General features: G+C 38.6%; 5 protein-coding genes across 6 annotated transcripts in view; 4 read left to right on the plus strand and 1 right to left on the minus strand.

Annotated features, from left to right (window-relative positions):
* LOC112553598 overlaps positions 1-1,077 on the plus strand; it is a 5,638-nt gene extending 4,561 nt beyond the window's left edge. Inside the window, exon 5 of the mRNA XM_025220940.1 lies at positions 1-1,077. This exon is cut by the window's left edge and continues 129 nt beyond it. Within this exon, the coding sequence (XP_025076725.1) occupies positions 1-89 (89 nt within the window). The 3' untranslated portion in view covers positions 90-1,077.
* A 3,933-nt stretch (positions 1,078-5,010) lies between these two features.
* LOC112554661 (probable ATP-dependent RNA helicase DDX49) lies at positions 5,011-11,166 on the plus strand. The gene is made up of 12 exons (XM_025222594.1): positions 5,011-5,184; positions 5,561-5,684; positions 6,013-6,098; positions 6,329-6,450; positions 6,908-7,083; positions 7,560-7,700; positions 7,894-8,046; positions 8,829-8,926; positions 9,324-9,398; positions 9,535-9,623; positions 10,036-10,107; positions 10,752-11,166. The coding sequence occupies exons 1-12, from the start codon at positions 5,070-5,072 to the stop codon at positions 10,893-10,895; spliced, it is 1,395 nt and encodes a 464-aa protein (XP_025078379.1). The 5' UTR covers positions 5,011-5,069; the 3' UTR covers positions 10,896-11,166.
* Positions 11,167-14,110: 2,944 nt separating this feature from the next.
* On the plus strand, positions 14,111-43,735 carry LOC112553654 (unconventional myosin-Ie-like). Of its 2 annotated transcripts, XM_025221009.1 has the most exons (30): positions 14,111-14,374; positions 16,570-16,695; positions 19,883-19,972; positions 20,537-20,631; positions 20,928-21,015; positions 21,404-21,493; positions 21,839-21,916; positions 22,190-22,274; positions 22,610-22,713; positions 23,002-23,134; positions 24,251-24,447; positions 24,579-24,746; positions 25,515-25,685; positions 26,026-26,106; positions 26,584-26,669; positions 27,189-27,270; positions 27,607-27,713; positions 27,883-27,981; positions 28,605-28,749; positions 29,329-29,443; positions 29,651-29,820; positions 30,060-30,119; positions 30,648-30,733; positions 30,861-31,010; positions 31,308-31,456; positions 32,950-33,120; positions 34,327-34,504; positions 36,166-36,198; positions 38,398-38,576; positions 39,469-43,735. In XM_025221009.1, the coding sequence occupies exons 1-30, from the start codon at positions 14,372-14,374 to the stop codon at positions 39,543-39,545; spliced, it is 3,396 nt and encodes a 1,131-aa protein (XP_025076794.1). In that variant the 5' UTR covers positions 14,111-14,371; the 3' UTR covers positions 39,546-43,735. The 2 variants fall into 2 exon arrangements, with proteins under 2 accessions (XP_025076794.1, XP_025076795.1); XM_025221010.1 differs by lacking the exon at positions 36,166-36,198 and having other exon boundaries at positions 14,112-14,374.
* Positions 43,736-58,160: 14,425 nt separating this feature from the next.
* On the plus strand, positions 58,161-64,892 carry LOC112553599. Its single transcript, XM_025220941.1, has 9 exons — positions 58,161-58,361; positions 58,576-58,980; positions 59,329-59,409; positions 59,842-61,005; positions 61,206-61,347; positions 61,614-61,662; positions 61,976-62,110; positions 62,419-62,504; positions 62,904-64,892. Exons 2-9 carry the CDS (start codon positions 58,659-58,661, stop codon positions 63,034-63,036), a joined length of 2,112 nt encoding a protein of 703 aa, XP_025076726.1. The 5' UTR covers positions 58,161-58,361; positions 58,576-58,658; the 3' UTR covers positions 63,037-64,892.
* A 1,817-nt stretch (positions 64,893-66,709) lies between these two features.
* LOC112553718 (galactose-1-phosphate uridylyltransferase-like) overlaps positions 66,710-71,331 on the minus strand; it is a 9,198-nt gene continuing 4,576 nt past the window's right edge. Inside the window, exons 7-10 of the mRNA XM_025221125.1 lie at positions 70,508-70,638; positions 70,051-70,136; positions 69,487-69,641; positions 66,710-69,103 (exon numbers count right to left, since the gene is read on the minus strand). Of these exons, the coding sequence (XP_025076910.1) occupies positions 69,050-69,103; positions 69,487-69,641; positions 70,051-70,136; positions 70,508-70,638 (426 nt within the window). The 3' untranslated portion in view covers positions 66,710-69,049. The remainder of the gene's footprint in view (positions 69,104-69,486; positions 69,642-70,050; positions 70,137-70,507; positions 70,639-71,331) is intronic.

The raw sequence follows: 71,331 nt of genomic DNA on the forward strand, positions 1-71,331 counted from the left end.
CCAGGCTTTTGGTGCTCATCTTCTGGACTCCAGTTTCCAACTTGGAAAGGCAGCTCATGCGAAATGTTCAGAAACTGTTTGGTGATTAACTTCCTCTGTTCTCTATTTTTTTCTTCTCTCTCTCACACACACACCTTTCACCACTCCTCACCCCCGGAAAGCTTTCCTAGCAAATCCCACTAACCACGACTTTTTGTGACAATATTATGGATCACGTCTGGAATCCGGTATAGGAGAGAGGTCACAGGACAGAACTGTGGACTTAAAATATGAGGACAGTGATTTTGGTGCACGGCATTTCCACACCACGCAGTATTGTAATACAAATGACAAGAGATGTTACATGGATCCAATTTTGTGAGCAGCTCTTTTTTTAAAGGTTATTCTCGAGTTCTTGTTGCTTCTTTCATTTTCTTCATACTCTTCTTCCATGATATTTTTGTTTGTGTGTCAAAGTTTAACGATCTCGAATCTGTGACTGACATTTGAAAATGGTTTGTGTTCATCTAAGACTGGACTTCGCAATGAAAGCACTGATTGAAACTCGATCTGACGAGGAGACCTAGTTCGCCATATACTTCGATCGTTAATATTGTATTGATTGTCGTACGATGGATATTTGAGCTAGATGTCTCTCAAATTCAGTCTTTATGTTTGCGTGAGTGCACGTGCTCACGATGGTGTCCATCGCTGTAACTCAGTATATGCGTGTGTTTGCACGCGTGCGTGTCTCTGGGTGCGTGCGGCACCACAATACTCATATGACTATGTACAGATTGCACAGTATTATAACAAAACATCCAGCCAGGCCGTGTGATTGCAACTCGACGACTACAATGATGACAAAGACGGTTCTGGTGACGACTATTCGGTGGTGGTGGTGTTGGTGGATGTGGTGGTAAGCGCCCCAAGTCAGTCTGCCTTTTTGTCAAAATGTCCCTTATGAGGGATATATATTATCCATGTTCCGTCAACAGCACGTGCTGCACCAGCAAGAATCGTCATTTAATATTGCTTTGTTAAATTTTGCTTTCAATAAATCTTTGAAAAGATTGATTCCTTTTCACTGTGACAACTCTCGCTTAAGATCACTTTTATGCGCATGTGTGTGTATGTGTGCTCGCGCACACGTACGTAGTCATCTGCCCACTTAAGAGGCATAAACACTACAGCAGTACGTAACCATGGCATTTTATGCACCTACAGATATACACATACATTCCCTGTATCCGTTATCTCCAATCAGCAAAGGCAACACAAACGCACAGTTTAAATAGAGCGGCAGACGCATCAGGCAAGCGCCGAAACGATGGGGAAGAGAAAAACTACTCACCTTAATATACTTCATTTTATCCCACCCGAGCAATACATTTCTGCTTCATTTCGTCACAACCTCTCACAAATACACTCACTGGCGGTGCCATAAATAACAACTGTCATGTCCGACCCTGACATGTTTCTTTTGAAAACAAAAAGAACAGAGGAGGCCTGTGGATATGAAAGTTGAAGCAAAAGAGGTATCCTATTTGGTTGAAGTACTTGCATATCATGTGCAATATTCTGACTTCAAGTGGCATAAATGTGGTATAATAAAAGCAGGGGACTATGGGAGTAACTTGCAACCGCCTACCGAACATTAAAAAGAGATCCATAAAAATGTCAGTATTTTTCATGTGGACATCTTTTTTTCACCATTTTGTTTTTTAGCCAGCAATTAAAAGGCAAACTTTGGCGCCTAGTTATATTTTTTGGCTATATCGCGCAGCATCACAACCAAAACAGCACGCTCTGCACTGACCAACAAAAATGAAAATATAAGAACACAAGATATCAGTGACATGCTGTGATACACAGCCACAAAGAATATGTAATCAACAGACGTAAAAAATGAACAGGTATCAACATTAACAAAATTAAGTATAAAAAATGAAAATACCATTAAAAATAAATTGTGACGACGCATGATACCTGTAAAATGATTTTTTTAAATCAAGCAGTTTATTTTTTAAACAGTTTTTTTATTTATGAGCGTTTAAATGCTACCTTTAATTCTTTCATCATTCAAAGCTTCCGGCTTAGTCTCATTCTTTCGTTTAGGCTCGCTGAGACTAACAGCAGAGAACTTCGCAAGAGGCTAAGCCAGCGGTTCTCAACCTTGTACATGTGGCGACCCCCCTGACGAACACCGGTACGTCCGCGACCCCCTTAGCCAGCTACGTCGGTGGAAGAGCGGGGGAGCTTTAGCTAACCTCGAACGCCGCGTCGAGGAAATCAATGCAATTCAACAACGGAAGAACAAAGTTGGTATCTGCAAGAAGTATAACTGTTAATGAAATTTTACTAAAGCTAATAAATATTATTTTATTGGACACTCACTTTGATTAATGAGAAGGTTGAGCCTGCTTGCTGTTGCATAGAGAAGCGAACCTGTGTGCGATGTTCGTACCCACTGCTATTCGCAGCTCAGCCTCTGCGTCCACACGATTTCTGTATTGAGACTTCAGTGCTGCCAATTGCTGAAAATCCTTGCTCACACATATACGAAGTTGAAAATGGCAGCAGAACTTTCATTGCTTTCTCAGAAAGGAGAGGATATTCACCGTTGATGCTAATCCAGAATGTTGTCACTGGTGTTGTTTGGAAGACCATTTTCAGGATTGGTCACTCGAAAAGGTCGATGAGCTGCTCTTCTTCTTGCGTGGACAACCCGCTTGTGCTAGGATCAGCCAGAAATGGATACGAATCCAATCGTATTTAGTCACATCAATTTTCAGCGAAATAATGCTGAAACCTTTCTTGCAGTCCGTTTAGATGGGCAATAATTACATTCTTCACCTGATCAAAATTCAAGTTAACGTCAGCCTTGCATTTACACAAGCACGAAACATATCAAAAATATTTCTTGGCGTATCTTTTGCGTCCACAAACGAAATTTTTCGGACGAAAGCATTCATCTTGTCAGTTGTTTGTAATATGGTGGTGTCCTTCCCTGCATAGAAGTATTCACAACGTTCAGCTTCTCAAATATGTCCGATAAATATCCATTAGCAGCAGCCATCGTCGTTCTTAAGCAGTCACCTTGTTGAAAGAGTTTCCCTTCAGAAACACCCACAATTCTTCCCGCAATTCAAAGACTCTTGCGAGAGCTTTTCCACGCGACAACCACCTTGATTCGCAGTAATAGAGCAAGGTGTCATAGTCGCTCCCATGTCCGACATATCAGAGCAAACAGGCGAGACCTGGCAGAACTGTTCTTTACAAAGTTCACCATTTTTTATGACATCTGTTAGCACTGTGTTCAACTCAACACTCAAATCTTTGGAAGCTAGAACTTCACGGTGGATCATGCAGTGAGTCCAAACTACGTCTGGAGCAACCTTTTTAATAAGAGATTGCAACCCTTGTTTCTTTCCAGCCATTGCAGGGGCGCCATCTGTGCACAAGCCGACGCAGGAACTCCAGGAAATGCCTTCGTCCTTAAGGAAGTCATCGACATCCAAAAAATCTTGGCTGTTGCTCTGCGTTCAATTTTCTTGCAAATAAAAAGTCTTCCAGAAGATTATTTTCCCACACGTAACGAATGTAAGCAATCAAATGTGAGTCACCTGCAGTGTCAGTAGCTTCATCTAACTGCAAAGCAAAATTTTGGCTTTTTATACGACTGATCAACTGTCAGACACGTCTTCAGATATCTCAGTTATTCTTCGGCGAACTGTGTCATTTGACAAGGAATGGCTTGCAGTTGCGTAGCAGCATCTTCTCCTATCATGGTCCGTACAATGTCCATTGCTGCAGGCAGTATAATGACTCTCCGATCGTATGTGCTTTTTTTGTTTTGAGCAATGCGATAGGAAACTTGATACGAAGCCATCAAAGCTTCTTATGAATTGATGTATGTGAGACAAATGTTTTTTTTGTCTCTTTTGTATTCTTGCAATTTTCGTTCAAAAAAATTCGAGAGGTTTGCAAGCTAACTCCGCATGCCGAGTTTCCAAATGGCGCCGTAGTTTGTTTGCTTCATACTATCTGGAGCTAATATTGCGAGCAAACAACAACACTGTGGCCGTTCTTTACCATCAACAATAATGTTGTAAAACCAGTTTTCAAGTATTCATTGTCATACTTTCTTACTTTCGTAGCAGGCCTTTCTGTTTTTCATCGGCTCCAGCACCCGAAACTTGCACATCGCTCGTTTCTTCACTTTTTCTTTTCAAAAAACCACCGCAATCAGTTCCTTTTCGCAGCACAAATTTATCCATGGCTATCTTCTTCAGGACAAACACGTGTACTTGCATCCAAAATTGGATTAAAACTGCTGTCTTTATCCAGTCGCAGCGCATTGTCTGGTCATGGCCTTCTGTCAGGGACCTATAGAGTATAGGACTGAGCACGTGCGAATGAAAGGGTGTGAATGATGGACGTTTCCTGAATGCGTGCCTTTTAGATGTTTAAAAAAAAAAAGAGAGGTGTGACTGGAGAGGGAGAGGGGAGTCAGCGATGAGAGATTGGGGGAAGAGAGGGCAAAAGGTGAGAGGAGGGAGCTTGGAGGCTTAATTGTTAGAGGGGATTGTGTTTTGAGTTTTGGAAGTGAGAAGTCACTGCATTGCCGAGACAGTGTACTTGAATAGGGAGAAGATTTGGAGTTTGAGCCCCCGCACCACTCGGTTACACAATGTAAACTAATTTCACTAATACCAGTATTAAGAAACTTTTTAAAAAATGACCACCTTCGCGACCCCCTTGTAGGCACATCGCGACCCCCCAGGGGGTCGCGCCCCACAGGTTGAGAACCGCTGGGCTAAGCGTTGGTCTTGGTAGACGGACAGCAATCCACCTATATAACACGTCCGTGCTTCTTCGGTCTGCATCCGTCTCTTTGTCGTAAATTATGTCACAAAATTAATTAGGGAAAAAACAGAATTCATCAGTAGTTGTTTACATTTTAATACTGTAAAGTATACATATCAGGTGATAAAAAAACTAGTTAAATGTTGTTTTGCGACAACAGATTGCCAGAAGTAGGCGGAAGTGTTCGTTTATGTGAAAGTACACGCGACAAAGTTTGTGCCATGGCGTCCTTCGAAAAACTTGGACTTGATGACTGGCTTGTACAACAGTGTAAGTCTATGGGACTTACAAAACCAACACCAATTCAAGAAAAGTGCATTTTGCCTGTCTTGGAAGGTAATGACAAATGACATTCATTCTATTGTAATTAGAGCCGAATCCTGATGATGCGGCAGTGTACACTGTTATAGCTACCGTCCAGCAATAGTATTAAGAGACAAAACAAAAATCACTGACTTCTACGATAGTCTTACGATGTTTGCAAGATTTATAAATTTTAGGCAGATCTAGGCTTAACTTATTGATTTTAATTAATAAAGTTGTAAATGTGTGGCATATCTGGTCAGTAGAAATAAATATACAATTGTTGGAAAAGACATTTTCAGATGAAAACAGCATAGGTTATAATCATCTCTAGCTACATTTCAGTGCTGTTAAAATATACTTATCTGATCATAAGTAAGTACATAACAAACGAGATTTTATTTTGTAGGAAGAGACTGTATCGGATGTGCTAAAACAGGCAGTGGGAAGACAGCAGCATTTGCCCTCCCAATCTTGCAGAAGCTGTCAGAAGACCCCTATGGTATTTTTGCTCTTGTCTTGACGCCCACAAGGTAACTCACCAATCCAACACCCAAAAAATCTTAATCTGATATAGTAAAGGACAGAATCATTGTTAACACCAAAGAAAACTTTTTAACAATGTGTATATATCAAAAGGTGTTAATTTATTTTGCCATCTTTATGCTAAAATCTGTTATCTGTACATTTAAATTGTTTACATTCCTCTGTAAATATACCATTAATTAATGCAATAACATAATTATTGAAGAGCTGTTAACAACATTAAATGCGATCAGGAAAAGCAATTCATTGGTTTGGGGGGGTATGTGGTCAAAGAACATACTTTTTGGTGCTGATTAAAAGGTATTTTTTTTCCAGGGAGCTTGCCTTTCAGATAGCTGATCAGTTTAAAATTCTTGGAAAGAAAACAGGTGTGAGGGCAACAGTAATCACAGGAGGGATGGGTAAGTCCATCATTGTAACCCACATTAGTTTAAATATTCTTAACAGATTTTTCTGTCCTGTGCTTCATCGTTGTTATATAGTGTATTTGGTTTGAAATGCCGTCCTGGCTGGTCGTCTGGTTTTTGGTTGGTTTGTTTGTTGTTGTTTTTTTGGTTGTTTTTTTTTGGGGGGGGGGAGGTTGTTATTGGCTGCTAATGTCTGATAAAAACTATTATTTGTTTTTCTTCAGACATGATGAAGCAGGGTCAGGATCTGGCTGTCAAGCCACACATAGTTATCTCAACTCCTGGCCGCCTTGCAGATCACATCGAGAGCTGTGATACTTTCAGCCTGAAACGTATCAAATTTCTGGTTGGAATTCATTTCATTTATTAAGAATATACAGACACCTATTTTTCTAATTCCATTTGCTAAAGAATTATCACGACCAAAGCAGACTTGGAAAAGAACAGTAGAAAGTGAGGCAAAGGACATCGGAACCACATGGGCCCAACTGAAGGGGGCTGCCCAAAACCGGGTCCACTGGCGAAGTGTTGTTGCGGCCCTATGCTCTTCAAGAGAGCAACAAGGAATAAACTAACTAAAGAATTATCCCAGACATTCTGATGTGCATTGATGTTGACATCAACTGGGCATATGATTTCACTAGAGCAGGCTTTTTTGGTTTTTACCATGTAGCACATATACTTGGCAGCCATTGCATAAATAGAAACTAAACACAGCCAAGTTACCAGCTGACATGCTTTTATTTAACATCTGGAAGTTATCATGATCTTTTTTAAAAAGTACTGTTGTGTACTTAATTTAGGTGATGGATGAGGCTGACCGCTTGCTTGAGGACAATTTTGGGGAACAGCTGCAATCTGTATTAGAAAAGCTTCCTGCAAAGCGCCAGACACTTCTTTTCTCAGCAACATACTCTCCTGTTCTTCGTGAGTTGGAGGAAACCTTACACAATCCCTTTGTTTGGCTGCAAGAATCAGAGTAAGATTACAGTTTCCTATTGTTTACATTGCATTGTGATAGTCATTTAAAATGTTACCTTTAGTTTTCTTATGTTAAGAAATGATGGCTTAGGTCAGCTAAGCAAGAGAAAAGAGTAACATTTGCTTTTGATACATTGTACCTGAGTTAACGAGCTATTTGTCCACTTCAAGTGTTAAGTTTATTTCATCTATTTATCTCACTCATCATTTACATTTAAATTATTTGAAATTGATGGCATGAACTACTACCTTTAAATGTCATTGTGATTTTTTAAGGAGTTTGGCTCAGTATTTTGGTAATTTGCAGGATTTTATATGATGCATCAACAATTTTATTGTATTTCTTCATTTATTACAGTTTTGCTGTTCACTTTTTTATTTTTTTTTTTAATTAGTCCAGAAAATTTCTTTATTTTTCATACATGTAGCATAGGCTTATGTGATGTTTTTCCTCTATTTTCTCTGTTTGTGCAGACGAGCAACAGTAGAAGAGCTTAAAGAGGAATATGCTCTGGTACCAGCAGATCTAAAAGATGCATATCTAATCCATATTTTGGATCACTATCTCAAAGATCACCCACGTTCTTCTGTCATTATTTTTGCTGCAACTTGCAAGTGAGTACATCTAAAATCTTGTTTTCTGCTAGAGATTGTATGCATTCATATTAATCTACAAACAAACAGTGTAAGAATTTAATTTTCAAATATAACAGGAAGTAGGGGGGGTTTTATGTTTTTCGTTTGGTTGGTTTTTTTAACATTTTCATTTGTGCAGAATCTAAGAAATCAGGCTGTTATATATCAACAGGTATGCACAAATTCTGGGCATGATTTGTGAAGAGCTAGGCTTTTCCTGTGCTGTTCTTCACTCCATGATACCTCAGCGCTTCCGACTTTCTTCCCTTGCTAAATTTAAATCCAATCAAACCCGCATACTGATAGCAACAGATGTTGCAAGCAGGTAAGCAAGAATGGATTTTTATAGTTCTTGTGTACATGCTTAAGTGATCATGATCGTTTTATGGTTAGGGGTTTGCAGATATGTCTGTCATAACATTGCTTATGATTCTCAAATTTCAGGATTTTTTTAGTTAATACCTTTGCTAACTTGTTTTTTATCAGTTGGTACTGCCATATCATTTCCATCTTCCCTACATCACTGCAGACTTTATACTTTCTTATCTTCAAACCATTTCATTTATTTGCTCACTACATCTTGATTCTAGATCTGCCTATGTCGACTGTAACCCTCTGATTTCTTGTGTGCTGTTTTACCCTGCCATTGTGTCAATGGCTCTTCTTTACTAGCAATCTATATTGCATTCTAGAGATGGGCAACAATGTGTCTACAGGTCTTCATCACCATTTGGACATGAATTAACACTTTCAGTAGGCGTATAAAGTTGTGTGCACTATATGTCTGCTGAGATTTGTGTTTTTCAAATAATTCTAAAGACAACTATAGACTACCTGATCTTACTGTTATTCTTTTGATGCAATATTGTGGTGTCATGCTTGTCTGCAGGATTCTTTTTTTCCTGTTGTGTATTTCTGTCCCTTGCTATGCTGTTGATCTGCTCTGAATAGTTGTTTTTTGATATATTTTGTCTGTGTTTTAAGGTGTGCTGTTTATTTTGATATTATCTGGGTAAAGCACAGTGAGTCTACAGTTGAGAAATGCGCTATATAAATCTACTTTTTTATTTTCATTATTATTAGTGGTAAATTTTTTTCTGTTATTAGAGGACTTGACATTCCAACAGTTGACTTGATCATCAACCACAATGTTCCAAACAGGCCACGAGACTATGTTCATCGTGTGGGTCGAACGGCTAGAGCTGGTGAGGAGTATGTAACGTTGGGTTTTTAAGTCATAAAAATGGGAAAGATAATGTGGGGACTTGCATTGACTTAAATCATACATCCGAACATATTGCTGTTGAGACTATATCTACATAAAAATGTAAAATGCATCAAATGACACACTGTTAACTAATTGAGGCAGTATTTTCACTTTTCGTGTATTTTAAGCTGTATTGCTGGAAATTATGTTCCTGGTTTGGTTTTTTTTTTTAAATGCATAAGGTAAGAGGACCTAAAACTTTGCAATTAAAGTTCCAACACAGCATTGAGGGAGTGTCTGTCAGATGTTAGTCATTTCCTTGTATTACACTTTAAGGCAATACCCTATCTTACATGTCAGTCAGAAAAAGCTAAGCATTTCTTTCTTGTGTATAGGGCGATGTGGTCAATCCGTGACATTGGTGACACAATTTGATGTGAAGCTGGTGCATGCCATTGAGCAATTCATTAGTAAGTATAAGCTTCTGTTCTGCAAAAACATAAAAGTACCCTTTAAGTCTTAGTCATCCAACCTTCAGCATTAACACTTCTTTAAGGTGCTTTTGCAAGAGATGATTAATGTATATGATTTACCTGCATTTTACAGACATAAAGATGACTGAGCACCCTACCAATGAGAAAGAGGTGATGAAGATTTTGGTAGAAGTAGCTGTGGCCAGAAGAGAAGCAGAAATTGTGGGTTTTGTTTCATATGATTTGACTTTTTATTTATTCCTTGGTTATATTAGTTTGCACTGTTCACATCAAATTGATTAAAAAAATGGGTTTGGTTTGTTTCCATTGAATAACATATGGTATTAAATTCATCTAGCAGTATTGTATGAGTTGCATCGAGCTCAGTATTACAGCGTTGAGCACTGGCATAGTGCAGCATAGAGGTGGTCTAGTCTATTAACCATTTAAAAGTTGGGATATAGCTTTATTGTTAAATGCTGAGGTTCTTCGTCTTCATGCAGTAACCATGTGCAATACACAACTATACCTTGTGCATGTGAATGAGAAGAAAAGAGCATGCTTGTGTGCACCTGTGAAATTTCATCTTTAATATTTAACTTTTAGCTAACTTGTTTTTATTGCTTTTTGTTAGCGCCTTGATGAGCAAGACTTTGGTGAGCAAAAGGAAATCAACAAGAAAAAAAGACTTATCCTGGAAGGAAAAGTAATATTTGTTTTTATAGTTCTAGTGCATGATAATATTATCCAGATATCTGCAGGAATTGATAACATTATCTCAGAAGATACCAGCGTTTGAGGAAAAAAATTAGTTCATCTTAAGGTCATAGCTGTCACTTTATTAAAAATAAACAAATCACTTCCTAGTTGCACTAAGAGCTATCTATGTAACAGTGCCTCATAAAAAAATTGTAAATTAGTGACAAAGCATTGTGTAAATTTCCATCATGTGTTTCTTATTATAAATAGTTTGAACCGAAGAGTTTGAGCAGCTGAGCTGCTTCTTTTAAAATAGATAAAATGCTTAAGACTTTTTTTTTTTTTTTGAACAATCTGGTATCATCTTTCCATTTCACTTAAAGCCTTGCATAAAACTGTACACAGCAGAAACTAGTTTAACTTATACTGCCTGAAAGAGACAACCCTAAGAAACAATGAGCTCATATCCATGGAAAATTACAGATGACTGGTGTGTTCAAAACTGTTCATGAGTCCTTGTGCAATAAATTAGGTGTATTTTCCAACCTGTATATAGAATGTGTGTTCAGTAAGTCTGACATTTTTTATTCCTTATTGCAACTACTTTATTTTGTCTTATGTTTTTGACCTTTTGATTTAATTTACTTGTAGGATGTAGAAGAAGAAGAAAGCAGGAAAAAACTTCGAAGAACAGATCGAGTGACAAAGTCTGTTGAAGAAGTTCGGAAAGAAAAAGAAGCCAGAAAAGAAAAGTTTAAAGCTAAATTTGGCAAGAAAAAGAAAGTTCAGTGCTGAATGACATTGTGAAAACATAACATGTTTTGTGTGTGTGTGTGGATGGGGCGTGAACATGCAAATGAAGTGCTTTTGAGTTTACAGTTGTAAAGTAATTCTGTAAGTAATTTGCTTTTTTTTTCCTTCTATGTAATAAACTTAATGCTGTGGTGAAAACTATTGCTCAAGCAACTTATGTACAAAGGAAATCCCTCTGTGGTATGAGGTTAACTCTTACAGTGTGTTCACTATCTAATAAAAACCCACCAATCATCCCATAGATGGACTAAAATGAACAGTGTCAAACCTTTTCAGTTCTACAAATCTCATTCATAAATGAATTTAATGTTCAGCAAAAGCTTGTTCAGGTCTGTTACTGCAGGTCTTAAAGGTGAAGTGTTATTTAAATTTATTTTTTTTAGTGTGGGATGAGAAGAGGAAAAGGGTGATAATTTCAGACTATTGCTAAAAAGAGCTTATCAGTACAGAGAGAGCATTGATTTTGCATGGTGGGTGGTGTGATAAAGTGCTGCAAAAAATAAATGCTTTTTGTTGGGGGAAGGAGATACTGTCACTCAGAGTGATGACAGACTTTGGCGAATCTTCTCCTAATACTTGGGGCGGTCCGGTATCGCAGCAGAAAACATCAATTCTGTGATAAATTATTCTAGGCTGGGGACTTGTAGGATTGCTGCAGAGTTTCGCTGAAGGGCATATCTGAACACTTGTGACGCCTGAAAAGTCATTTTACCGACCGTCCAGATGGGAAATGCATGAGTGCAACTCATTCTTCTTGCGACGGAAGTGTTTTTTTTTTGTTTTTTTAATCACTTTGGACGGAATTTCCGTCTTTAATCAAATTTCTAATCCTCAGTGTTCGCACAAAAATATGTGAGCAGCGATAGACGACCAACATAAGGTGTTGAGCCCGGTTTGTAACGGGCAAGTATACGCAAACAAAAAAAAATCAGTTTTTACATCAGATTCTATGAACAAGTGGGATCGAAGTGTGTTACATATTGATATATCCACTTTTTTTTTAACCGTACACAAAATCTCGATAAAGGCGATTTTTAAAAAGTGGATATATCGATATGTAACACTTTGATTACACTTGTTTATGATATCGAATGTGAGCCGATGAAACGAGAACTAAATATTCCATTAGGGACTGAGCCTGCTGTAGCGGTACACCTCGGACTTGAAAGGAGATGCAGATGTCGACGCTTTTATCAAATGAATCTTAAATGATTAACTATATTCATATATTTACTTAGATTAATGTTTCAAGTGCTTAATCCAATGTAATTTTTGGCTAAGTTTGATGACTTCGCTGACAATTCCACGCCTGGGTGACGATAGAGATTTTTTACACGACGTGACGACTGTGTAGAGCGGCTTGACGGCGCACAGTCTGATGATTGAACACAGTCTGACAGTTGATGATTAGCCAACAATCTGACAGTTGACTACAATCTGAGGATTGATGGCAACCAGACCACAATCTGAGCCTGCAGAAAAACGAGGCACAATAAGTACAAAGCCCTTTGACCAAGATCGAGCCAGACCTGTTATCGCTTAGCTGGGCTTTCAAGTGTGTACACAATCTCCCTAACACACTCAAAGTCACAAACAACAATTCATCACATTAAAGATCAAAACCCCACAGGACACAATTTTCACAACTAAGTCTCTCCTCGTCCCCCACTCGCAGAGATCTGGCAGCCACATTCGATCACTCACTGCGCACTGGCCAGCCAGCAATCCACCCGTAAGAACGGCGACAGGAAATACCCTAGTTACTCATCCAGAGGGTCGTGATGCGCTGGTTCTGTAATACAGAAAACACAGGAGATGCTACTGGCTGCTAAGATCTGTCGCATCCACCAAGGTAGGGAAACACCAAGCAAAATCATAAGCACACCAGGATCACGTGCACACAGAAAACACAGGAGATGATACCGGTTGCTAGGATCCGTCCCATGCACCAAGCTAGGGACAGAACCAAGCAAAATCCTCAGCACACCAGCATCTCTCTGTACCAAAGCTCTTCTCAGGTGTAATTCCGAAACTCTACAATATATACTCAGGGTCTAAAGTAGGAGGAAGAAAACTACCATGCACCCTTCCCACACTTCTAGATTCCGCATCCCCATCAGTCGGCAAAAGCAGCAACAATAGACCCTGTCAGAGGTGCGTCCACCCAATCTTCCAGCGCCCTTAATCTACAAGCCGGTACCAAGAGGGTCTGTCACCTATTAAAAAGATCTCTGCGACGCGCAAGCCCTCTTCCCAGACAAAAAAACTAGATACACTGGCCGCCGGGCACGCGTACCTGGCCCCTGGCTCCCTTACCTCGACCACCTGCGACAACAGCCCTTCCCCTTACCTCGCTTTTTGTCAAACCTGGGTACATGCAGTCTACTGCTCCACTCCACCGGCTGAGTCTCACTCTGCTACTATAACGGCCCATCTCCCGGCCCCACAGACTGCGCCTCTTGAAGAGAACACTATATCTTTATAAAACAAAATTACACAAAAGAAGTCAGCCTCCAAAAAGTCCGAAATACAAAACCCTGAGATGCACAAAAATACAATACCGCACCTTTCTAAGCAGACACATCCTCCACTCCCCCACAAGCGCAATGTCCGTCCACTTTGTCTCCTTTGGAAGTAAAGCGCTGGCCCGCAACAATTAATTAGAAATCGTCTTCCCCTTTCTTGCTCCACTATCTAAAAAAAGAACCCTGATTAGTCATTCAGCAGGTGGGCTCAGCCACCATCGCTGTGAAGGCTGTTTGCCTCATATGTCACCCTCTGTGACACTTTCATTCATTAATTGTTTATTTTCTAAGTACTTGGTCAGTATTAATTGTTGTTTGTTCCCCTGTTCCTTCATATGCTGAAAGTGAGCTCCTTTATGAATGTGATCCCAACTTATATTGTGCGTTATTATTATACGTGTTTCAGAGTTTACAAAAAGTTTTGCATCTAAAATGAAACAGACCTAATTAAAACTATGTAATAATACAAAATTTGTTAGCTTAGAGGAAGAACTATAATGCATAATTAGTATTCCTAGCAGCACGTACCTAAATAGAAACAAAATTTAGTCAGTTTGTTCAGCGTAGACGAGTTATAATTGATGTCTGGATGTCACACCTTGACGAGCGGTGGAGCCCCTTACCATATATGGTACATATTTTCAATGACGTCATGTCCGTAGTTCGCATGTCAGGGAAATGAAAGTTCCGGAAGTTGAAGTACCGGAAAAAAACTTCCCTTTCTGTGATCGTGAAGACTCTATAATCAGACGATATCATTAGGAGACATTCCAATAGACTGAAACCATGTTCATCTTAACTTGTGTACGTCTGCGAATATTTTGAGAGGCTGGAGAGAAGGCGTCGGTCGCGCAAGTGCGCGTTCATCTACGTGTGTGCTCGAGATACGAGTGACTTGCCTGAGAGTGGTCAACACGTACAGCCTGACTAATCATGGTAGGGATGAGTTTGCTTCCTTGTTCTCTTCTTTTTATTACAATTGTCCTCTCAAATTTTGTGTAATTTGTATGCTACTTTCTTTCAGTGCTGAGTTTACGTTGCTGTTTTCACTTGATATGAAAATTTCATAACTTTTGTACTGTTGTAGTCGAAACGATACTAGTATGCTAGTTGCTATCGCAATACTGCGAATAATACTGTTGTAAAGTACTAACTTCATGAGCGTAAAAGATGAGGGAAGACAATTTTTAAGCGATAGGTAGTTGCAGAGCTTGACACGTTTAAATTTGTCAGCATTATCGCGTTGTTTTCCACCACACTGCTGCTCCATTTCAGAATTCAGCTGTGGGTTTTCCAAAGTGTATGCTCAAGTGCACGTCTATCCATTCATACATATGTACAAAATATATTACTTATAAAACTCAATCTTTCCAGACAATTTTTAAAGAATAGCAACCACTTTAACATATTAGTAGAGGAATCAATACAATTGCAAATGCTCAAAACTGGCATTCCAGATATGTTTAATTTGCAGTGGTAGATTGAAGAGCAATATTTTAATGGTCAGTTTTTTTTTTTTTTACTTGGCTTGCCAAGATGATGATAATATAGTATAGAATAGATGCATTGCAGTGACTGTAAATATGTGTATAAAAATCATTGTGATCCCATAAGCAAATAGATGTAATGCCATGCCACTGATTTGTATGCTTGTGGTGCAAGTACAGTTTATTTTTGTCTCAGCCATATCATAATTATATGATCCTATTATTAGGATTGTGAACATTTTGAATAGTTTGCATGCGCCCTTTACTGGAGAGTTTTAGAAATAAAACTAAACTAATGGATTAAAAGTAAGCACAAAAGGGATTTAAATAAGAAATTTTCTTGAAAAGCATCTCTACATTAAATATAGAAATAATTAAAGCTTAAAGATGGGCAAATGGTGAGTAATTATGGAAAATTTCTAGCAGTCATGATGGAGTTGCTATCAGATTTGTTTTTTTGTCTGTACAGCAACATGTAGCAATAGCTCTGATACTCCCTCTAGATATGAGGGTGTGTATATGTGCACATATGCATGTCAATGTATGCATGTGTGTGCGTTTGCAGATACAAATCTTTAGGAAGCTTGACCTATGAAACATGTGCAGTGTGTATCGATGTATAGCATAGATACAGACACCTTGAAAGGGCCTGTTGACAATTTACTTCTGCCCTATTCTGTGAAGAGATGATGCTATCATATTTCTTAATTTAAACTGTGCTGCATTCCCTCTTCCTGTGATTGTTCTTTGTACTACAGCTGTAGCACAGGGTGTGAATATTTCATTGTGCATAAGGAAATTTGTATTGTGAGAGATTTTTTTGGAAATTTTAACTGGTTTGAAGTTGTTTTTTTAAGGATGGGGGGGGGGCATATTTTGCACCAACAGATAGTATAAATTTGAAAATATTTTGAAAGTTTGTGCAGTGTGGTTTGTCCCCTTTTCTTCTCCTGAATTCATCTATAGCAAAGCATTAGGATATGTGACACATTGACTACCCTGACTCATATACCATCTGTCCCATAAAACAAAATCTGCAGAGCTGAACTGAAAATGGAGAAGACATGATCTCAGACAGTAGTTTTCTGATATAATTTATCTGATAACCTGTGTAAACTATAAATAAATATTAAAGGAACAGAAGTAGAGAAAATATAAGTTCAAGTAAAATGTGCAATTCCTGGCAGAATAGTTTGTCATGTTGTTGGTGTCAACAGCTTGTGAGGATCATTCCATTATAAAAAAACATCCTAACATTCCTTTGCATTTTACATCAGCCATGACACAGTATAGGAAGTAAATGTCAAAATATGCTGAAGTAATATAATACAAGATTTGTGGCCACATGCTGATCAAAGAAATGTGTGCAGCCATTTAGACTTTTGTGGTAACAACAGAAAGAACTCCATTTTTGAAGTCAGGCTGAGAACAGGCTGTCTCCAAGTGACCAGACACACTTTGTTACTAGAATGCATTCATTGATGATTATTTCCTTATTTCCAGAATTAGCCAGAAAGTGCAGCTGGTTCGAAAATGTTAAAACAATGCAAGCAGCCACAGTTTTTTTGTCATGCTATATGTAATGGCTTGTTTGTACTGAAAGCTGCTGACTTACCAGCTGTGTTTTCTTGTGTTTGGATACAGGCATACCACTGGCAGAGTCACAATGTCAAGACTAGTGGTGTGGATGACATGGTCTTACTGCAGAAACTGTCCAAAGGCGGGATAGTAGAGAACTTGAAAAAAAGATTTATGGATGATTGTATTTATGTATCCTTTTCTCTTTGTACCTGTCTGTGTATGTAAATGTGAGTGACAGACTACTTGTGTGCATTCATGTGTGTGCACATCAGTGTGCCTGTGTTCAAACTTAAATGATCGTGATAAACATATATCCAGGACATCGAAAAGAGGATTAAAATATAGTTTTGTTTTGGAACCAAGAAAATAAACTTGAACTTCCTTGCAGAAATCAAATCTTTTTTATTTGATGTAAGTCAGACCAGTTCTAGTGACAATGCAGTTGTGTTCTCCAATTCCTCCTGGTTGCCCTATGGCTTAGAAGTCAAACTAATCATTGACTACTTGTTAATGAATATGTGCTCATGTTTGCTCTGCATTTTACTATTTTTTTTTTAAGTGTGCGTCAACAGTTCCGTTATGCCGGTGTAGGCAGCGACAAAGGTCCTCCACTTTTGCCTGTCCTGGGCTAGACTCCCCACAGTACCCCAGCTGAGGTTTTGGGTCTTCATGTCTGCCTCAACATGTGCCGTCAACATGGGCCAGATCAATTCATTGATGGCAATAGTTTAAAAATCTTGTGATGCTTTGTGAGTTTGCAATTTAAAATTTCAATAAATAAGGCTGACCCACATCTCACACAGGTTTCACTGTCAGAGAAGATAGGAAATAAGACGGTCTGATGAATCAGATATGTCCTTCCTTCAACCGGAAGTAGGGCTTATGGTCTTGCTTGGTGATAGGGCATTATTCTTGTCTTATACATATTTGACCTTTCTTAGACTTCTGTCATGGAATAAAGAAACATTGAGAATACATGAACAGTCCAACCCAAATAAGACAAATTAGCTAATTTAAAATTAAATTTGCTCTCAGATGTTGTACGATCCAAAGAATTTTTAGTGCTAGAATGGCCTTCAGAAGGAATTTTTTTTTTTCAAGATGCTCTGTGTGCCATCTTATATTCAATGTATTCAGTTGTATGTGTTTATGTTTATTAGAGTGGTAAACTCCTGTATTTTTATGACACTACTTTTTAAGTTTTAGTGTCTGGCTAGGTGGTCAATATTAAACTGGAGACCTGCTGTACGTGCTTTTTGTAGCATGCTACCAAGCATGAAATAACAAGAAAATCAGTGCATTGAGAAGTGAAAGTACTATCTCAGTGCCCATAGAAATCTGCAGTAAAGTAGTGGAAGAGTCCTCTAACCTATTGGTAGTAGGGGCAATAAATGTGGAAAGCAGAGTCCAACCATCGCTTTCCACTACCTGTACCTCCCCTGATAAATCGGCTGCCCATTTCTGGTGGGCAGCAGCTGCTGGATAGGCAGGGGCAGTTTTCAGCCACAGGTCTTGAGAGCAGGCCTTAGATCAGTGACCTGCTCCACAGTTGAGATCTTTAACCACCAGGCTACTTAACCTCCTCCCCATTTTTGTTTAAATTAATGGAATCTGTATGCTATGGATTAGCGAAGTTGTTTTCAGATGACAGAGTATACTGAAGTTCATATGAAAAAAAAATTGCTTTGAGATGCTTTGTGTGCAACATAGTGATCATTCCTAGATCTAGGTCAAAAGCTGCTTTTTTTTTTTGTTAAGTAAAGGGACATGAGGAATAAACTATATTAATACTATTAAGGTTAGACCAAGTCCAGTAGCCCAGGGCTTCTGCTTACGCAAAAAATTGCGCACAGTATGCATTAAAAGTTCAGAGGACCCCTTCAATTTTTGTCAATGGGGTCCCCTCCAAAGTGGTGCGAAGAACAGGGACCCCTTAAAAATCTGAAGAAGGGGTCCCTGGGACCCCAAAGAATTTAGCCGTAGCAGAAGCCCTGCAGTAGCCATTTAGATATAAGCTGGGATATAAGCCAAGCCTTCCCTGACAAATAGCAGACCAACTGGCAAGGAATCAAGCAGGAGGATGCAAGGTAACAGATGGCTTTATTTCCTCCGCTGAAATACTCAGTGTCCAGTGATAGATTTCTCATGCAACAAAGAGTCGCATCATAAGCTCTAGTCGGGTGGGACTCTTGACAAAAAAATCATGACTGTGCTCCCAGGACAGGACAAAAAGACCGGGGAGGGGCACAATGCCTGCAGGAAACAGGAGACTAAATCCGGAAGGACCAGACCATTATGTGCCTTCTAGCTAACTAATCAACAGTAATGGACTCTCAACCAATCAAGCCCTTCATGAACATACAGGATGCCACCACTTTACAATGCTTGTCCTAAAATCCAGAGCCCATATTATATGCAAATGTGATGGGACTCTACTGCTTTAAAAGGCATCTTAGGTCCTTCTGTTAGGCATTGACACAGCAAAAGTTTTAAATCAAACATTAAAATAATTTAGAGTTTTTGCAGGAATGAAAAGTGGTTTTCTTTATGTTTCTTGTAGTTGTTTAATTGTATGTTAGCATTCATATAAACTGTTTCATATTCCTTTACATGTTTTTCTGTGGTTTAGCAGTTAATTACTTTTTAAAAAAATATTTAATAAAAATGAAAATTCCTAGTGAGTTTTTTGATAACTGACATGATGTCAGACTGATAAAACATTAAAACAGCTGTCTACTTTTAAGTAGATCTCATAAACACAATCCTTATTATTGTCAGGGCACTGGTCCAACAGTTCACTCAATCCTATAACCAGCTTCTACCAAACCATGACATGGCTTGTAAGATATTTTTAGGGCAGAATTCATTGATCTAAATTTTGGAGTTCCATGCTTCAAAACAACCAGAGAAACTAGTAAAAAGGCAAGCATGGAGTTCTTGCATCTACTCAGCATTGTATAAGGATATATTAGTAGGGCACAAGCACTGTGTCTGTGGATATTACCTGTTCATAGGGTTAGTCTTCAGCAGGCTTTACCACTTACTCTCATTTTCCTTCCTTACACTAGTTCCCTTCTTCCATCACAGAGTGCAATGTAGACACTTTTTCCTACCTGTAGCTCATAAGATTCAGAACTAGACAAGTCTTCTGGTCAAATGTGTAGTAAAAAAAAAATTCGGGCAACTAGTTTTATTCTTTTGTGGTAGACATTTGTTTGATAGACGTTTTTGTAAGTATTTTCTTGTACATATTATGACTATGCTAGCCCACATCTGTCTTTCTTGTTCTCAAGCAACAAGCAATTAAATAAAAATTAAGATTGTGTTCACATGTATCCTTAATTTTACATTTGTATTAACCTTAACAGTGCTTCAGACATATATAGGTCCTGTGCTGGTTTCTGTCAACCCTTTCAAGCAGCTGAACATCTACACAAACCGTGAGATTGAAATCTATCAGGGAGCGGTGGGTTTTGTTATTGTTTCAGTAGTTCTGGAAAAATTATGGGTACGCATGTGTGCACGTGCATGGGTTGTATTGGAGGTGTTGGTGCACATGTAAATCCATATATTACTGATGATGATGAGAATTTCATTAATGAAGATGGATGATGACAAAACCAAAATATTTCTAACACCATTCAGCTGTAAACATGAATGTGTCCCATCTTCCATCCATTCTCTGGTGTGAGCATCTGGTTTCCCAAGACAGTAAGAAATCTTTGTGTGACTTGATGATCCTTAAGTCCCTTCTTCAGCAGATTAGGCATAGCAGATTTTTCTGTTTTTAGCAGTTGCTTCCACTAAAAAGCTCATGTCTGGATTTGTAGACATAGGAACTTCCACCATTTAAAAAAAATGGATAAGTGTGAAGTGCTACAAACAGCATGTGTTACACCCACAGCATTTTCTTGTTGGTGCAGATATATATATATATGATATTTCTGCATGTGGACTTCACTATGTTTTCATGTGTATGTTTTTTGCTTCTTGGTTATGCCCATCGTCTTTTGTGTGGCTGTCATTCCAGGCCCAGTATGAAAATCCTCCTCATGTATATGCACTAGCAGACAACATGTACCGAAACATGCTCATTGACATGGAGAACCAATGTGTCATCATCAGGTAGAAAGCTTTCCTGTTAGGGTTTTGTTCCAGTTTAAATAAGACAAAGTTATCAATCACAGATTTGTATTTACTTGCAGCTTTGTTCTAAATACCAGTATAATGCTTTCCGGTTTTCATAATAACAGTGTCTTAGTACCTGTATACCTCAAAGGGCTTGGTGCTACAGTGCATGATAATCACTGTATGTCTGTGTGTGTGTGTCAAGGGCTGTTTTTGAACTGAATATGATTTCCCCCTTGTCTCCCAGGTCTTTCTCTGTTGTTCATAAGGTGACAGATGTTTTACGGTTTCAGTGGTGAGAGTGGAGCAGGCAAAACAGTTGCAGCCAAATACATTATGGGATACATAGCTCGGGTGTCTGGGGGTGGACCGATGGTGCAGGTAAGACACTGGTTCAAACTTCTTCTCTGTTTTGCTCTGGCTGTTAGTGATGCTTTAGCTGTTGTTTACAAATATATACACCTCTTTTTTAATGAATCCTTGTTAAAGAAAAAAATGCCATGAAAGAATCATAAAGTTCCTTTATATGTAAACATGCATAAGTTATTCATGAATTATATATAAACATTCATGGTTGCTATATAACATTCATGGTTGTTATATAACATCCATGGATGTCATTATATATATATATAAAACATATTCTTGAATGTTATATATATTGCAGGGGAATTTCAGGTTGCTTAAAGTTTAAGGGTGAGAAAATTATGGTTAAAAAAACAGGGATGGCAAAGAGACTTGCTGGTCATGGATGCATGCTATGTTTCAGAGAGTGAAAGACATCATTCTAGAGTCTAATCCACTTCTTGAGGCATTTGGTAATGCCAAGACTGTCCGCAACAACAACTCGAGTCGCTTTGTAAGCTAGAGTTATACTCCAGTTAGAGTTGGCTTTTTCAGTTTGATTCTTTTTATGCGTAAGGTTATGGCACCTAGTCCTCAGAGGTATATGCCTAATAGTCTAGTAGTGTTTTACATGAAAGCTCCAATTAGTATTTTGTAATTTATTTTTCAAATATTTAACTTCAGCAACAAAGTGTTTATTAGCATGTTCTTTGATATTGATGAGATGAGCAAAATATGACTTTATATTTGGAAAAAATATGAACAAGGTTTACTCTCATTTGGATGGATGTGTGTATGTGTTTTGTGTGTTTTATGCACACATGCATGTGTGTGTGTTCACATTCACATCTTTTTTTAGGGCAAGTATGTAGAAATTCAGTTCAGCAGAGGTGGTGAACCTGAAGGGGGCAGCATATCGAATTTTCTGCTAGAAAAGGTATTGTTGTTTGTGTCATGTGTCTTGCATATTTTGTCCAGACTTCACTTCTTTGCCAGCTTGAAACCGCATCTTTTAAGAATATTTTGATAGACCGTTTACATGGTACACTTTTATTATTATTAAATCTTTCAGCTGAGTATTATAACAAAGTTAAATATGTGAGGTTGGTTAGTTTTTTCCCCATTATTTTAACAGCCAGTACAGCATGATAAAATTGTATGTATGTGTGTGGATGAGTATTGTTATGGGTGTGGATATGATCTGTTGCAGTCACGAATTGTCAGTCAAAATCCTAATGAACGCTCATTTCACATTTTCTATCAACTGTGTGCTGGGGCAACAAAGGAAATGAAAGGTATATCCTAGCTGTATGCGACCATCAGCAGCTTTCTGCTGCTTACATTTCTTTTTAACAGAACTATTTGGTGGTAACTTAACAGGAGTAGTCGCATTTTAGCAAAGCAGTTCTAGTAAACTTTAATGTATGAACAGACATCAGAAAAAATGTGAATGAATGTTTTGGGGTGTGCATGTGTTTGTGTTGTTTTTTTTTGTTTTTTTGAGGGGTGGGGGATAAGAGGGAGGTACACTGGAGAAAAAGAAATCATAAATTCCTTTTCACAATATATGAGGGATTCATATGCTAGTGGTTTGATCCTTTGATACACTTAGTTTGGAATTTGTGGTCAGAGAACCTTGGTGTGACCAGTCCGGACTACTACTACTATCTCAATCAGAGTGGCACATTCCTTGTGGATGGCACAGATGATAATGCTGAGTTTCAAGACACCCTAGTGAGTGCTTCATTAAGCTAAAGGAGTCAAGGCATGTTTTATCAAGATGTAGCTGCAAATTTCATTTATTTAGCACTTGCCTGATGTTACAAAGTTCTGAGGCTCCACGGTTTTATTTTTCAGATATTTTACCTTATTCCTATATTTTTTACTTTTTACATATTGTTTACATTGAATTTATAAGGTGTTATATGCGGCATTCTTATTTTTTTTAAACTACAAAGGGACATGACTATAAGATATTTCTTGTTCACTCGTCTTTGAGCTAGCTATGAACTGTATTTGCAGCGAGCCATGCAGGTCATAGGCATCAGCCAGGCAACGCAGATGAGCGTTCTTTCACTAGTAGCAGGCATTATGCATTTGGGAAATGTCAGCTTTGAGGAACAAGGGAACTATGCCATGGTTGCAAACGATGAATGTAAGTAATGTAATGTAATGGTTGCAAACGATGAATGTAAGTAATATAATGTAATGGCTGCAAACGATGAATGTAAGTTACTAGCTTGGTAATTAGATCTTTTGAAGAAATTAAAGACTACTATATGCTGTTCATTGTCTGGCTTACTGCTGTAAACTTTGAATATTAGCAGACTGCACAATAGTGGCACAATTTTTTTAAGGGCCTAATAATCATTTTTTCAATCTTCCGGTTATGTTTTACTAAATGGTTGATTAAAAAAAATACTTACACCCATAAAGTCAGTGTATCAGTAGTAAATGACTTTGTACTATCCAAGATGTTTTGGATCAAATTAGATTTGCAATAATCACTTTCACCCCAATGCAATATAGCCTTGGTTCGTGTGCGGACTTTTCGCCGACGGACGTTTCGCCGCCGGACGATTCGGAGCCGGACGTTTTGTCGACCGGACGTTTCACCGCTGGACGTTTCGGAGTCGGACGTTTTGCCGACCGGCGTTTCGCCGCCGGACGTTTCGCCGCATTATGTCAGAGAGAGAGAGAGCTTACTTACTTCTCAAAGAATGAAAGTAACTACTAGATTAAACAATAATTCTTTATTTCAAACAAATTTTACACACAGACTTCACAGACAGTTCACTTTGATTGTCACAGATTATGCGCAACAGCTTTGAAAAAAACATTGATACAATGGCGAGAGAAATGTGTGAGCTAACGGTTCACATGAGGAGGGATAGTGAGAGAGTTCACTGATACATGATACAATGGCGAGAGAAATGTGTGAGCTAAGGGGTCACACACTTGACTTCGGCTAAGGTCCCGCGTGAAATGCCGAAATGAAGTGCCCCGCGCCGAAACGTCCGGCGGCGAAACGCCGGTCGGCAAAAGGTCCGACTCCGAAACGTCCGGTGGCGAAACGTCCGGTCGGCAAAACGTCCGGCTCCGAAACGTCCGTCGGCAAAAAGTCCGTGTACCCCTTGGTTGGGGATGTGGTAACAATCAATCAAACCCTGCTAGGACTAAATTATTTACCTGCTCACATTAACGTCTTTTGTGTGTTGGGGGGTTGGTGGGTGCGGGTGTATGTGTGGGTGTGTGTATGTGTTTGTTGCAGTCCTTGCTTTCCCAGCATTCCTTCTTGGCATTGAACAGGACCTACTGCGAGCAAAACTGACAGGCCGAATTATGGATAGCAAATGGGGTGGTAAGACAGAGACAATTGACATGAAGCTGAACAAGGAGCAGGCAGAATTCACTCGAGATGCTCTTGCCAAGGCTCTGTACACTCGGATTTTTGACTACCTTGTTGAGGTAGATCAGCATATTTAAGTATTTACCTTCTTTTTTTCATTTATCATTGTTTACTGGGGCCAGATGAAAGAAGAATGATCAAAGCTTGTTTGAAAGGTTTTGTTATTTGAAATTGTTATCTCTGCCTGCAGGCAGTCAATATTGCCATGAGGAAGGTTGGACTGGAAATAAACATTGGCATCTTGGATATCTATGGTTTTGAGATCTTCAAGAAGAATGGCTTTGAACAGTTTTGCATTAACTATGTCAATGAGAAACTGCAGCAAATTTTCATTGAGCTTACACTGAAAGCTGAACAGGTGAGTTGTTAAGTTGGTGAGAACATTTTTGGAGAAATGAAAATGGATTGAACTGAGTGTGGAGATCATTTATACACTCCTGCTCTTGATAATTTTGGTTTGTAAGCACAGCAAACTGTTGATAGATCTTTATTAGATGCATGCAGGTTGTGAATGTTTTACTGCAAATTGAAAAATTGATTGATCTTGAGCTTTCATTAAGATGCCGTAACAGCAATTGCACCTGTACAGTTTGGAATTTCTTACTCAACAAGCTCAAGTAAATGTGGTTTTGTAACTGCATGTTTGACCGAACCCTAACCCTGTAAAGAGTTAAGTTGTATCCTTCAGATCCCCTGAGCATGACTTGTATGAAGACCAGGCCAAAACTTTTAAAGCATATCAAAGAGGCATACAATGGTGTAGAAGAAAGAGCAGGATAGCACACACATTGTCTTAAAATTGTAGCTTACAATTACAGTCTAAATGAATGAAGGGCTTAGTTAAAAGAATCTGGACAAAACTTAGCTTATGCCTAGAGTTTAAAAGAATAAGGTGGCAACTTGTAAGAGTCTGGATCAAGACAGTTTGTGTCTAATCTTTAAAAAAGGTGTAACTGTTTGAAATAGTTTAGATCAGTTAGCTAAAGCAAGAGGATATTTCAATAATTTGATGTTTTCTTGAAAAGTCCAGACAACAGTAAAAGTATTGAGAAAAATGTTTTGTTTCTTGCTTGTATCAGGTGCCAAAGGTTGTAAAGCTAATGCACAAGTTTATGACATGTTACAGGAAGAGTACGTGCAAGAGGGCATAAAATGGACACCTATTGATTTCTTCAACAACAAAATAGTGTGTGAGCTTATTGAAAACAAAAATCCACCTGGAATTATGTGCATCCTTGACGACATTTGTGCAACAATGCATGCAGTGTCAGAAGGCGCAGATGAAAAGTTGCTGGCTGTGAGTTACTCCTTTGGTAACTCTGCATGGTCTTACTGTGTGCTGCATGAGCTGTCTGTTGTCTTGGTTTTCAGTACTTAAAGTGGTCTGTGATGTGTTGATTACTAGTGTGTACATCTGTGTCTTTTCCTCTTAACCTTACGTGTTCTGGTAAAAAATCCCATCATCATCACTGCCTGCCACCTTTCTTTTCTTATGACCAGGGTGTTTTCACTCCATATAAATAATACACATTTCCAAGAGTTTTTTATTTTATTTTAAAAACTTGTGAAAATGCAACCACTCAAAGTTGCCTCAGGCATAAGTACTGTTTTTGAAAATTAAAAGTCTTTGTTTCCAGAAACTGACAGGACATGTAGGCACACACAAACATTTCCAGGGAACAAACATTGGCTTTGTTATCCACCATTATGCTGGGCAGGTAAGCGTCGAGTGTGTCCCTGTACTCTAGACATTACTGTGCTATCATTTTTAGGCTTGTCAGGCAGACAACAACAAAATTGTTAAGTTGTTTAGTATAGTATCACTCTTGGATGCAGATGTGCTGGCCATGCATGTAATAATTACCTGATTGGATGCAGGTGTGCTAGCCATGCATGTAATAATTACTTGATTGGATGCAGGTGTGCTACCCTTAAATGTAATAATTACCTGGTTGGATGCAGGTGTGCTGGCCATGCATGCAATAATTACCTGATTGGAAAAGAATGAAAGGAGGAAAATCAGACTTGTGGTCTGGTGAACTGAAAAAAAAAATTTGACAGAAGACAAAATAATTTGCAGTTTCTTCTAATTCGTCTTCATTTGTAACTCCTTCTGCTATTAATAGAGCAGAAATATTGTCCAATATGATGGGAGTGAACTGCTGGGCTTAAACATCATACATGTGTCATGACAGGTGACATATGATGCTGAAGGGTTTTGCGAGCGAAACAGAGATGTACTTTTTGTTGACCTTATACAGCTCATGCAGTCTAGTTCAGTGTAAGTAGAGTTGAACCCTGATTTCTGCTGTTTCATTTTCTTCTTACTATGCCCTTTATGCATTGTATCCCAAAGCTAAGTCGCTGTCTGCTTGTTTTGTTACACATGGCAACAGTTACCTTGTGAACTGCACATTATTGTAAACAGTATCTTGTTTCTGTTGTGGTGAATGTATGTTTGTGTTGTCATTTAATGTGTTAGCAAGCTTTCATTGCAAGGAGTGAAATGGCCATAAGATCAAGCCAGCATGGATATCACCATGCCCTTTCTTGAGCACTTTCTACCTGATGGGTATAATGCTTGTGCAGTTGAGTTCACTCTTGCTGCTTCTTTTGCAGTATCTTGCAATCTGTCAGTATGGAAGAAATGTAGAAATGTGCTAAGCTTATTTGTGATATTCCTGTGTCTTGTTAATACTGTAATGTTATTTGACAGGTTATAACTCATTGTTAGATATCTTTATTTCTAAATTTATGCCTAGAAGCAAGTACATCACAACCCTTTATATTTCCTTGACAGCTCCTTTATTGTCAGCCTGTTTCCAGAAGATGTTAGTAGCTTAACTCGTGGGCGTCCAACTACCGCTGGAAGTAAGATCAAGGTAAAACAAGGCTTCTACTTGTCTAGCAGAGCACATTTGAAATTTTACATTCTTCATTTTGTATATTTTGTGGCATTTTTAAATACAATATGCAGTAGATTAACTTAGTCTGTTTGTAGCACTTCCATTCTAGTGACAGTCTTAACAGCTCCAGAATTCAGTAAGGGAACTTCCTATTAAGAGGTAATATATGTTAACTCAGGATTTACACAAAATGTTATAGAAAAGAGTAACATAAGCTCTGGTCATTTCTTTCACATCTGTCAGAGTTTTGCATTTGTTTGGTTTTTAATATTTCTTCTCCAGCACATTTTTGTTGTTTGACTGTTATTTCAGTCACAAGCAAACCAGCTGGTGGAAACCCTAATGAAGTGCACTCCCCATTACATCAGGTGCATCAAGCCAAACGAGACCAAAAAGGCTAGAGACTGGGAGGACAGCAGGTTGATATTGTTTATCTCCTCTTTAAACGGATTTACTCGTTTTCATTTCCAGACAAGCTAAAAGCATTGTTTGGTCTCTCTGCCTTTGTGTATATTCTGTTTCTAAAGATTTCTAATGATCTGTAAAAGTATTGCTAATGTATAACCATCTGCCGACTCCTGGATACAGGGTGGAGCACCAAGTGGAGTACCTGGGTTTGCCTGAGAACATCCGTGTCAGAAGAGCTGGTTTTGCATTTAGGAGGGAGTTTGCAAAATTCATAAAAAGGTACTAATTGTTCTTTTAGTCGTCAGGTTAGAAAATGCCATTTCTAATTGTCATTTCTACATGAGGTTCACTGTCCTTCCTTCTCAAAGTGGCAATGTAGGCGTTCTCTTTTTTTGTGGTCAAGTGTTTAATAGTTAAAATAGTTGAATAGTCCCTAGATACAGAATTATTCAAGGGAAAGGGACTTGGTCTTTATGGAGGGGAGGGGGGCATTGGTGTTTTACACCGTGCCAGCAACTATGGCTATATCAAGGCAAGGCAGCCAGGCCTGTAGACAGATGCCACGTGCAGAGAAAGAACAGCGCGCCCGAGACGAGAGCTGAACCCAGGACAGCCAACCTTCACTGTATTGGTGACAGGCGCTAACTGTTGCGCCACTGGACCGGCCTTTATGGACGGGAACTCTCTTTTGTTGGAAGAGGAGGATGCTATGATAGTCCTGTAGTTGTCATCCTCATCTGCCTAGGGCCCCGCGATGGAAGTGTAGTCAGCCGACATGGACGCGCTTGGAGACAGAAGGCTGCTCGGAGAACTTGTTGGCAAACTCTTCAAATTTTGCACTCAAGCTTAGTTAATGTACCAATGTTTAAAAAATTAAATCTATGTTTGTACATTTTTGTCAGGTATGCTATCTTAACCCCAGAGACGTACCCTTCATGGCGGGGAGACCCTAGGCAAGGTGTGACACACCTTTTGAAGACGGTCAACATGGACCCTGACCAATACCAGTTGGGCAGGACCAAAGTTTTCATCAAAAACCCAGAGTCTGTAAGATTCTTTTGTATTTCAGTATGATATGAAATTTTTCTTTAGGAATGTCATAATATGAATTGATATGAATCTATATCTAGAATATAGCGTTTGTCCCATATGTTACATAAAATACCTATCTTTTTATTCAACTAATGCATTTGTCCATCTTTTGTTACATGATTACTTCAAATTAAAGTGAATTATTTTGTTCCTCCCTCAGACTCTCAGTGGGGCAAAAGTCATCTATTTTTAACATTTATTTGTACCAAAAATTTTAAACAGTGAAAGCATGAAGAGTTTTACAAAATGCTAACATAAAAAGTGCTTTGCATGATACAACCACGTAAGTTTTACATAATACAAAAACTAGCAGTTTAACCTTGTCTGGGCAAAGATACCTATTTTACTCAGCACTTGCAGTGGAAACTTTCTCGCAATGATCAGAACTCCGAGTGATCAGTTAGCCTACAGTTTGCGTGGTCTGATGGGTGAACACTATGCTTTGTTAGTCACTGGGTTAGCAGTAGAGGGGCTTAACAAGTAACGCTAGAAGTCAGATTACATTGTCATGTGACTTTTTCCTATGTTTTATAGTTGTTTCTTCTTGAGGAGATTAGAGAACGTAAATTTGATAGCTACGCTCGCGTTATTCAGAAAGCTTGGCGACGTCACTTTGCACAGCAACTGTACTTCAAACTTCGTTCTGAAGGTGAGACATCTTTTGGATATTACAGACCTTAAAATAATATTTTATTTTACTTACAGTTCATTTTAGATAGATTTTAAAAAAAATTTTTACTTTCAGAATAGGAATATTCAATTAATGTTTTCCATTTTTGCAATAAGTGTATAGGTTTTGTCAGCTGTAAATGTAAACAGCAGTTATTTATTATGATTTTTGTTTTCTCTCTCACAGCTTCTGACCTTTTGTTCAATAAGAAGGAGAGACGCAGACATAGCTTGAACAGAAACTTTGTTGGTGACTACCTAGGACTTGATGACAATCCAGAGTTGCGGACGCTTGTTGGCAAGCGTGAGCGTATTGAGTTCGCAGCCACTGTAAACAAATTTGATAGAAGATTTAAGGTGAGCAGTATTTGACTGATCTTTTTTCAAAACATCACTATTTTCTGCTGAAGAGGGAGATTAATGTATTTTTTTTCCTAAATATTGATTAAAGTGTGCTGATTTCTGTAAAGAAAAGACTAGCCATCAGGTTTTCTGTCTTTATTTAGAATTTTAACTGCTTTTAGTGCATTTTGATATATTTTTTGTTTTATTTGTTTTGAGGGTTACCATTTAAAACTTATTTCATTCTTTCATAGAGTGTGAAGCGAGACCTGCTTTTGACTGGAAAGTTGTTGTTCCTAATTGGTCTTGAAGTTGTGAGTACCGTTTTGTAAAGTATGTTTGCCAGATATTGTATCTGTAAGAAATCTTTAAGCAGTAGCTTTTTTACTTATGTTCTAATCGGGATTAGAAGACCTGATGAAGCCCTTCACTCTTCTCAAGCATGAAATTGAGCTCTTATCCTGTGATTAGCACTGCAAACTGATGTTCCAAAATATAGTATTTTGAGAATAAATTCTCTTTCTTCAAGACTTACCAGATGACACAAGGTTGAGGCCCTCCTGACCTTCCCGATGTTTGGGTGGAGTATTGGTTAAAAAAAATCTGTTATTTTGGCCTTTATAGCTGTTAAATGGCAGTTGTTTTACCTGACTAGTAGAGTGCTATGCACATCAAGCACTGTTGATGGTTAAAGAGCTAGTGTAACGCTTTATCTCCTATGTTCGTGCCATGTGGTACAGTCAAAGAAGAAATGTGGGTTTTGTTTAAGGCAGAAGAGTAAAATAAAATATGTATTCATCAGACACTGAAATATAAAACATATAATGTGTTGACTTGTTCAGGTCAAGAAAGGACCCAAGAAGGGAAGTAGGGTTCTTGTAGTGAAAAGAGCCATAGAACTGGACAAAATCACAGGCGTTTCACTCAGGTATGCTCTGATCTTTTACTGTGTTCTTTCTTTTTCTGGTATGAGCATTATTGTCATTGTTCTGATGATCCTCATAGAGAGCATTTTCAATACAGTGAATAATATGATTTCTTTTCCAATCTTGCAGCACTTTACAAGATGACTTCTTCATTATCCACATACAGGGAGATTATTGCAGTTTCTTGGAGAGTGTCTTCAAGACAGAGTTCCTCACTGCATTATCTAAACGCTACAAGGAAAAAGTTGGAAAAACTCTTGACATCCGGTTTTTAGACAGGTCAGTTTTCTTTGTTCATATTTTGTGCAAAATCCATAGACACACAGTAACACTACATTATACTTTTCATCTTAGTGCATATTTAAATTAAACATCAATGTTTCATAGTTATGTACATCTTCATCATAATAAAACGTCAGCTTGAGTAATCCTCTTGAGGCTTGTACACAGTGATAATTTATATAATTGTGAAGTTTGCATTTTACATCAAGTAATCTTCTTAAGGCTTGTGCATAGTAATCGTTCATGTAATGTTGAAGTTTGCAGTTTACCATAATCATTCATGTAATGTTGAAGTTTGCAGTTTACAGTCAAGAAAGAAGGGTGGGGTGGTGGTGGAACCAGAGAGGTCAAGTTTGTGCGAGGTCAAGGTGATGTAGCTGTCTTAAAGGCATCATCCAAAACTTTGACAGTCTCTATTGGTCCTGGTCAGCCCAAAGATTCTAGTAAGTCTAAAACTGTGCATTTTATTTCCCTTTAAAAAAATCTTGTTCCTGGAATGTCACATTTTATAGCCTGTTGCTGTATATGGTATGAATTATGTGAAACAGTTTGGATGTTTACTAGTGAGAAGCTTAACTTTTTTCCTGTGATAACGATTTCCTTTAGGGGGTCTGAATTGTTTTTTGAATTGAAAAGAAGCATGACACAAAACAAAAAAGGAATTATTTTTATATGCAGATCATACCTTAAGGCACCAATGCAAAGAATGCCATCAACATTTGGACATATTTTCATATGCAGGTCTTCCCTTAAGGCAGCAAACACAAAGAATATCAACAACTTTCAGACAAAACATCTCTCTCTTTGATCTTAGCTACAAACATCTCTCTCTTTGATCTTAGCTACACTTTTTATTTGCTGTCATAGAGTGTCAAATATAGAATGAATCATGTGACTCACTGGATTAGAATATTTCAATCCCGTGAAGGACATCAGGAAGAGAAAACCCAACACTTAGTAAATTAGGGATTAGTTTCTGAAAAAGCTGGGGATATTTGTAAATCCACTAAAAATCTGTGGGGGTTTAAGGTAAGGGACTTTTTATACCTGTCAATATGATAGGAGGTAACCAGGCATGAAGCTGTTAGACACATGACCTACAGTAGTGTGTTTCATCTCATTTTTTTTTTTTTACAGGATAAATTTTAATAAAAAAACAAAAACTAACAAAATTTTTAATGTATAGCATGACTCCAGTGAAGCTTAAATAGAACTATTAAAACTTGGTGCATTGTTTTTCGTGAAAGACTTTTCCACTGCTGGTCTCCTCTGCATCAAACAGTTTTTCAGGTTTTGGCTCTTCAGGCTGAGCTTTGGCCACTGACACTGTAGGCCAAGTGATGAAAAACCCAAACTCTGAGAGCTTTTGCTTCTTGTTTCTGGCTATGTACTTACTCTCTGACCCAGACTTTTTATTTATATCTTTTTGATGGTCCTTCTTTGTTTTCATAACTGCTGATTATCTGACATTTTTTTAGCATTTTTTTGTTTTGTTTTGTAAGGTAAAAATGGCGAATCATTGTGGATATAAACTATAGTCTTTTTGTATCACAATATGATTGGCCATTTGTCAGATAGATTGAGAGGGAAAAGGTGATAGTGCAGCTGCACAGTGATCTTGCAGGCACATAAAATATATTTCCTTACTAAACTGTTTGCAGAGTCTGAATACGTGTAAGTGACGATATCTCTGAACAACTATTCTTGATATTTTAGGACCAAATGTGTGAGGACAGTGTCCATCTTTATATCCTTTTAAACATTTTTCGTTATGCAATATTTCATCTGAATACACATTTTAGCCCCAACTTTATTTGTTTAAAGTCCTTATTGAGCGACATCCCTTTACCGTGCAACACTATGCTAAGTAAATACTTGCATTTGTTCTTTAAAGGAGTTTCAGAGTGTAATATTTTTGTGTCTTTCTTTTTCACAGGACCAAGTAGAAAACCTCAAGTCCGAAGTACTCCTGGACATGGGAGACAAGCCCCCAGGCCTTCAGTAGCACGGCCTTCTTCACGGACAGCACCAAACCGACCAGCACCACGGCCACCAGGCACCAGCGCCCCACCACCTCCCACATCCCATCCTCCATCACGCAAACAAGGTGGCGGTTGGTTTTTATTTTCACCTTTTTGTAAAATCAAGAACTGTGTTGGACCTGTCAAATGTGTTTTTGATCTTGAGCTATTAAAGTCTGTATTTTGCCTTTTCATAGGCTTGTTTAGGTGTATTTTATTCTCTACATTGTCAATTTTATGCCATTGTAAAGAGCTCAGAATAAGGGCTGTTGATTTAAAAATTGCACTAATATGTTGGAAGAGTAATTTTCTTTTTTAAAACATTGCATTAGGTAAGACATTTGTCTATGTTCTGACATTACTACATCTGCTACTTGTCCCAAGAAATTTCTCTCATTCTTTTCTCCCTAAGCCTATAAACAACTCAACTATTCCTTTCTCCACCTCTCTCCACATTTTAGGTTTAATTCTCAATCAGAGTTTGACTTTTCATCATTGTATTTCTCATGTCTTCAGAATTGCTTACCTTGAACTTCGTAGGATTAGTACCATTTGTCATTATCTTTGCTGATGCAACTAAAACTCTAATCTTTGCCTTTGTGCTCTTGATAATGAACTATTGCAATTCTATTTTTAGCTGGAATTCCCAAGTATCTTCTTCACAGACTTCAAAGGATTTAGAATAATTTTGTTCTACTCATCTGCAGACGACTATCTAGATATGAATATATATCACCTATCATATGCTCTCTTTACAGGCCGCCAGTTGTTGACAGTATAGCCTACAAACTTTCCACTTTGACTTATTCGCCATTTCTGACACTGGTCTTCAGCACCTCTCCAGTTCACTTCCATCTATAAACCTGCCTGACTTTTTCGCTCATCTTCTGCAAGTCCCACTAGCTAAGACAAAAACATATGGACAGAGGTCGTTTTCCTACCAAGCCCCATCAACTTGGAATAAATTACCTGTCAACCTTCGACACTCTGATTCTCTTACCACCTTTAAGTCTAAACTTAAGCCACATCTTTTCAGAATGACAACTTCATTGTGACCCTGTCCTGTCCATGAGCAGGCATAACATGTGTCTGCAATTTACTTTGTGTATGAGTGGGTGTGTTGTAGAAGTGTGTCTGTCATATGGATGTGCGGTTGTTAATGATTCATTCAACATATTATTTATGTAAAGTGTTCTTATAAAGTTTTGTGGAAAAGCGCTATGTAAATCTTTTTTTTTTATTATTATTATAACAAGGCTAGCAAGCTAAGATGCAGTTGTTTCAATGTGCAGTCCAAAGACAGTCTAGCCAGGACATCCAGAGTCAGCTCATCATGAAGCAGCACCCAGGGAGTAACAAAGCTCCATCCCTTCCTCGTGAGGGTGCACAGAATGCAGCAAAGAAAATCAACCAGGCCTTGATCAACAACAATAATGACTTCATGAAGACCCCTGATGCTGGCATTGCTGGGTAATTATGATCTCATATTTTGATTGTGATGACTGTAAAGGTCATGGTCACCGCTAATGTGTATGATAAATAGAGACTGAAAAATGTCGAATCGCACTTTTTCATTGCTTTTTTTCTAAAGAAGTGGGAAAATCCTCCCCACCCATCCTTTTTTTTTTAGTGTAGTTCTAGCTTAGACGCTGTTTGCTGTACTTATGTTTTGTCATGCTCTAAATGAAAGGGGATAGGCTCATGGTTTCCTCCTAGCTGTTGTTCCACTTGTTGTCAAGCAGTTTTGGCTAAATCATCTTCTGTGGTGACAAGACTTGGGCAACTCATGGTTCAAGAAGTTCTTGAGCAATATGTGTGAGGGTCATGGGCAGGTTTAAGAGCACCGTCTGGTGGGCGATGATCCACTTCTTCACCCTTCATCTCTAGATCTGGGTAGCCCCAACTGGGAAAGTGGCTGTTGAAAGTCTCCCACTACAGTCCATTTTTCTGTCTGGCTGAATTGTGTGGAGATGCATTATCTTTGATGGTGAAGAATACAGATTCTTAATAGATAGGGAACTGTTTTCAAGCATCAAGGGCTGATTCCAAGGACTTTAGTGTCTTCATTCAAAGACCTAAATATTTTTTTTTTAATCCTCTGAGGGAAAAGTGGTAATTTCTTCTGACATCTCTGTTTTATTTTAGCCATTTCTGAAGTTCAAGTGTTTTTGTCTGAACTCCTTCCACATTCTTTTCTGATATTTTCTTCTTGTTGAGAGATTTGTCTGATGAATATCCTCTTCCCGGGATTTTGGTGTGGAGTTTCTCTTCTCTTTGGTGCTGTTTGCCTGCAGCTGGGGTTTTGGTAGGGCACTAGGATATGCCACACAGAGGTGGGGCATGCATGTCACATATCTGGGAGCCAGTCCTCAGAGCTCTTGCATTTTGGCCTGGATCCAGAAGTGATGTCCAATCTCCACGTGCTGCCATATGGAGAGGTTCAACAGGACAGTGTGGAAAGGCTGCTTGTACTGTCAGGAAAGACAGGCATTCTTTATAAACACTGATGAAAGCTAGCCATGAAGTCTGAAAGCATGTGAAAGCACCTGGATGATTTGCCAACACACTAAATGGATCAGACAATGTTTGACAGGCTGTAGGTTGTTGATGGTATAAGAAGGCTATATTATATCCAGTTACTTAAATGCTATTAGTTTGGAATTTGCACCTGACGTCTACAAGAGACATATAAGTATGATAGGTTGAACACCCAGAGTTTGCAGACTATTCCAATTCATGCCTTGTGACATGCACTGTGTGTTTAAGGATTTTAAGGGGCCATATGATTTTCATGATCAAGGAAGAGATGAAATTGAGTGTGTGTGCTCAAAATTAGCAAATTCCTAAATTCATTCGATGATGCTAAGCTTTTAGACCTCACCTAATGATAGTACTGTATATCACATGTGACTGATTATTATTCTTATGCATGTTTATTCTTATGTAGGCTTTATTGGTCCATCTTTTGCATGTGTTGTATGTCAGACATTATCAAAAATACTCTGTTGCATGTAATGTGTGTTAGACTTGTATTAATCAGTCTTGATCTTTCATGAATGCATCCATACTGTTCTGCAGCCAGTGTAAAAGTATGATAGTTCTGATGTGCATCTTGTTGTGTATGTTGAAAGGCACGTTAACTCAAGTGAAAACAGCATTCAGACGTAAGTGTATTGTGCATGTATTCCTGAATCTGGCAGGATTTTTGTATGTTGTTGCTGTTTTCATTTTTATCTGGTTGGCGGGTGGGCTGCTAGATACCATCTCAAACATTTTGTAATGCTCAGTGTTGCATTCCACATGATGTTTTATATACTGGATCATCAGTCCCTCACCACTCTTTTTTCTGAGAGCATGTTTCCATTTGCACATGTTCTCTTTCGTTGACATCATACACACAAAGAAGCATGTTTGCACCTTAACAAATATCTTAAGATGCAGCATAGAGCTTCATCCTTAAAACTTTCAAAGAGAGAAGTAAATGTATTTTCTAGGATTTTGCAGACTCTCCAGGAAAAAAAGAACATTTACATGCATTGCTTGTTTTTGTGTGTGCTTTTTTTAACAGCATTTTATCAAGAGTGTTGAAGATCCCTTCTCTGAACAGAAAAAACATTTACACAGAAGAATTTCTAGTTTGATAATGCTTCTTGTATGTTTCTTTAAATTATGAGGAACACTGCATACCCTGGACCAGTTATTATAGAGTGTTCAAAGTTTTAAAGTAACAAAATATCTGAACACTGGCACTAACTTGATTGCTCCTTTGCTAGCTGATGCTAGAAAACCTCATCTAGAATAATACTTGACTGTAGAAGTATTTATAGGATTAATGGAAGCATTTGTAGGAGTAATGTGTTTACAAATTGTAGGGAACTTTTGTGATTTCCTTCTCCTTCATTAATTTTCTTAGCAGTTTGTAGCCAAATGCAGCTTCAGATAAATAAGTACATCAAAAACAGAAAGTGATAACATGGTTAAACTCTCTAAATGAAAATGTGGAAAGCCTATTTATTAAGACTTGCAAGAGACTACTTGGCTGTCCTTACATGTACTTGGGCTCACTGTCAAAGAAGTTAGAAGAATTTCAAGTATTAGAGCCTCAGAGGTGGTAGATTTTATCCCAAAAAAGTTATTTCAAAAGATGCATAAAGAAGGTTGTTGACAATTGTCTGGAGTAAGAAGTTATCTCTACAAATCAGTCTTGTCATCACAGCAAACTACTCTTTATTGTGATCTGTACAGATAGTATTGTCCTTAGCCTTTTCTTATGGAAATGTATTGCTGTAGTAGTAAATGCATAAGTCAGATTTTAAAGGAATAGTAGTTGCTGCTGAGGTACATTAAAAGCTCACTGTAGTTTTCTAGGCATAGTGCATGATTGGCATGTTTGTCATGTAGTGACTGTCATGGATACATGAAGTAAATCTGTAACACCCCTGGGCTTGGCATTTTTCATGGTAAGTGATTAAACAACAAGGCTTCATGAAAAAAAGTCTAGACCCAATGAGTATTTTGTTGTTACTGCTTTTGCTGTTGATTAACAATGAAAGAAGGTAAGTATTTTGCACACTGTTCATGTTTAACATCACTTACTAATGGAGTCATAAGTGCAAGTCAGAGGAATTGATGCTTGTGTAAATAAATCGATGGATTAGTGAGCATTAAATAGAAGGAATTTACTCATTTTAGGTTTCCATTTCTTTGTCAGGGTGGATTTTTCTTCCGGTGCATTTCTTGGGAGGAAAGGAGATATGGAAGTTGTTGTTAAAAGCTCTGTTTTACACTTGATTTTCTTCTCTTTTTTTTTTTTTTTTTTTTTTTTTTTTGTTTGTTTGTGTTTTTTTTTTTTTTTGAGGCAAAATTTTCTTCACAATGTCTCATAAAATATCTTAAACTGTTGTCTTCTAATAATGATAGAGGGAAAGTAGCCAATTAGTCTCTTCAGTCACATTCTGGATGCCCTATTAAAAGAAGTTTCTATTTCATTAAAGTGCTTTCATTGATGGAAAGTAAATTTGTAGCTTTTATTTAAAATAGAAAATCGATCTGTTTCTAGTTTAGCTCCATGTTAGATGCATTTTCTGTTTATTGTCAATATCATTTCCCTTTCCATTAATGCACATTAATGCACATTAATTTGTTTTCTTAACAATCTTCCTTGTTAACTGCTGTTATTCATGCATATCATTATGCTAGAAAGAATGCTTCAGAAAGGTTTTCCATTCAAAGACTAGTAGACCAAAATGTGAATTGGCTTTATCCAGTTATTTTATGCTTAAGAATTGCTTATATTTTAGAATCTTTAAAGGGTTCAGAAAATCTCACTGCAGGAAAAGTTTTGCTAATTGATGTGCTTGTAGAAAAGAGCGGCAAAGCAAGAATGTACGGCCTCCTCCAGGCATCGGGCGACCCAAGCCCTCAACACGCCCCAAACCAACACCCCAGCTTCCTGTATGTCAGTGCCTATACACCTATGATGCTCAGGACACAGATGAGCTTAGTTTTAATGAAGGAGACAAAATTGAGATCCTAAAGGAAGGTAAGGGAAAAAATATTTTGTCAGTGAAGTTTTGATCTAATTTGCTCTAGTTAATAAACATCATAGATCTGTAACATTTTTTCGTTTTTTGGTTCAGCTCCAAGTGTAAGTTCTTGCTCTCCCTACCTCTAGGAAATAAATCTCTTTGTAATTTTCAATTTTACATTAATACAAGACTGTTGTATTGCAATTCACAATGTCACATTTATTCTTCAAAAATGGCCTGCCATGGCATAAATTATGCCTGAAACATTGATGGTGGGGTCTTGGTTTGTCCTTTGTGGTGTATGTATTGCATCTTAAAGGACTAGTGGGGTAGATTTTTTTTCTAGTGCTTGGGTAAAACTCTGTGCTAGATACTATTTCTGCAGATCTGAATGAATACTCTCATTGGCTGAAGCTTTCACAATGTCAACATGTTCATGTACAATCCTGACATCTATGTTGTTCTTTATGGCAATGATGATAGTTTATAAGCAGGTATCTTTAGAACAAGAACAGGAGAGCTATACATCCAGATTTAGGGTAATAGCATCTTGCACATCTTTATCCAGTCATTAAAAAAAACTATGCACCCTATTACCACTTTAATGCAAGTTAATATTTGACCTGCTTGTGAACTGTACCTAGTTCTGTGGCAGCAGGTTTGCTGTGCATATTCAGAAGCATATGCAGTCTCTTGCCAGACTTAATGTGAAGCCAAAGAAAATAAGCTTGAAATTTGCGGATGTCCTGCTTAAGCAGTGACTATTTACATGTGAGATTTTGGATGTTAAGTTTCAAAATTATGTTTTGAGAAATGTTGACTGTCAAAAAATAAAAGCATCATTTGCCTAACAGGCTGATGTAATGAGAAACAATATTTAAATCTATCTTCCTGTGTTCTTTTCAGAACCTTCTGGATGGTGGCGAGGACGCCTCAGAGGAAAAGATGGGCTTTTTCCTGCGAACTATGTACAAAAGATATAAGAGGCTGTTGTTCAGGAACACTGTGTGCTATGGAATACAAATGGAATCGTTGGGATATGCTCATGCTAAAAGCAGCTGCTTGTGGTGCTGATCTGTTGCCATTATTTCAAGTGTGCGTGTAACTGAAACACGTGGGTGAATGAGCACTAGTGATCTGGCCTGCTATGTGATCATGAACATCATAATTTTAGCAGTGAATTTAGGTTTATGATCTAAGGACTTTTTTTTTTTTTTTGGCATTAGTCTTGTGCTGAAGTGATTCAAATTTTCTTCGTGGACATTAAAAGCCTTACAGCGCCTGTGTGATTCTGTTTCTGGATGGATCACATATGTGGCAAGTTCATGTCTGCATCAATTCATCTTTAAGTTTCTTGTGAATAACTTCTCATTCTTTTGCTTGGAGAGGTCAACTATGTGCTGACTCTCAAATGAGCATGATATTGCAGATTTAAAGCAACTTTTTCATAGTTAGATCTTTCTGTAGATTTGTTCTTGTTGTTTTGTATTTCTTATTTAGCTTGGAGGAAAGGTTGTTCATTGGTGTAAGTATCTCTTATTGCTTAAATTCTTACATAATTGGGTTTAAATTTGTTTCTGCTGTGAAAGCATACCTTATATGGATGGTATTCATGATGGCCATGAAAATGTTGTAAACACTATCTCATTTACATGGTGCCTCTTCACCAGTCTTTCAGACCAAGTTTCCGCTGTCCAGCCATTCCATCTGATTTTGTTGTTGTTGCAATTTTTCGTCCATTTTTAGAATCAAGTTGTTTACAACTGTGATATGCTGTCAGAGGTAGAGATCTCACTCTCGCTTGCAACTAACAGCAGACATATGCCTTTAGATGAAATATTACATTATTTTTTTGAAAAATGTTATACAGAATCCATGACTGGGTTGAGAATTTAAGACTGATTTCCACAACATTCTGTGGGAAAGCCATAGCTTTATTTCATACAAACAGGAAACAATACAGTTGTACTATTAAATAACACATTTATTTCTGGTTACAAGTTTGACGTAAAATACTAAATGGACAAGTTTGTAGGACTTGCATCCCATAGTTTTAAAATTTGCAGTATGAAGGGCTCATATATTCTTTTATTCTAAGAATTTTATTATAACAACAAACTATTCTACATAAAAATTATACTAGCATCAGAGGTCATATAAAATGCATTTATCTTCATATTGTATATGCATTTTATCTGAAGTGTTCTGTGGTTCTTCTAATGTTGTACTAGAAGTTATAGCACTGGTGGTTAAAAACAGATACTGCTGCTGCTGCTTTAAAAACTGCCAAGATGTTAATAAAATAATCAGTAATAACAGTGTGATTGTTTGAAACATTCCAAAGATGCTGTTTATACATTCATAGTGTTTTATACATGGTTTCTTTTAAGTTCTTGCACTGCATTATATCAACCTGCACAAGAAAAGTAAAACAAGTGTCAAAAAACAAAAAAGCTTTAAGAAGTCAGCAGAGTTTGTTTTCATACGGGTTAGTAACAAAAGTTCCTTCAAGAATATATATTTCTATCCATTATTCAGGACAAGTCCCTTAGTCTAGGCAAGCATCTAGTCATCATTCTTTGTTATATAGTTTGTTATATATAGAGGGCATTGAGATTACTAAAGTAAACTTTATATTAAGTGAAGAAAAAATTCAGTCATGAAGAAATTGTCAAATGGTAAGAATATTAGATGTAGATTGATTATCTATCCCAGACAATATTTCCCTTTGTACCCAAAGCTAATTGCAGAAGTTTAGTGCATAAAGCATTCCATTGCAAGCGCAAAATCAGATAATGGACAATGCGGTGTCTCTAACTCTATTAAGTGATCAATTGAAATATAGTGTTATTACTATAAAAGTTAGGGTTATTGATATTTAGTTTTGTTCAACCTTTACTATTGCAGTCCCTATAATTGTATTTTTTGAAAACACCGGCTGTCCTACATTTGTCTGCTTTGTTGCAGAACAACTGGAGACACAAAAGCACACATATACATATCCATAAATCTATATTTATTGCTAAAAATGACTTTTTCCTTTAAAGCAATTGAAAATGCTGTTTACAGAGAAACATGTTGCTGACAATGTCTTATTGAGGATAATGTGTATATAATGAGGAGATTATAAACAATTATTTGTAACATTTTCATATTCAGTATTCAACCATGACCACTTAATATATTTTAATGTGAACTCTTCTATTTTTTAGATTTAAGTTTTAGTTTAATAGTTTTTTGGGTTATTAGATTTAGAGTTCAAAATGTTTTATAATTAGTCTAATTTAGTAGGTATGTTTACCCCTATGAATTTTCAACATTCTCTGCAGAAAAGAGACCAAAAAAGCTATCATTTTCAAATAGACTTGATTGACCAAATATATAATATACTAGAGGAAGTTAAATGAAACATAGCGGAAGCTGTACAGATGTAAGCCAGGTACCCACTGCGTTTTATTTGACTGCCTCATATATATATATTGAATACTGATTTAATTCAGCAGTAGAGAAACAGCTAGAAAATGTTTGTACTAATTTGTGGGTGTGTCGTTTAGATTTTCTTGAGTTTTTTCCAGCAAATGAAGAGGAGAAAAAAAAACATTTTCATGAGAAACAAATTCACAATTTTGGTTTTATTTTTTCATGGCTATCCACCTTCCTGTTTTGTCTGGTTTGAAATAAATTCTACAGGGAAGATAATATCAGGACTATGATAAACACGCAGAGGTACTCATAGACTATGAGCTAATAATGGAATGGATTGCGTGTGCAGTTTGATCATACATGTAGTGGAAGACATCATTGTATTTACAGGCTGAGAGGATTCATAGTTTGATGTAAGACTGGAGATGATAGCCACCTACAGTTTTTGAAGAAAACAAGGTCACTTGCATTTTTTTGTGATGCATAACATGGTGGTATATGGTGTTTAATAACACTGTATCATGTGCAGTTTATTGTTTTTACATTCACCTGTGATCTGTGTCACTTAGTCTATTACTGATATTTTGCTTTTGTTTGGGGATTCAGAAAAAACATCAGTACTGGTTATTCATATAGATTCATGTTTGATATAATTCTGGTATTCGCGTTTGCTTCATATGTCCCATTATTTACACTGCTTTGAAATGGTCCGGTTTTTAAAAAAAAAAATTTGAATGATAGGTAATATTTAAATCATTGAGATCAAGATTCTTGAAATATAGATATATATTTAGGCTTGTAGAGTAGAATGTAAAATTTACAAAAATAAAAACTAGAATTGCAGTACTTTATCTTGGAGCAGCAGTAAAATCATGTAACTTACTATGTTATGATTTGCTTGTCTGTTATGTATATGCAACAGTCATATAAGTGTTGACAAAGTATTATTTAAAAATGATATTGAAACAGGTATTTGACAAACTCACATTCCTGAAAGCATTTGACAGTTTGATGTAGAGGAATAATCAAGAGAGAGATTACTGAAATTTCAAGTGTGATATAAATAAAAAAATAATATATTTTTGGTAGACTCTCCCTCATGTGGAACAGGCTGGTGGTGCAATGGTTAGCGCCTGTCACCAATACAGTGAAGGTTGGCTGTCCTGGATTCAGTACTCGTCTCGGACATGCTGTTCGTTCTATGCATGTTACATCTGTTTACATGACTGGCTGCCTTGCTGTGATATAGCCTTTATTGCTGAATCAACAGAAAACACCAAGTCTCCCCTTACTCATATAAACAATCTGATATGTACACACAGTGATGATGAAGTTAGGGACCAATGAATAACAGTGACTTTCAAAAAATTCTGCAGATCGTCGGCCATGGAGTGGCTAAAAGTTTTTTGCAAACTGAGGTTGTTCATGTGAAGTAGAATTAAGTATATTAAAGAGGTAAGAATCGGATAAATATAAATGTTGGAAAGTATGAAGATTACTTATTTGTACCATATTGTACCTGCTTGTCCTTGTATTGTACCTCCTATATTGAGGAGAATGCTTACTTCTACAAACTTATATCTTTGGTGTAAAAAAAAAAATTTTGTTTATACAACGTGCCTTCTTTCTACATGTCAGCAAGCAAAGATAGACTGATGACATCTCATTCTAGCCCTTTTTAATTCATGGACATCATTGTCACATGACTTAAAGATTTTATTCATTTAAAAATAAAGGTATGACAGCTGTTGAATTTTGTTTGGAATGCCTGTGTATTATGTAATGTCTCTGCATGCTGTCATAGAAGAGATGTGTGGCCTGGTTGTGGATTGGTTAAGTGGTTGTCACTAATACAATGACGATTGTGTTCTATATCTTTTTTCTAGCACACTACTTTTTTCTGCATGTAGTACCTGTTTACAGGTTTACTTGTTTAGTGTTCTTTCTTTATCATCCACTAGTACCCTTGGGTGTTCTGAAGAGATGGAGGATGGAAATGGTGGCTGATGTCTCAGTTGGAGGCCTCGAAGACATTAAAGTCATGTGACAAGAGGGTCACTGCCACACCCTCGATCCAGCGTCCACTAGGCCATCCTCTTGCTCAGGCACCAGAGCATCTTTGAATGTAGGCTTTTAGTGCTGGTTAGTCAGCTAGCTTCCTGGTCAAGTGTACAAACCACTTGACTCCTTGATGGGCTGGCTTGGCTCCCACCATTTCTTAGATTGTTTTAGTTTTTGGTCGTCTCTTTGAGCTGCCTATCCGAGACATCTCGTTTTACATGCTAATTTTCTTTCCTAGGCCTTGGTAGTGTCCAGATCTGTCATGATAGATTAGAATGGCTAGGAAGACTGTTGATGAGCTGTGCCTTAATCTTAACTGGAATGATGGTGGAGGTGCTAAGGAAGATGCTAGAAACTGACATTGTTTGCTTTTTTGATTCAGGTCTCTATCTTGCTATTTTTTGCCCAGGTACTTGTACTCTAATGTTTGAGTGGCATGCCTTTGATGTTGAAAGTATTCTGCTGACTGTCATGACGTCTATCGTCTTTGTGCTGATTTGCTTGTGCATGTGATCTTGCAGCTTCGGTTTGCCTTTATTCACCAGCCCCAGATCAACATCAAAGAGCAGCTAATTAAGCATCTCCATATTGGGGTTTGCTTTCGTAGTGATGTGGTTCATGTAGATGATGAAAGCAGCAGCAATAGTATGTTTCACTTCTGATATTTCAAAGTCTTTTGTCATTCTGGTGGGAGTTCTTAATGAACTTGTGCTGTTTGCATTACATGGCTGAGATGTGCAGCTGCCCTGTCACTGCTTAGTTGCAATACCATTATTCCCCACCCCACCCCCTCAAATTTTTAAAACACTCCAAAAACGCCGATTTTGGGATCAATTTCAGCTGTTCCCTCACTCCAGCAATGAGTTTCTCTCGAGTTTTAAAGCTCACGCCACTCAGGGGTTCCTTCAGCTTTGGGAACATCCAAAAATCGCATAGGGCACGGTTTGGTGAGTAGGGTGGAGGTCTTTAAAACCTTGACACACAATTGTGTAGATTTGTCAAAACTTGTGAAGTAGGAAGTTTTAAACTCGTTAAATATGCATATCACATTATCATCCAAAATTTGTCTGACTTTCCCAACTTCCTGGTATTATTATTATTAAACAGATCAGCCATTCCCATTTTCTTGTTGCCGTAGTTTTACTCGAGAAATGTAGAGTCACGGACGTAATGCAAGTTTGAGGTACAGCTGTACGCTGTAACACGGAATCATATTCCAGAACAAATATCCTAAATGATTTCTGCTCTTTATTATTAGCCATGAAGTGGTTCTACTCATTTAACGCAGTGCTACGTTTTTGCATTATTTCGAGCACGTAATTCATTGATATGACTAAGTTTAAGATTAAAGAAAAGATATTTCATGCAGCATTCTTGGACTGACTATTTAGAAGGTGGACGTATTTGTGTAATGTATTGCTGTGGGGAACGAGCAAAATATATGAATGTTGCGCCTTACGACAATAGCAATGTGCGTGTAGCAGACGATACATGTAACTTCCTGTGGTCAGTGCGCTTGCGCACCAGGAAAATTGCGCTCCATTTTGAATTTCCGCCTTCGGTGGCTTCGATAGAGAATGCTACGAATGGCACCACCAAAGTTCATTCCAGTGTCTCTAGATCGACCAGCAACATAGATTTTGAAGAGATTATCAGGTAATCTTCTTTTGGACTTCTTGCTAAAGCTTCTTTTCCCATAGAAAATATGCACCCTTCACTCTTGCTTGTTTTTAAAAGCGTCCTTAGTAACTTGTGAATAAGCTTTCTGTGAAGTGCTAGTGGAAACCACAAAAAAGATAATGTAGTGACAAATTCTTCTTTACCTACAAATTAATAAATTTCTTAATGACTAAAATATTCTGTTATCCTTAAAGATTCACATTGCATTAGGATCAGACATTGTCAAAAAAGTTCGTCACTCATGGGGCAGTGCGCACGGGTACTGCACTCTACAGTTCTGATTACATACCAATAGTACATTAGACCTCGATCACCGGTGTTTGTGTCTTGCTCTTGCTGCGCTGGTGTATCAAACAGAAAAACCTTCGCCTGAAATCGAGTCCCAGTCTAAGATGATTCTGTCAGCAATGAATTGCATGATATTATTACTAGTTAAATAAAATATGTTTATTCCCACAGTGTGGTTTCAAGCATATGTTTAATTGCACCTTAAGCATTAAAATTTTTCTGCATGATGGTGACAAAATGACTGTTCTAGTATTCATTGGAACAGGCTAGCAATAGCTGTAAGTTTTCTTCATCTATGACTGCTATTATTGTTTCTCACTACTCCCTCTCCGTTTGCTTATGGGGAATGTGAGAGATCTGGAGAGTGAGATATATATAAATATTCTGCAGATAGAGAAGAAATAAATTATCTTAGTCTTCAGATGGCAATAAATTGTAAACTTAAATTTGTCATGCTATTTCACTTTAAGGGCATGGCATGGAAGCTGCAAAAAAGGGCAAAAGATTAAAAGATAAAACTACAGACAACCCATTACAATGTGTGTTCTTGGCAAACAGGTATCATAAACTGCCTTTATTTGCATAATTGCCTGTTTCTTTTGTTTGCTAAGAGATTAGGGGCACTTTACAGGTAGACTGCTGTCTGACCATGTGATTTACTGTTAAGAACCCGCAGTTTGGGCTGTTAGAGGATTGTTTCTTAAACTACCCACAAAGTCAGTTTAGTGAGTTTATATTTTGTTACATTCTCCCTTGGTAACATATTTTCATGCATATACGGGCTCTTTTAGACTAAATCATCCCAAGACAAATTTGCAAAAAGAATAATAATAAAATAGCACATTTGTATTGCACCTTTTTTCCAGCATCAGCCAGGCTCAAGGCACTTTACATATATGCATGCAAGCATATATTAATTTATTCATATTATAATTGAATAATATAATATTAATTAATACATCATATTAATAGAAAAGTAGAAAAATTTTATTGATAAGTGCTATGGAACAGGCATTCTTTTCTGTAATTCATTTTCCTGCATAGAAAAGTCAGGCTTCTAGTAGCAGGGAGTAAAAACAAAAAATCATTTTGGAAGGTGATTTGCTCTTAAGCTTTATTTTCCTGACCTGGTGTGTTCATCTTGGCTGTTTTCTGACAAATATGGTTTTGAGTACACAGTAAGACAGTTCAGTAATGAGCATTAATGGCAACATTGTTTGCAAGTACTAGTAAATGATAAATGCTTGTCATATTTCTATTTGTCTGATTAAAAAATATCAGTTTTTTTGCAAATCAAGAGATGACATGCTTTTGACAAGGTCTAACTCCCTGAGAACTTCAACTGTCTTTGATAAATTTTGCTATAGACCAATCCTACAGTATTTGAGTTGCAAGAAGAGGAGCTACAGATACTGGGTCTAAGTTACAACTATGACCTTGAATTACAGCTATCGCTAGCCTTTTCTTTCCTGTTGAAGTTTTTTTTGGGAGAGTAGCTCTCTTTGGCTGGGCTTGTTTATTTTATGATAGCAGAATCTTGTGTCTGTGGAATACTTCAGAGAATTCCCAGCCTGAAAGTGTCATCATCAGAAACATTTTCTTTGCAAATGTGTCAGCAGTTGGAAAATGATCATCTTATATATTTTTGAGAACCTGTTTAAGCATTTGCACGCATGGCACTTTTTAAATTCTCAGGCAGCAATTACTGTAATTAGCAATTGGTTTTTCAACGTCTGTGTTCTTGTGCTTAGTAATTGATCAAGCTGATGACATAATCTGCTTCACATGGGACACAGGTCCTTAACAAAAATGAATGTGTATAAACATAGCAAGGTAGAAGTGATTATATGCTGCGATAATACAGTGCCCAATTTTAAAATCATTAGGCCATATTGTATTATCCTAGAGTGAACAGGTTAAACACTAAGTAATCAGCTCTTGAGTTTTTGACAAGGACATGAAATACAAAAACATTAGCACCTGTTTGCTGTGCCATCATCACGGACTAAAAAGCTCAACCGACACACTCTACATCTCCCGGTGGCCTCTTGAGATGAGAGACTTCGAACGAAGGTGGTAAAATATAGCAGCCTCTTTGTTGGTCTTGCTAACTGACCGCGCTCAGACATGAATTCAAGTTATCTAAAAGTGGTGTGTGTATGTGTGTGCACTCACGCGCGCTTTTAGTTCAAAGAGAACTTGTTTAACAGGAGTCGTGTCAGGCCTCCCTGTTTTTTTGCATAAAAACAGTGGTTGAAAGGTGAAGAGGAGTTGCCGCTGTGCGTGCAACGTGGAGATAGACGTGTGTGGGTCGGGCAAACTGCCATTACTTACAACTGCCGGCATTTACGGTGCCCATTAAATTGCAGAACCCTTAGAGCCCTCTTTGGACAAGTGCACGGTAGTCACACTTTCACAGGCAGTGTGCTTTAAGATATGCGCTGTTTTGTAGCGCCCTTTGGAACTCTCTCCTGTCACCGGCTCTTGATGTGTTTCTTATGTTAAAAGCTTGAGATATCACGCCACAACAGCCATCTCCTCATCTTCATTATCATTTTTGGACGACTAGTTATATAGCGATAGCGAAAAGACTTGCAGGAAAAGTCGAGGTTCTGACACATTTGGCCCTGTGGGTGACAGATAATCATGGCATTATGAGATCCAGCGCCCTGTCTAAGCCTTGACCGATAAATCCTCGGTAGTTTGTACACAGTCTTGACCGTGTTTAAAGGCGATGATATATCGTTGGCAAGGTTTCATGTCATTTATCAATCTGTCCAGAGGGTTACCTTGATTACTCGCTCTTCGCGCTGCGTTGACAAGAGCATTTAATTTGTGTTTTAGTGTGTGTGTGGGCTGGTGGAGAGGGTGTGCGTTCCGCCCTTGGCAGTTAACATGTTGATTACAGACTACTTGCCATTCCACACTATTGATGAACGACAAAGTAATTGCTTTCTCTTTTTGTATGTGTGATGAACGTTATTAACTGGCAATCGTTGCCACCACCTTCATTTGCCATATTTGAACTTAGACAAGGAATCGGACACACCCCTTTATTTGCCGCATACGCGTGTTTGAATTTGCCATCTCCACTTCCGTAACTCACTTGCCCCAGTGCGGAAGACTCGTCTAAACAGTCCTGCATCGGCCAGTCAGACAGTTCATCAGTTCATCCACGCTATACATTTAAACAAGCACACACACATGCGCGCGATGGGGTTGGGTGACCACTATTAGGATCTTCAGGATTATTACTTTGACAATGGCTGCCTCTTGATCCTTGGAATACCTCTTCCTGCTACTGATCCATTATATAATTACACGGGTTCTAGCATTTTTATTTATTATTATTATTTTTTTTTTTTGTAAATGCTGATGTATGTGTGCGCATGGCAAACGTAGCAGTTTTTCCAGGCACCTGTAAGGTGGACGAAGTGTCGTGCCGGCTGGCGGATCAGTTAAGCACCACTTTACCAGTTGCCAGAAGGACCTTGTGTCCCATGAAGGTGGCGACCGCGCTTCATACAAAGTCATGGCTTTTGCGCTCCCTGTGCGAAAATCGGAGCAGCCTTTTCAGGCAGTTAACAGTCTGCATTTCGAGCGTGTTTGAACTGTCAGTAGGCTGGTATAGTCTTGCAGCGAGCAGGTGATGTCATCTGGCAAGCGTGGGTTGCATGTAGGCATCCTACCGATGTAAATTAAGATATGATAGTCGTGATCGTAGAGAGGTTTAAACATGATGTTCTCCAGAAAGATGTTGAACAGTATATGGATGTCATTAGGTTATCCGGTATCCAGCGCTCAATAAGCTCTGGTAAACACTTCCATGACTTGAACGAGCCCTCTTCATTTTTATGTTTGCAGCCCCTTGTACCAGACTCTGCCAAATGCATTTTTAAAGTTTTGAAGTTGTGTAAGAAGTGTCGATGGTGCAGTAATGTTTTTCTGTCAGGATGCGACAGTTGAAAGTTTGTTAAACTGAGCGCCCGTCAGGTCTAAAGCCCGCCTTTTACTTGCAGTTCCTCAGCGGTGGTGTTGGTGCGGTTCTGAATTACTTTCAGCATCGCTTTGTTTAGGTGGTTAATGAGACTAATGGCTCTGTAGTTTTGGCATTGTTTACTATTTTCTTTCTTTGGAAGAGTGATTGCGTCCGTTCCCTGGGTCATTATTTGCGTTCACAGATTCTTCTGCTCAAGAACCTTTGTTATTTCCTCCCTATCCTGTTTGAGCAGTTCAGCTGGGACCTTGTCAACGCCTGATGACTTCCTCCCTTAAAAGTTCTTCATCTGTCTCAACCTTTTCCTGTAGGTAAGTATGTAGACTCGATGGTTCTAGTCTGGCTGCTTTGGATGATGTCACTGTCTGTCGTCAATGTTGCAATGTTCAGTCCAACCGTTGAATACAGCAGTGCTGTCTATACGAAGTTGTGCATTGCTGGTTGAAGTTTTGTGTTGACCTGTCTTGGTGAGCATCTCATCACATCAATTTTCTCCCCACTTCATCGTGGCATCCACCAAGAGCGCGAACTGGAGGGAAGTCATCGGTAGGTAGTCACAACGAAATCAAATACTAAAAGCTTTATCTCAGTGCACTATGCGGTCAAGGGGGAGCCACAACTCCTGACTGGCGCCGATAACCCTAGCCTGACTTCTGTCAGCAGATCAGTCCGTCCCGCCACAGTCGCAGGTAACTCTGTCCGCGCCAGGTGCGTACCGACAGACAATACGTCATTGGCACGGTGAACCCCCCAAACGCCGACTGTTGATCATGTTACCAGCGTTTGTGCACTCCATTATCAGGAGGAAGTTGCATACTAGTAGTTCTTTTATGTCGTCCTCAGCAGTCATATTCCTCCCCCCGCTGACCCACCTTTCTCTGGTGGTTTTGTCAGCTCCTCGGCCATCCGAACGGTGTAACTACCGAGGTCGTCTGTCTGGACTTGCCTTAAGTTGTGCTCACAGCGAGGTCACGCCAGGTCACGCCAGGCTTTATTCGCGTCTCAGGCGAGGACGCCACTGTCTCGCCGATCACCTGCAAGTGGCCAAAGGGTAGAAGACGTCACAGGTGTGCAGGGTGCTGTCTTCGGCAGGCGTGCACCTGTTAGCTGACGGGCCTTAAAGGGCCCCATATGGTAATCCCGAGTATCGTACGCGTGGCGAGTGCCGAGAGAGTGGCTGTTTTATGGGGGAAGCGGTCGACAGGTACAGACAGGAATATCGAGAGTAGAAAGTTTGAGATCCGCGATCTGTAGACAAAACATGCGGGTGCGCATGACGTCACCCGTACCCGGTGCGGCCAGGTGCACCACATCGAGCAACGTGATGCGTAAGCACGGGCAGTAACTACTTGTCGGAGTGGATGCTTTTGATAGATGGTTGACAGCAATTAGTTGTCTTGTTGTTGATGTGATAACGACGTTAATAAAGTGAATCGTCCTTATTGTATCCATGTTACTTATTATCAATTTTTAAAAGTTTTGAATTTGTAAAAAGATGTAAACATATTCAAGATGACGTTGTTTCGTGTGCGACTATTTCAGCTTGACTTCTTAAAATAAATGTTAAAACACTCGCTTTACACCACTACAGTGAGCAGCTCAGGGTTCAGATCTCGTCTCGGGACACTATGTATGTGACACTTGTCTACAGGGCTGGGGGTCGGGGTTTTCTCTGGGTACTCTGGTCCCCCACCCCCATTCCTAGTGTGAAATCGCTGCAAGGTGGAAGCACTTTCTTACTGAATAAATGAACCAATCAACATATAAATTATAAATCAAAGCTTTCTATTTATTTACTTACATGTACAAGGATACCCCGGTGGTATGAAAGGAAAGCCGAGTGGTTAGAGCTGGAATGAGTACATGACTCCAAGAGCAGAGTTGGGAACCTTTTTTTCCTCCAAGGGTCATTTTGATATTTATAACATTCTCGGACCATATAAAATTATGTGCTTAGCAAAATTATTTGATTAAGTGTGTTAATATTTTTGCAACATGTGCAATCCTAGCTTGCCTGATACTCGGTTTTCTCTGAGTTACCATCATCCACCTTTTCTTAACTAGGGCGCGAAAAGTATGCTCAGCAACTATGAAAAGCATAGCGAAACAACTGTTTGGAGTGTGTAAAGTATGTGTTTGTAAGTAGAAAGTTTTTTGAGGAGACAGTAAAAAAACATGTTTTCCTAATGTACAATTTTCTGTTTGTAAGTGTGGAGTGAAAGTACATTAATAATAAAGATGAATTTAGTATACGTACTCATGATGGAGTAGTTCATGGCATTTACAAAGTGTCTACACATATGCTAGGAAAGTGTTGGACACTTGCAGACCTGACCTGTGCACTGAGGTAGACAGCAATGTCGATCAATTTTTTAATTGTGAGAGCCGATATTGTCAAAGAATGGTCCAACAGCCGGCATCAAACCGAAAGTGGTCTACCATCGCTTGGGGTGAATGCCACAGGCATGAATGATTCTCCAAAGTCGTCCATGCATGCCGCGGGCAGTCGACGACAAGCATACGTGTCTGACCCGTTATGTACTCGTATATGTCCTGTCTAACCCGTAATGGATGTTCCTTGATTGTCCCTCGAAATTTACATTCTGTTTATGATCCACTTAATATAAATGTCCGTGGCTGTGAAAAAAAACCTCAAACATTTACTTAACTTCGTGTCTCGCTTGCTTTTGCTTGGCAGGGCCAGATCAAATTAATAATTTCTTGGGCCGGACGTTTCCCACCCTTTTAGAGACCTGGGGAAGGTTAGGTGTTGAGGGAGTAGGGGACTGCCCTCGTATAACAAGCTGGCCACAAGAAAAGTGAGTCTCTGACATCTCACTCCCCAACGACCTGAAAGGTCAGGGGCGACCTTTACCTTACAAAGATACCAAAGCAAATAACACAGATAACATAACAAAATACATAGAATACATTAACTAAATATAAAATTAATGTGATAAATATAATAAAGTAATAACAAAATATAAAATAATTTATATGGGCAGATATAAGCCTTTAATTTTCACTTGGTTTTACTTATTCAAAAGCAAGAATACAAAAAATTAAGTGTTCCAAAACTGGATTAAGTAAATAGTAAAAAAAATTAACTAGCAAAATAAGAACAATTACCATTCTAGTAAACAAAAATATTTTGCCGATCACCAGCCTCTATTAATCTTCGCTCCGCCAACGACTCTCTTCCAACCATCGCGGTGGTAGGCGACCGACTGACTTGCCCGCCGCTTCCAGCTTCTCCACAGGGTCTTAGCCTGATGACATGCTACTCATTAAAACAGATTGGTATTGTGAGAAAAAAGGTAATGACTTGTAATGATTTAAGATATCTTCCTACGGGTAACGTAGAGAGCGCGTTTCCATAGCGCTACTCCTCGTACCCGTACCCGTCGAGCTCGGAAAGATGAGTAAAACCTAGTTGAAAACAAAACAACGCAGAGACCACCACTGCTGTGTATGTCAGAGCAGCAATGGCATGATTGTAGGTAGGAAGAGTTCTCTGTTGATGTCCAGCAGATGAGACTGTGAGGAAGGATGAGACTGGTGTTGAAGTTTGTTTACGCACAGAGCAGTCGCCTTTGTTCTGCACACTTCGTGGGAGGTAGCGGCCCCAAGAAATCATATGTGACAGTATCTTTACTGTTTGCAATCATACAGTTCAAGACCTCGGTGGTAAGTTTATAATTCATTTGGCGATAAGTGCTCTGTTATCGACATTAAGTGATGTTCATTGATTTGCATCAGTAGTTTTGGTATGAAGCGTGTTACAAGTAAACCACTCATGACTACTATTATTATTTATTAAGATTAAATGTCTTTATTAGTTTGCAGGTTGGTGAAGCTGATGCAAACCCTTCTCCCATTTATGGCATCCTGGAAATTGTCAGAGGGCCATTGTCGATATAAAAATAAACTATTTCCTTTACAAAATATTTGCCTTTTAATTTATTCTCCATGCGTCCATTGGCACTCTTCTTCGTTGATTCAGAGGACAGTCGGTGTCCGACAGGCCTGGGTGTACATGTTGCAGAAATGTTAACACACTGTGGCGAAACGAATGGTAGGCTAATTTTTAAGTTGATAATTTTATATGGTCCGCGAATGATATCCCTATGTCCCTTGACAAACGAGGTTCCCCACCCGTCATTTACATCCACAGCATTGTCGTCTTTTTTCGCCATTTCACTCACACACTTTTCTACCTGTTAAAAGAAATACACGTACGAAGTAAAGCCGATTTAGTGCTCATACCACCTGAAACCAATTCATTGTGCATGACAGAGACGACCTCCTCCAAACTGGATACCTGCTTGAAGAAAAGTGTGTTCCTGTTGGTCTTTTTTTTTTTAACAGTACTAGTGGGAGCAGTTCTAGAAGGCAGTGAATGAAAAATTGTCCTTTGGTAAACTTCGTTACTGACTGGTTTTCTACCCTACACCCACCCCTACCTCCGACACACACTTGTTTTCTTCTTGCCGGGCAGCCCTGAAATTACTTTTTGATGTTTTCGTCAGTTAAGCGTGCAAATTGTGAGGCCAAAGGTCAGTTCCATTTGCCGCAAACTGTGGCGTGTGCTGCTCAGCATGAGGATAGTTTAACTTGTTTGCCTGACCTGTGTGCAGCCCTTGTGTGTTTTATAACTATAGCCTGCCACACAGTCACTTGTTCAAAATTCCACATCCTGCTAAATGATCGCCGATCGTTTTTCACACATGAGTAGACTTTCTGTTCCAATCACGAAAGCAGTTCAGCCTTCTGTCACTCCACAATACTAGAGGGCCCTTATTGCTGGGAGGATAAGCTTATGTCCAACAGAATTGGCGAAAGATTGTGACGTGTATCCTGGCAACCTCAAGAAGTGGAAATGTTAGAACCCGGCAACCCCTAAAACTGTAAGGGTGCTGCGGAGATCCTAGACAGACACTCCATTGCTGCTGGGAGAGTTGCTCACTTGGGTGTGTGGGAGTTCACTGAGCAAGCCACGGTTCCCTGGGCTAAAATATTGGAGAGATAAAGCAGCCGGTGGCCACTGAAGGCGACAGGCTTCACGGGGGAGCAGATGTCCCGTAAAGTTCTAAAAGAGTGTCTTTTGGTTTTGGGGGTTTATTTTTGTGGGGTAGGGGGCTATGATCCGTACAAGACACTGAGTGGATAACCCCCAGTTTCTCCCTAACTTCCATTTATCACCCTCGACAGAAAAAATATTGAGATCATGAATAAATTCGTTTGATTAACACTTAGTCCCAGCCCCCCATTGGCTGTAGTCTTGACAACGCACACATATTTATGTTTCTTCTTGATGTTTGTGTTTTTGACCTCTGGAGGTTTGTATTTCGGCAACAGAAAGGAGTCTGGGTATTTGAACAGAGGGGTGGTGGTGAAAGTATTGTCTTGTACTAAATTTAATCAAGTCATTTGGAGGTGAAAAGTTCACACTCATAGACATTTAAACTACATACATGTGCAGCTAGTTCAGTCCAATCTTTTGAGCATATACAAACGTTAGGGCAAGCATTCACGATCTTGGACTCTCTGGAGGCGTTAGTAAAAAAGAAAGAAGTAACCTATTCCTGTCTTCTTAATTTACTTTTTATTACCTTTCATTTAGTTACTTTGTGTTACTTTTAAAAAGCTTCAGAATAGCCTTAGTGCCGGCCGCTGCCATATCAGAAAATTCCGCTTTTTCTCATGTTCTCCCTAACCCTTTTTCTTAATAACTCTTTTCTCTCCTATCATTTGCATTATGACTTGCTGATCGAGATTTTATAGCAACCACGATCTTTTCTTTCAATTGATGTCTGGTGGTGTAAGTTTTCTGTAGAACCCCGGAGGGCAAGACGGTGATCGTTTAGTTATAATAATAATGTTCCCTAGTGGTCGAGACGTGTTTACGGCACCGACAACGCTCAGTAATGGATGAATCAACGAGTCTAGGAGAGGGCGCAGAGGGGAAAAACACATTAAGCATGGCAGTATTACTTTCAGTCTTTTCAAAATTTCATGCGTGACAAAGATTATGTAAATGAACGCGTGCGTTGAGAGGGAGGGTTGGGTGAGACACGGGGCCGCGTGATGCACGTGGTGATGACACCCGGATTGCTTGCCCTCGGACAGAGTGGGGTAGGTTTGCGACTTGAGAGATCTGTACCTGTACGGAAGGCTGCTTGTGACAGAGCTGGGTGGTAGAGAGGCTTCAGAATTGCCAGATCTGTTCCACACGGAAAGCTGTGATGGAACATTTTCTGGATGGTCTGTAGCAGATGTAGCAGACCTGCGTTTGAAGGAAGCTACTGATGTCACAATATGAATTTTCTCGATTATTGATCACGGCATGGCAGACGTGCCTATAGAATAGGTGCAAGTATGATATGCATTATATTATTAGGACATCTTTAATGTGCTGAAGTAGGATGAAAGTCATTGTCCCTAATATCACCCAAAGATTTTCGCTGCTGGTATGGAAACCATCGTACGAAAGGTCCCCAGTATTCCGTTCATACTCACCCGGCTCCTGGCAGTGCTGTCCCTTGCCCTTGTGTATGTACGACGTTGGTGTCCGCCAAGCAGGGGCACGAATCCTTGATGCCCTCTCACGTAAACACGCTTTGCACACATAAGTGTTGGTAATTTAAACAGGACTATAGGTCTATAGGTCTCGCCTTTACCCGGTGTTTGCACAGGTGGCTCACGGCCCCGAGTGACCACGACCTGGACATGCCGTGATGTGCAGTGTGGCGCTATTGTGTGTTGGCAGTCATGTCACAAATATTTGAAGAAACGAGCTACGAGTATATACCGGTCACCATGTAGTAGGCTTCCCACCCCAATAATGATCAGCTGTCGTCTTTAAAAAATTATCTTCTGGGACAGCACGCTTCGAGTCCAGACTGCTGATGAGATACGGCAGCTTTAACTGATTTCCTGACAGTTTGCATTAAAAAAATTATTCTTGAGAAACAGAGCGAGAGAAAAGACCTCCTAAACATGTGTACCTTAGCACGTTTTGGATACAGGATATGGGGATTATTGAGACGGTGCTTGTCGGACACGCCTGGGGTTATAAATTCTTTACTGCCTGTCAGGTCAAAGCATGTCGTCCAAGCATGGTTATAGACACCTTCGCGCTGCTTTTCCCGATGAAGCAGCTTAGCACCTCAGTATTGGAGGTGCAAGGATGCTGTTATAAGATTGAGGCTATGGGAGGCGTTAAGTGGTTGTCGACTTAATTGTAAACTGATGGTGAAGGATTTCTTGAAACCTGCTTTAAAAGTGCACCTTAGCGATCTATTCTGTTGGCGTTGGACCACAGTGTATACAGACCTTGTAGGCAATGATGGGTATGCAGACACCACACAGCGCGATCTTTTATTACCCTACGTCTTGAACAAACATGACATTGACTTCAGCGACCAGAACAGGCTGAGGTGTGTGTCACGAAGGACCTTTCCGTCATCATTGCAAAAAGAGGCTTTTCAAGTCAGTTCGATGCCTCTCAGAAAGGAGAAAAAACTCAACAAGAGTAGAATTGCCTTTTCCTTTCATCACATGCCTCGATTTTGGCTTGGGGTCACTCAAAACATGCAGCTTGTGTCAGCGTTGGAAAACTCTATTTTCTTGGGTTTGGAAGCAGGGATTAAGGATGCCAAAAGACGACGGGCGGAGACCGAGTGCTCGATACAGCGGTCCCCTTTGTTCACCGCCGCGATCACGCTTACCTGGCCCTCCAGCGTTCTGGCAGCCAGAGAATGGGTGGCTTTGACGTCTTAATCCCTGGGATTAACTTATCATTAACGCACTGCTGCCTACAGCCCGGCCCGTGAAAAGGCGCTGGAAGTATAACAGCCTCGCGCCAGGCCCCATAATCAGGCGTGAGGGCTGGGTCGTTCTTTGATCCCTCAACCATTGCTGAAAAAGTCGGCGCAGCACCTTGCTCAAGACGATATTTCAGCAACTATTTTTCTGGCCGGCGAGTTTGATTTATCAAACAGACGTGTACCATGTCAGTATTCTTCCTGATCTCTTCACCTGATCCCTCCACTCTTCACACATTCTCCTGTCTTTCTGGACGTAATTTGGTCCGGCAATATTTCTTGCGTTTCGAGAGCAGCAGCAATGGTGCGCGTGTTGGGAGCAGCCTGAAGACCTCATAGACAGTGGGTGATTGTAGTGTAACGCCCCTCCCCTAGCATGCTAGCTGTGGTTGGTTGCTAGTGTGCAGCTTGGTGAAGTGTCTATAAATATGGGGTCTAGCAATCGTTTGGACCAAAGGCTGGTGACGAGGGGGTCTAGGAGAGTGGCATTGCGGAAATTCTAAATCCTGTTTCATTTATCCTGGGTAGGTGTCAGCCACTTCTCAGATAGATAACATCTCACTTGCAGTCTTGCAAGAAAATGGTTGCTGCGATTTTGTCATATGATGCAATATTAATTTGCCTTATTATTTGCTGTTGTTCTAAATAGCACTGCCTTGAGTGTTTTTAAACACTTTATAAATATATTTACTCAGAATTTTTGGCCACTCTACATTTAGTATTCATTACGTTTTCCAGATTGCTTGCATATAGTGTTCCATTCGAGGATATGTTGCTAAAGATGAAATTTTTGTAAACTCCACCTGACCTGCGCCAGCATCATGAAACATGTGGACAGAAACCTCCAACCTCAGTTACCTGTGGCAGAGGGCGGCACTTATACCTTGCCAGCAGCCCGCATCCGCTGTGACTCTGGATGGATCTGTGTGGGAGAGAAAGTCTACCACTCAGCCTCGGATGCTCTCACCGCGTATCTTCAACAGTTTGATGGAAAGCAGGCAGCAGCAGCGGTCAGCACATCTGGATCAGGAGGTACTTTTCTCGGCACTGTTATTCAGAGTTCCATGCATCCTTTCAGTACCCAGCCCCATAGCCTAAATGGGACAAGTGCTTTGTTCAAGCTCACCTCTTCAGGCAGCACTTGTTTCTAAAAACTTCAGTAGTGGATCTTCTATGCAAGGTGCAGTTGCTGGCTCATTATCCTCTTCTTTAGGCCCTGGAATCAATGTAAGGACTGCTCAGGGTCTTTCAGGTCAGCTGTTTTCAAGTACTCATGAACAGAATGTTGTGGGAGTAACAACAGTTTCTTCACATCTCACCAACAGTACCTACAACAACACTGATGTCAGTGGCCACACAGCATTGCCAGCGGTGTCCCAAGTGCTTGGTACTGGTGACAGACATAGAACAGGTCCACGTAGTGCAGTGGAAACTCTGTTGTGTTCACAGCCTTTGCAGAAAAGCTTGGATGTTGAAGTCACAGACACACAGCAGCAGGCCAGGTTGAAGCAGCATGCACAAGAGGTTCACCACGGACTGTCAACATCCCCAAGAGTCCTCTGCAGAAAGAAGGTAGATATTAACCAGAACATTTTTAAACTGTCTATTCGTTCTGTTAATTGGAATCTTGTAGCACATAAATTACTAGTCTAAGGATGTACTCCTTTAAAAAATAAATTTCAAAACACTAATTTAAAAGAATATCAGAATTCTAGAATATCAGAATACATATTTATGTATTAGCAATTTGTTTTTCATTTACTTTACAAGTTGTTGTGAAATTATTGTTGATTGTTGAAGTTTGGAAAGAAATCGTTATTAAGCAAAAATTCAGGTATTGATATAATAATAATAATAAATTTCAGGAGTGAGCTGTACATTTAACACAAGTAACCTGCTAAGCTTGTCTGTACCTATTTTACATCCTATACTCAGTCTCATGCACATTCATACCCATCTGTAAACTTTGTGGCCAATATGTGACCAGTATATGGTGTATTTCAGTGGAAGAGGCTCTCTCACGGTCAGCACAATTGTTGGAGACAATCAAAGGCAACTCTTCCATTAGCTCACCCTGTGGCAGCAATGTTGAGAGCACGAGTACAGATGTTCTTCTCTCTATTAATCCCCAAAGACCCAGTGACGCACTAACTGCTATAACTAGCCGACAGGGGAGGAACCAGCACCGCTACTCCTATTACACACCCAATCATCACCGCTCTTCCAGCCTCAGCCGCATACCATCCAGCATCAACTTACGTTCTCTTAGGGAATCAGGCCGACGACGATCACTGGAAAGCCTTGGGTTGAGTTTTTTAACCAACACGTCTGCAGACAAAATCTACCATGGTGGTTCTAACAGTAGTAGGTTATCACATATGTCAGATCCAAGCGATATCCTTCAAAATTCTCTGTATCATCAACACCTTGCTGTCACAGATAAGCAAAATAAGAAACAACTGCTCCTTCGACAGAATGAGGGACCTCCACACTGGATTCGGGAGCTTGTTCCATCCTCCTTCATGGTACCTGGTGATGTAGTCATAGGAGATTCCATGTTTACAGGAAGCAGAACTCACAATGGGCATCCCACACCAAGCTGGGTCAATGGTTTGGCTTCATCAGACATCACTTACTGCAGCACAGACATGCCAGATGTTCAGAGCACACGTGAATCTCAGGAATTGTTGGGCATGAAAAATGTGACTGAAGACCCTCCCTCCAAATCAGATAAGCCTTCAGTAGTAGACCTCTCCTATGCAGCACCAGGACTAAACTATTCTGACCTGGGCACCAGCCAGATGGCCAAAAAGCACAGAGTATCTTTCAACACTTATCATCTTCCCTCTCATACCAAGAAATTGACTGCAAATATGAGTGACAAGCTGGCAGAACACAATGTGAACCATGGGAATGAAAGTCTGTCTCTGAGTGTGGACTCGGCATCACAGGAGTGTAAGAAATTGCCAGGGCAATCGGTTGAAAAATATCTTTCTCATCTCAACTTGAACACCAACGCTGTCAGGGATACTGCTGGAAAAACAAACAAGAGGGTATTTAGTCTTGTACGATGTTCCAGTGTGGACAAGCTTCACCTTGAAAATTTGCCTTCTGCTGAACCCTCAGACATTATTGGTGCTAGTCCCATCACTAGAACTAGCAACTTATGTAAGTAACTTCATGCATAATTTGCCTGTCTTCAAATTAATGAATTGTATAGTTCAAAATGTCAAACTTGGTGGGGAAAGGTGAATTGTATTAATGTTGTCTTTAGCGAAATTTTTGTTAGAATTAGTATTTAAAGATTATTAGCCTTTTCATTTTTATTATTATTATTATTATTATTGGTCTTTATTGTGTTGTGCTAGCAAATGGAAGATTTGTAGATGATACAACTTTTGCTGCAAGTATGGAGCCAAGGAGTATAGGCAGTGATCAAGCATTGAAGACCAGCCCTGCCTCTGATGATCTTGATGGGGACAGGCCATGGGAAATCATGACTTCTGCCTTGTATGTACTTCAGATACTTCATTACAATCTGTGTTGGAGAGAAGGAATGTTCTTGTATGCATGAATGATGGAGAATAGTTATCTACAGGCTTAGAGCATGTGATTTATAGCAATTGTGCAGCTAGAAAGAAGCTGTGGATATATTAATAGCTTTTCTATATCCATGTATGTGTGCACTTGTGCATATATGCACGTGTTTGTCTGCAGGTGTGTCCATTTGCAAATCATAAATGGTTTGTACAGGTTTCTATTTATATTTCTTTCAGCAAACCACCAGTGTATATTGACAACCATAATTTAACCAATCAGTCACCAGTGAGTTAGTCTCTTTACCTTATTAACTTTTTCTTACCATTTTCAATTTTTGAAAATAAAATACAAATTATAAAACTTACATCTGCCATATAGCTTATTCTTTTAAAAAAAAAAGTCTTAGCATGATAATGGCCATGAAGGGGTGAGTAAATGTTGCATTGATTGCCTACACTGTAAATCTTTAAAGGTGATTAGATGTGTAATTGCTACAGGTGCATGTGTATCACTCTAAAAGCTGCTTAACGACCATAAATACTGACTTTATTGACAAATTATCAAGTAGTTCCTCTGGTGTGTTAAATACATTCTTCAGGCTCGACCAGGAACACCTACATTATCAGGGGGTCATCAGCCCGGCAGCATGGAGGCTCTGAAAAAGATGTTGTTCCGACTGCAAACTGAAGAAACATCAAGCTCAGATGCTGTTTTCAAACTATCTTCCCCTCCTGTAAGTCTAATGTCTGCAACAAAGGTGGTTATGACTGCTTTGCTTGAAAGGGATGTTGCTCATAAGTGATCCTTAGTTTCTTCACCACATAAAGAGTAACAAGTGTTTGTAGCAACATTATATGCTTCCAGCCTCCTTGAGTAATAGTCTTATAGCAGCAACAAATGGTGCTTGTTTTATGGAGAGAATGTAGAATAACCAGATAACAGAAACATTTTTAAATGGAGAAGTGTGTTTCATAGCATATGATAGAGCAATAATCAGATATGCACACTTGTGATAAGATTGGCCTATGTAACGTTACAAAGCAGGCTGGTGTGGATGGAGCCACCCTTATCCCAGCACTCAAGGACTACAACTTTGACGAGGAGCCAGGAGGACAGTCTTTAGAACGGTATGTCAAGTGTGATGGTATGTCAGATATGACAGTCTTTAGAACGGTATGTCAGGTTTTAGTCTTGCCTGCAGTAGCACATCAGTAATTATGTACACCAAGACTGGCAGTGAAAGTTTGCTACAAGGTTGACTAAAAGATTTATTTGCCATATTCAAAAGAAGCTGGTTTTTCATGTTTACAATATGCTAGCTTGTCAAAGCAAAGATAAGCTCATTCAGAGATCTCCTAGCCTCTTATTCATCAATGGGCAATCAGTACAGATGCAGATATTTACTAGCTGAATTGAGCTGGAAGCTTACAGAGTTGGACTGATTAAGAGACTGTATGGCAGCAGCGATTTCGTACTCAGTGACATTCATTCACATTGCTTGAAAATAATCGAAATATTACTTACAGGGCACTTGTCCATCTTGGTCGATTGAAGACACTAGTGCAGTCAGCATCTGTTGCCACTCAGCGTGACTGGGAGAATGGTGTTGAAACAAAATATTCACAGGAAGAAACTTTACAGCAACTGCAAACTACATGACATCTTCATTTTATTTCAATTTCCTAAACTGTGATGCTGATCTGAAAACATGGACTGTAGAATGTGTCTGTGAACAGTGAACCAATAAATAACAAGAAACTTTCTTTCTGGAAATTTCCAGGCATTCTGTTTAGTACTTAATCTCTTTTCAGTACATAATCTCTTTTCAGGTTAGATTCTAAACCTTGCAGGAGATTTTTACAGATGCATGTTGAAGAGCTTTGGTTAATCAGTTGTCTGAGATGGGAAGAAAGTTGAGATAGATTATGGTTATGGTAGCTGAGGAATTACTGAAGAGTACAATCTGTGCCTATATGTGCTTTGTTGAGGAAATAGTTGCCAAGTGTTTGTAGGATGCAATGCATTTTTAAGATTTCAAGATGCATTTCAGCCTGCCATGGAACCCTCAAAAAAAAGATAAGCATCCTCAAGTTTGATTATTTTTACCTTTAAAAGGAAAATCTTCCCATAATGTTGTATCAACTGTGCAATCCTATAAACACACTTGTATGTGGTATCTTGATATGAACACAGGCATGTTCATACTCTGTGCGTATGTGTGTGTGAGAGAGAGAGAGATTACCTTTGTAACATAACCAACAACCTTACAACTTATTTCTAACTTTGCTTAATTATCCACCTACTCATTCCTAAGTGGACAGTTTATCCAGATCTCACATTCTCACTCATTTTCTCCTACTTAACTACATATTTCACATGCTCACAGGAAATGAAAATGAAACCTGTTTCCAGATCTTTGCTATGAAAATTAAAGTGCATAATGATGTCACCTGTTGCAATCCAACTATTTATCTCAAAACTTGAAAAATTTCTACTTTGCCTACAAGACAATGTGAGCTGATATTTAGTATCTCTTTCCTATTATATTAGCTATTGGTGCCTTACTGCAAAATATCCAAAGAAATCTCTTGCTTCAAAATCTGTTGTTCTTTCTGTAAATAGCATACAATTTTCTTGGAATTATTGAGCATTCATGTGACTGGGAGTGAACCTCTTTTGCAACCTCGGATGGAAATTAATGGATGTGTCAGAGTGGGCGCTAAAAGATTACTATCAAATATAGGTGAGGAAAGAGTCAATTATGCGTTTGGGAGGGAAAAAAATCCCATGAAAATGTCAGGTGAGAAGAGATACAGAGTATGGTTTACATGCACACTGGTATATCAAAATGTATGGAGACTTGTGTGAGATCATTGCAGTTTGGAAGCAGTTTTTAATTAAAGAGATCAGTCTGGGGTGGTTTAGCTGAATGGATTTTTCTCAGATGAATGCAGGCATAACACTGTGAATGAATGTGTCTAAAACATATCACCGCCATTTCACTCCTACATGATATTATATGAATTAGAATCTTTGGCACTTACTGTTATCTTTTAAATTTTCTACTAATTATTTCAAACATTCTGTATTACACTGAAATTTGTTTGTATCTTTATGTACTTACTATATATCTACATGCAATGGGACAAAATAGATTCACAGAGCAGTTGATGTCTGACATAACTGTATTTAATGAAAAGTGTATGTTATCAGTAATTATGCTTACCACACATACCAACTAATTTAAAGGCAATCATTTGCTTTCCATTTTATAGTGCATTTTCCCTTTTAAAGTGCATTTGTATTAGGTGAAGGGACTTCTGTCAGATATTGGTATCATATTTCAAGCAACCTTGTTCATAAAAAGTTTGTGGTAGAAAGTATAAGAATGTAGAATGCAGAAGTCTAGATGGTCCTTTTGTTTTCCTAACTCTGTACTATTTATTTCTGAAAGCAAACTGTGATGATTAAATTTTTTAGGCTAAGTGAAATAAAAATATATTACAAATTTCAAATTTTAATGGTTTGTTTTGCAAAAATCAGCTTGAATTTCGCCTGCAGCCAGTGACAAGCAGTCCAGCTGCCTCACACAGCCAGCAATGAGTGGCTGATGACGAATGAAGAGAATATTTTCAGTGAGAACTTACATCAACCAGGATGATCAGCTTTAATAAGGCATAGGGCAGTAGTGGGAGGCTGGGCTGAGAAACCTGCTCACTTATTTTTTAAGAAACAACATACAAGTAGTTAATGGCACCTTGTGCTTTATCTCGCACACACTACAGCAAATAGTATCACAAGCACTCATTAGTCACAACGGCTTACACTTGTATTTGTTTCTGTGTATGCTGTAGTTGACTTATAGGTGGGGATTGTTGCTAGCATCCTCATGGTTTGCACACCTTTCCTGGTACACTGGTGCTACAGATCATCTATGCAGTGCAGTTTCACAGTTTTGCTACCTGTAAAATTTCACTGTTGCATTTTCCATAAACTCACAACTCTAAGTATTAGGTTTGGATGCTGTATGTGGACTTACTACTTACCATGTTTTGAAAAATGTGTATATTTTCTTCACCCTACCCTTCTTGAAAAAGCTTGACAGACTAAATGATTTATTCTTAGGAATTGGGGAGAGAGTGGGGGACCATTACAGAACAAATTTTGGTTAAGTTCTGAGACACTTGCCTGACAGACCCCATAGATATTTCTTACAGGCTGCGTTTGTAGTGTTTGTTGCCAGAGATTCAGCAGATATGATGGAAACTGCATTCTCTTGTTTTCACACATTAGAATCTAAGAGAAACAGCACTATCAACCAATGAAATTGCAGCCCTTTGGCAATGAAGAATGTCAAACTGCAGCCCTGAAAACAAGTTCCAATTGAAGACAAAAATTTGACTAAAGCTGTAAGAATACACTTATTTTTCTTGTGTTTAAGATAAAAATAGCCAGCTTATCACTCATACCTGGGTGGTATTGCTTTCAAACAGTAACAGTTATCAGTGTCATGTCCTACAATGCTATTTATCACAGATTACGCATATAGGGTAGGCACTAGCCCTAGTCAGAATATCTTCACAGAGATCACATGCTACACCAGATTGGAGGTAAAATGAAAAATTACATGGAGCTAACAATTTCATTCCATTCCCACCCATTAGTGGGCACTTAGGATTCTGCCTCGTAGTCAGCATAGAATTCAAAAGGCAGGGACTTGAGATTCAATTGTGGGAGGCAACATTTATCATCAGGGTGCAGCAACTCATAGACTTATTTTACAGGTAATTGTATGGAGAAAGTGGGGTTTCAGTGCTATCAGGTGGACACAGAGTGGAACATATTACCCTAACCTAGTCAGAGGTCAGGTCACAACAGATACATATGCCAGCATACATGCTAAAGATAAAGTAATTTTAGTAATTACAGGCACCTTGGCAACATGATTATACTTGCCTGGAAACTATTTAATGAAGGAATTTTCTGATAGCAAAAAAACTGTGGGTCAAGGCAAACATGCAGTTTCCACTTGTGAGGAGGTAGACTCTTTATAATCATGCCATATAAGAAAAAAGGTTTAAAACAAGCCTGTAGCCTTAGAAGCTTTTCAGCTTGTGCCTTTCTTTCAACTTCATATTTAATGTACTTCTTGTACATGTAAGACAGGTGTAATTATTGCCTTGATTTCTAGTTGAGAGTATACTTGATTCAAAGCATTTTTTGCAGTCATGTTTAAAAATATTTAGGTCATATGTGCCCACAGTTTGCTGGTCCCATCCTTTCTTGAAAATTATATTTGTCCATATGTGACATCACCAAGCAACACAGGATATACAAGTTAAAAAGTAAGCTTTATATTAAGAACATACATGTAATCATTGTTAGGCTAATTATACAGTATAAAAGAAACATTTCAAAATTTCCTTTGAAACTACAGTAAAAATAAAGAAAAATTCAAGCAAAGATGAAAAGGAAAACACTTAAAATGGAAAAGGCTTCATAGCCTACTGGCCACACTGGCAAAGACCTATAAGTAGTTTACTTGGTCCAGGGCATGGATTGTGGAGTGATCTATATTTTACTTGAACACTCCACAGAGTGATCTATATTTTGTTTGCTTGATTTAGGAATGGATTTACTTTGTCTCGAGCAATGATCTTTAAGTAATTTACTCTGTCTAGGGTATAGATTGTGGAAGGGTGGATCCCCACAGGCTTTTATCTTCCGTGATAAATTGTTTCCCCTTGCAATTAATTGGGCAGAGAAAACAATCTAAGCCGGACTAGAACCAGTGAGAGATCACAATGCTATGAAGCCTCCCATAGCTGTTAGTCTTTTCCCTAACCATAAAATATGAATCAAATTTTATTACTACAACAGGCCAAGGCTTTAACAAAATAGAGGCTGTCATCTGGCAATGTAACATCAAAAGCACATCTTAAACTTGCACACTTATGTATCCCTGTGTCCTGCTTGTTGAGGATACCATCCACACCCATCTAGTGATAGAAATGTCTAAAACCCTGATTTTCCCATGTTTGTTACAATAGTATGGAGACATACAAAATTTGATACACATATTAATATAAACTTAATATTTGAAATATGCACAAATACACATGAAAATCATAAATGGTAAGAAATTCCTTAATTATATATTAACCTTCAGAACACAATAAGATGACACAACAAGGCAGAAGGCTAGTCTCAGGTTCTTCATCACCCAGAGCAAAAATAATCTATTACTCATATGCAAGCTGTCTCCAAATAATGTAGATAATACTCTAAAGACCAGATGGTATAAAAATGTTCTGAAAATATTATTAGCCTTTTTATGTAAATATGCCCCATGGTCATCTCCCAAAATAAGATCCAAGAACAAAAAGAGTAATTTTTAAAAAAACCTAAAAGCCAAATGTTTCCACATTGTGTAGCGTAGAAAGTCCTTGATGTCGCTGGTCACATTGCCAACCCACTTCAGCTGTACCATGATACAGGACATAAACAGAGTGGCGTACTGATTTACCCAGCACAGTAAATTGGTTGGTTGTGTTTTACGCTGTCCCAGCAACTTAGGCTATATCACGGCGAGATAAGATTATGATACATTAAGAGGTAGAGAAACCCCCAGATAATATAACAACATCCTTAACAATAAAAACCAACACAAGGAACAAGAAAAACATAAAAGGGTAGGTAAGATGCAAAATGAAGTGTTGTGGCCTAAAACGCCCCAGCCCAGCACTGTTTGTAGGAGAAGCCATAAACAGTAACCTACATTGGTAGTAGGCAGTGGTGAGAATGCCACGGACATGAGGGAGAGCCATAAACTGGAGTCTTAATGGTAAGCAATTTTGATACACACAAACACATCTTTATAAAACATCAGTATCTGGGAAAAAATTCAGGATTAATTAAAAAAAATTCCGGGTAAAATGCATTAATTATAAAAATATTTTGGCTTGCTATCGCAATCCAATCCCCCTACCAATAACTCCTACCAACCCAAGTAAATAGTCGTCTACCTGATGTTATCTTTGCACCATTACACATCCTGTGCACTAGTCAGCACTATGCCATTAGGTGTTGAAGTTAATGCATTCAAAGGGTATTTGTACAAAATGTGCAATAATGTAATATGAAAGCACTCTGGAAGCATGCCAATATATTCACTCAGTTCTATACTTCCACATCTAATGCTCTTGCTTTGAGATTCATTTATAATATGAGTAACAGACAAAAAAAAGTGTCACACATAAAATAAGTGGTAGATGAATACATAAACAGACTCTACTAAACACATTCATATTATCATTCATGTTATCATTCATATTGCAGTTATACTCATGAAATACAAAAGTACATTTCAGACTAAATACGCTTTAACACACTGATGCCACTTATTGGCTAACAATTTTTAAACCAGAAAAACATTTCTGCATTCACAGTACAAACATGTGACAGTACAAACCCTAGTTTTCAGGTCACAACACAAGGGCAACCATAAGGCACTTAAGTAACAAGATTTGGCACAACGGTAATCTGGCCAAAGATTCTTGATCTGAATGTTATTCTCTGCAAACACATCCATTTCCACTCTGGTTGAGTGATAAAGTACTTTTCCTGAGAAAATGATGAATAGGCCACTGGCAACAACCTATCCTTGAAACAGCTATTTCCTCTCCTTATAATGAACATCAGGTAGACCCCGAAGCTTGTCTGCTGCCTGAAGAAATGATTTGAGTCCAGTTGTAATATGTTTGAATTCTCCTTTTTCTATAGCTGTCAATATTCTCAAGTAAAAATAAGAGAAATCTCCTTTTCTAGATTAAATGGTTTTTCATAGCCAAATAACATTTAAAAATTGAAATTATGTGTTTTATTGAAGAAGAAATGAAAACATATCTCTTTCATTGGAAACACCAGGAACATACCTGCTTTCTTTTTGATTGCCAAATGCAAAATCCAGCTGCATTTACATTACAGCATACAACAGGTATTTTTGTTTCGGCGGCATCATTGTAGATCCTTTTCTAAGTTATAGCTCTGAAGAAAACATTCAAAAGCAATAGAGAAAGTATCCCAATACATAAAACATTAAAAACTCACTTGTTCAGGTGTGAGGTCTCTCTGAGACTGCGCTAACATTTCATAGCCAACCATGAATTTTTTTATGGTTGCTGAGCGCAGAAGTGGAGGATAATACAAGGCATGCAGCTGCCAGTGCTGGCAGTCCTTACTCAGCCATTCTGCTGTTGGGGCTCCTAGGAATTGGTTACACAATAATTTATCACAACTGTGTCAACATGAAATACTAAATGATAGAGTGATATTCTCAACATTTATCAACAGTACAAATGTAAAGGTTCAATAGTATAGTGATCATAGGGGCACTGAACTTGAAGGGGTTCAGCATTTAGGACCAGCAGCCCAGCCTTTTCTTCTACTATTTTTTTTTATTAAACCTTCCCTAATAAGGTTCCTCATTACTGCTAGATTGACAGATGTTGTTTTCTAACTGCCTTGAATTAGTCTTAAACTCATAACCCTTTGCTGCTATTCCAATCTAAAACATGAAAAATATTTTACATATATATACGTGTAACGTAATGACTGACACCTTCAAGCAAATAAATAGACAAACTGATTATAGAAGAACAGCTACAAACTGACCATGCCAACCCATTGAATATGGAAAGGAGATTTCAAACAAGTTGTCATACTTTGTCAGCAGCTTCTTCATTATTAGAGCTAAATCTACAACAAAAAGAGGGTTACAAAATGAGCTACATTTGAAGCTTAATATCAATAATTTGTTTTATAATCTTGTAAATACATATATATGTGTAATCTGGACCTGAAATAGCAAAGATTATCATAAAGTGCATATACATAAAACATATATTCTATTCTTATTATCTGCACATATAACACATGCATATATATTTACATTCAACTTTAATCAACATAGATTTCAAAAGCATGTTAGTGAAAGATTCCAAACACACACATACACTAACATTTGCAAGGATGCATACAAACACATACTTTCCCATTTGGATAAATTCTGTAAATATATTCAACATTTTCCCATCAAACAATATTATAAAAAAAGACTATGAAGTACCTTTCCCTTTCTTCATGTGTGAGATCCTGCAGGCGAAGCACATGTCTCCGTGGCAACAGCATAGTCTCGTAAGGCCAAGTAGCCCAGTATGGCACTAACCAAACCCAGTGTTTTGTCTCTAGTACAATACGTTCCTTTGAAAAAAAAAATTGCACAAAGTCTAAAATGTTACATTAGTGGTTCCAAAACTAAAATTAACACCAAAGTGATAAAAAAAATTACTGTGAAAACTTACTTTCTCTTCGATTTCAGTTTTCTAAGGAAGCATTAATGTTTTTGCACAGTCTAGTCCATAAACCGTGTTCCTATAATGATTTTGCTAACATACAATAGAACCATCACATAAAACAGAACTGCTTTCACTTGCATGGGATATGTCACTACATGATAACACACTTTTATTTGCTGTAATTTGTAGCTGCTCCTCAATTCTCACCTGTATCCATTTGTTCCATTACTAAATTTTCATCCATAACTCAAACCATATAACTATACCATCTAGATATTGCATTATTTTAAATTGGCAGGAAACAATACTGATACTTCAGCGTTCCTGCGCTTTATGAAAGGCTGAAGCTGTAAAGAAGCTGGATGCTTTTAATAAGCTGAAACTAAAGGAAAGCCATTCTCCTCTAGTATCACATTTCTCATAATAGTTACAATATTGCTCTCCTCATTTCTCATTATGAAGTTTCAACTTTTCACTACAATTCATTTCTGAAAGCTCTGCTCCTCACCCTACTTTTGTTGTGTGATTCTAGGAAAAGATCAATGACACATGACAGTCAAATGTACTTTAAAACAACACCAATATAACAACATAGATG

Source organism: Pomacea canaliculata, linkage group LG13, assembly GCF_003073045.1.
Source record: "Pomacea canaliculata isolate SZHN2017 linkage group LG13, ASM307304v1, whole genome shotgun sequence".
In the NCBI taxonomy this organism is placed as follows: Eukaryota; Metazoa; Mollusca; class Gastropoda; order Architaenioglossa; family Ampullariidae; genus Pomacea; species Pomacea canaliculata.

Excerpts from the sequence above, each read along its gene's own strand:
- LOC112554661 (XM_025222594.1), top strand. The coding sequence starts at position 5,070 with ATGGCGTCCTTCGAAAAACTTGGACTTGATGACTGGCTTGTACAACAG. Across the intron at positions 5,185-5,560 it reads CATTTTGCCTGTCTTGGAAG|GAAGAGACTGTATCGGATGT; the intron begins GTAATGACAAAT and ends TTTATTTTGTAG. Across the intron at positions 7,084-7,559 it reads GTTTGGCTGCAAGAATCAGA|ACGAGCAACAGTAGAAGAGC; the intron begins GTAAGATTACAG and ends CTGTTTGTGCAG.
- LOC112553654 (XM_025221009.1), top strand. Across the intron at positions 25,686-26,025 it reads CAGATGAAAAGTTGCTGGCT|AAACTGACAGGACATGTAGG; the intron begins GTGAGTTACTCC and ends CTTTGTTTCCAG. Across the intron at positions 27,271-27,606 it reads CCGCTGGAAGTAAGATCAAG|TCACAAGCAAACCAGCTGGT; the intron begins GTAAAACAAGGC and ends CTGTTATTTCAG.
- LOC112553599 (XM_025220941.1), top strand. The coding sequence starts at position 58,659 with ATGAAACATGTGGACAGAAACCTCCAACCTCAGTTACCTGTGGCAGAG. Across the intron at positions 58,981-59,328 it reads CACCTCTTCAGGCAGCACTT|CAGCAGGCCAGGTTGAAGCA; the intron begins GTTTCTAAAAAC and ends ACAGACACACAG. Across the intron at positions 59,410-59,841 it reads GAGTCCTCTGCAGAAAGAAG|TGGAAGAGGCTCTCTCACGG; the intron begins GTAGATATTAAC and ends GGTGTATTTCAG.